The sequence below is a fragment of the Narcine bancroftii genome, chromosome 3, assembly GCF_036971445.1.
Source record: "Narcine bancroftii isolate sNarBan1 chromosome 3, sNarBan1.hap1, whole genome shotgun sequence".
In the NCBI taxonomy this organism is placed as follows: domain Eukaryota; kingdom Metazoa; phylum Chordata; class Chondrichthyes; order Torpediniformes; family Narcinidae; genus Narcine; species Narcine bancroftii.
The window spans coordinates 46,727,862-46,799,950 of NC_091471.1; the positions used below are offsets into that span (position 1 = coordinate 46,727,862).

Genomic DNA, 72,089 nt, shown 5'->3' on the forward strand with positions numbered 1-72,089 from the left:
CAATAAATCTGAAATCTGAATCTGAACTGCTCTGTCTGTATAAATGCGGCCACATTTAAGAAACTTGCAAATAATATCAAAAGTTCCTGTGTGGTTGACACTTAGGAAAAAATATCTACATTGCAAGAAGGAATAAATTAATTGTTAAGGTGAACGCAAAATTGAAAAAATGACTTCAGTCCAGGGATGTGGGAAGCATTCCTTTGGGTGAACCAAGGTGAACGAATTCACAATGAGTAAATAATAAACTGATGGAGGAACTCAGCACATCAGACTGCATTCATAGGTAGAAATGGTAAGTCAATATATTGAGTCTGACCCCTTTATCTAGGCTAGAGGGAAAGGGATAAAATTATGCATGTAAAGAAGGAAGGAAGCTGGGGAAGGGGCAGAGGTGATATAGGACAGAAGGTGAGAGATGTGGGAAAACAGATAAAGGGAGATGCAGCCAGAAGGTTGACATAATAGTGGCCGGTAGTCTTGGCCACTTCAGTCTTGTCAGGAAGTGCAGTCGCTGTTGCACCTTCCTGACAAGTGAGGAGATATTGAGTGTCTACGATAGCTCACTAGTGAAGTGAACTCCAAGGAATTTGGTGCTCTCCACTCTTGCTACTACAGAGGTTGTGGAAGGTGGTCATTCCTAGTGCTCCTGAAGTCCTTCATCTTGTCCACATTGTGACTCTGGTTATATCATTTCATGAGATTTTCCACTTTTTCTCTGTAGTGTGATTCATCATTGTTGCTAATGAGGCCGACTACACTCTCTCTACCTGTTGCTTCGCCTTATATATTTTCTTTCCAATACCCTATCACCTGTTGGCCCCTTTCTATATGTAATATCAACCCTTCCTTTTAATCTTGATAAATGGCTCCAAACTGAGATGTTGGCTGACCCATGGATGTTGATTTCCTCCTGCAACTCTTGTTGGTTCAAGATTCCAGCATTTGCAGCTTTTGTGTTCTCAAATGAATACATAATAACCAGATTGTGAAGTGAATGTCTACAACACTGAAAATAGCAAGACAGGATGAGGCTGTGAAGAGAGACTTGGCTAATTTACCAAGGCTTTTAAGACCATTGTAGAGAGATAACGCTGGAACTGTCTAAAACATTATTTATGTCACAGTAGAGTACTGTGCACAGATTTGATCAACACACTACAGAAAAGATACTGTAGCACCAGAGAGGCTGCAGTGGAGATTTATGAAGATGTTGCCATAGCTAGCAAATTATATTTTATTAGGTAAGATTGTCTGGACTAGAGATTTTTCCTTGGAACCAATAAGACTGATGGGAGGCGTAATTGAGATGTAAAAAAACAAATGAGAGATTTAGTTAGGAGAAAATAAAATAATGTATTTTCTTTATTAAAGTGGCTTAGTTTAAGTTAAATGGGAAGTAAAATTACTGAGAAATTGGGGAAAATGCTATTTCACTCAGTGATGCTATGAGCCAGGAACCTATTAAAAAGAGTGAAATCCTTACTATATTTAATAAGTACCTAGATTGGCACTTGAAAATACACAACTTGCTGGGCTGAAGATGAATATTTTTGAAGTTGAATTAAACAAAAGTTCATTTTGGCTGGCCTAGACATGTTAGGCTAAATAGCTTTTCTATGCTAGGTAGAGTAGTAAAGAAGGTATATGATACAATTGCCTTCATTGGGCAGAGCATTGAGTTTAAAAGTAAAGAATTCATGTTGTAGCTATATAAAACTTTGGTTCTGTTGCATTTTGAATATTGTATGCATGTCTGATCGCCCCATTACAGGAAGGATGTGGACACTTTTTTACCAAGATGTTGGTTTGATTTGGTTGTGTAACTTGGATTGTTTTCTCTGGAGCATCAAAGGTTGAAAGGTGATTTGATAGACTTTATAAAATTAGAAGAGGAATTAACAGGATAGGCTGATTTTCTTCCCAGAGTAAAAATGTCACATACAAGAGGACATGCATTTAAGGTATATTACGAGCCCAGAGGATTCCAAAACCCAGCAGCAATGGATATTCACCAAGACAAATGGTTATTTAAACAAAAGTTGCTTTTAATTATCTTTAAACATGAAAATAGAAACAAATTTTAACTTATCTATTATTAACTTACTTAACACCCTTCTAATTCTAAATGCACATGTGTGTAATGTATATATAAGTTCAGAAAAGTTCTTTGGTTCACAGTCCAATCTCATTTCTCAATCCTCCAAGTTCACTGGTTGCAGGCAATTCTTATACTGTGCACAGAATTTTACATTTATAAAGTTCACCAGGCTTTGGTGCTTGAAAGGTAAATGGTTACGCCTCAGGAAGATTCTTGTCAGTTTTCAGAGTGAGATTTGTTGTTCCAGGAGAGCCACACTGATTCCTTTTTAATCAGCCTCTCCAGTGTCTTGCTGATGAAACTTGCCCCATCAGGGTTCTCCAGATGATAATCTCTTTCTTTCAGGTCAGCACAGATTTCCTTTTTGTTTCACTAATTCTAAGTGAAACACTAGACAGCCAGTCTTCTCCTCTTGCATGAACCATAAGGGCTTTGACCAGGCTGAACTAAGCACTCACAACCCATCTTCCAAATGGGGTTTCCACAAGCTTGCCAGCTTGTCCTATTCCAGTTCCCGCTGCTGACTGTAAAACTCGAACTGATTTCTCAGTATGTGTGTCTCTTGCTCTCTCTCTCATACAGAAAGAAAGTCTGTTTGACTCTCTTTGCTTGCAAAACCACATGACCCTCCTAGAATAGCAAGTTCCACTGCAGACAGAATGCAGCTCCGACAAATTATTTTATCTGTTGCGTTTTTGTAAACAACAATCCATTAGTGAAGTCTCATGGGTACTCTCCAAACCTTTTGCAAAGTTTGTTGGCTCCAACATGTCTAGCATGAGCAGAGCTCCAGTATTTTAAATAAGATCTGTTTTAAAGTGTTTGTATGTGACCTACACTAAAAACCCTGCCCAAATTTATCTCCCAAAAAACATATCTATATTCTGTCACAGGTGAAAGAGTAAAAGTTTAAAGGGGATGCGCAGGACTAATTTTTTTTTCTCTTACGGAGAGGAGCAAATGCCTGGAACACCTTCCAGGAATAGTGGTGGAAGCAGATACAGTGGTAGTGTTTGAGATGATTCTTGATGGCACATGAATGTCCAGATCATAGAGGGATATGTATAGGCAAGCAGCAGAGTTTTAGTGCACACTTGTGGGCCAAAAGACATCTTCCTGTGCTGTAGTTTACTATGTAAGCAGCAGGATACTACAAAATGTTGCTCTCCACTCAACTCTGAATCACCTCAAAAAGAGCAATTCATACATATGGCTGCTCTTCATTAACTAGAGCTCAACCTTCAATGCCATTATTTCCTCAGTGGTGGTAGAGAAGATACAAACTGTAACTTGATCTGTATTCCACTCTGCAATTGGATCCTTGACTTTCTCATTGGAAGACCACAGTCAGTTTGACTTGGAAACAATGTTTCCTCACTGATTATCAACATATGCACACCCCAAGGATGCGTGCTTAGCCATTGCTCTACTCATTATACACCCATGACTGTGTGGCCAAGTGCAATTCCAATGCCATCTACAAGTTCGCCGATGACACCACAGTTTTCGGCAGAAACACAAACAGTAATAAGAAAGCATAAAGGAGGGAGATAGATCAGCTTGTTGATTGATGTAATGACAACAACATTGTATTCAATGTCAGCAAAACCAAGGAGATGATTGTGGGCTTCAGGAGGAAGTCAGGGGAACATGACCTAGTCCTTAACTAGGGTTCAGTAGTCGAGAGGGTCAATAACTTCAAATTCCTGGGTGACAACATCTCCAAGGATCTGTCCTGGATCCTCCATGTTGATGCAATCACAAAGGCTCGCCAGCGGCTATACTTTGTGAGCTGTTTGATGAGATTCAGTACATCACTGAAGACTATCGTAAACTTCTACAAGTGTACCATGGAGAGCATTCATGGCCTGGTATGGAGGTGCCAACTTACAGGACAAGAATAAACTTCAGAGGGTTGTTAACTCAGTCTGCAACATCACAGGCACCAGACTTTACTCCATCAAGGACATCTACATGAGGCAGTGTCTTAAAAAAGCAACTTCTATCCTCAAAGACCCCCACCACCCAGATTATGCCCTTCTCATTGTGCTAACATCAGAAAAAAAGAGTACAGGAGTCTAAAGATGAGCACTCAGCGGCACAAGGAGAGCTTCTTCCCCGCTGCCGTTAGATTCCTGAATAATCAATGAACCAAAGACACTGCCTTACTTTTCGTGCCATAATATTTTATTTTTTTAATAGAAACTGTCATAAGATGGTTATATTATGTATGTTTGCTCTATGATGCTGTCGCAAAACACAGAATTTCATGATTAGTTCATGACAATAAATCCTGATTCTGATTCACTTGTCCAAAAGTAGATTGTGGTCATTGTCAGCAAACTGAAGGCTCAATCATGAAGTGTGGGAAGTACAGTAGTTGCTGAGATTACTTCTGTGCGTCCAGTGAAAATAATTATGCTCCACTGATATAATTCAGCATTTTCCTTTATAGACTTACTTCCGAACCAAAGATATTGGATTCCAAAGCATGGTTTGGAAACTGGTGTGTCCAGGAATGCAGATATCAGCAAAAAATAGCCTAGCCAAATCCATCATAGCCACCATCCTCGCATCCATTAAAGATACCTATGTGATATGGTCTCTCAAGAAGGCAGTCAGAGGAATTATGGGATATGGGGAGAAGGCAGGTAAGTGGAGTTAGGTCATAAATTAGATCAGCCATGATCGTAATGAATGGCGGAGCAGGCTTGATGGGCCATTTTTGGCCTACTCCTGTTCCTACTTCCTATGTTCCTAGTATCGTAAAGATTTCCATCTGTCTGGTCATAATCTCTTCAGGCATAAATTACAGATGCCTGAATATTACTCTGAATATATATCTCTCTTCTGCATTTATTGTCTTTTTTTAACTTAATTCAAATACTTTTTCTTTACAAGTGTCTGTTTGGATGCACCAAGTAAGAATTTAGCTTCATATTTACATTGTACAATATACATCACCATCATTATTAAGGTTAATGTTTCAAGTTGGAGACTCTTCATCAGATAAGGGAAATAGAAAGCTAGTTAACTTACTGAGAGGGTGAGTTGGGATAGATAAAACAAAATAGGTACAGACAGATGATCTGGAGCAGACTGGCACATCTTTGAAGCAAACAAAGGGAATCGAGCTACCTGAAATTGTTGAATTTTATATCAATTCCAAAAGGCTAGAGCAGGTCAAAATAAAAATAAAAAATGTGTCCCCCAAACTTATGTTGCATTCCTTCTTCTTTGATTCGGGCATTTGTAAAATTAAGTTTCCATGCTGTCTGGGTCAGTTCTGCTAGAGTTATATTTGAAACATTTACCTATGTGTCTTGTTTAGTGCTAATATTTGCACCATCCTGGACCCGGCAGTCAATAGATCCAAGCTCCTGACGTAGGTCTCATACTTGGCCCTGATGACCTACTGGACTGAGTCTTCATTGTAATCTCCCACTTTGGTCTCGGCCACCTACAAGATTGAGCCTCCAACATGAACTCTCTCTCTGAACCTGGCGGCCTACAGGAATAAGCTTTGGACGCGGGACTCCACCTTGGCCCCTGCAACCTACAGAACTGAGCCTCTGTTGCAAATTCCCCCCTGGTTTAGGGAGCCCTCCCCCTTCACTCTCTGACTTCCCAAACCCTCCCTTGGACCATTCCTACCCTCCACCTCCTGATCCACTCCATCCTCCTCACCTCCCCAAATCTCTTCAACCCATTCACCTTGCCCCCACCACCTGCCTGGTCTTCACCACCCCTTCCGATCTTCCCCTCTCAGACATCGAATGCTCTGTCCTCAGTAGAGGCCACACATTCATCCCCCTCCGTTCACACCTTAATGAGTTCTGTGCACGCCATAATGCTGAACTCTTCCATTGCCTCTGTCTCCATTACTCTACCACAATCAGGATTCTCCACCACCATTACAGACCCCTTCACCTGCTTTAAATGTTCATCCTCCTGGACATTCATTCCAATCTCACCCCCTGGGCCTCCACTCTCTCTGTACTAATCCCAACCTTGCCATCAATTCTGCACCAAGGGTGGTGCTGTTGTAGTCTGGCAAACTTTTACCTCTATCTGGCCGAACCCTGCACCGACCATTTCAACCTCCTACCCAAGACCCACAAACCCAATTGTCCCGGCAAAACCATCGTGTCTGCATGTACCTTTACCATGGACATCCAATCACTATAAACCACCCTCCACACCTAAGGCCTCAAAGCCCTTGGTTTCTTTCTGGATAATAGACCCAACAAGATCCCCCTCCACCATCAACCTCCTCTGGCTGGCAGAACATTTCCTTGCCCACAATAACTTCTCTGTTTACTCAACCCATTTTCTCCAGGTCAAAGAGGTAGCCATCAGTACCCGTGTCATCCCCAGCCATGCTTGCCTCTTTGTTCATTATGTAGAGCAAAGCAAGACCCCTCAACTCTTCCTCTGCTACATTGACAACTACTTTGGTGTGGCCTCATGCACCCACGATGAGCTAGTTGATTTTATTAACTTTGCTGCCAACTTCCATCCCAACCTCAAATTCACTTGGTCCACATTATCTTCTTTCTGGGCACCCTCCAACTGGATGGCATTAACATTGATTTTGGTTTCAGTTAAACCCATCCCGCCCTCACCCCTACTTATTTAAATTTAAAATATAAATTTAAATTTTTTTAAATGTTTTTTAAATTAAATTTTAATTTTTAAATTTAGACATACAACACAGTAACAGGCCATTTTGGCCCATGACCCTGTGCCACCCAATTATACCCAATTAACCTGAAACCTCTGATACGTTTTGAATAGTGGAGGATACCGGAGCCCCCAGGGAAAACCCACGCAGACACGGGGAGAATGTACAAACTCCTTACAAACAGTGCAGGATTCGAACCCTGCTGGTACTGTAAAGGCATTGTGCAACCGCTATGCCGACGGTGCTGCTTCTTTCCCCATCGTCTTTCCTCAGCTCTCTCTCTCTCCCCCCTTTTCCTTTGTCTCCTTTCACAGAGCCAAAATCAATTCTCACCTTTTGTCTTGTCATATCCAATTAACACTTTTTGTTGGTCTGATCTCCACTCCCCACCATTCTCATCTTTATCTAGACACCTTCCTGTTTTTTTCCTATACCTTGAAGAAGGGATCAGGTCTGAAACCTCGGTAATATATCTTTATCTCCAATGGACACTGAGACTGGCTGAGTTCATCCAGCATTTCTATGTGTTTTTACTACAATTACAGCATCTCCAGATTTTCATGTTTCACTCCTACCACCCATCCTCACTCTTTGCACAATAGGTATTGTTTGTCATCTAATTTGTTGATAACAACATTGGCAAAGAATAATGGTATCATAGCAGACAGCACATGTTCAGGTTCACCAATGAGAGAGTTAATGAGAAAGTAAGAGAACAACACAAATTCTCAGCTTTTGATTGAGAATGTCCCTCCGTCAGCAGCACTGAGGAAACAGCAGTAGGTTCTGGGAAATAAATGACGATCCAGCATTGAGTACCTCTTCTACAAATTGCAGCTGTAGAATATAGCAATGGATATGGAGTGGAGATAATGGAGGTGAACATTGGGGAAATTTATTCAAACTTTGTGAATTTACTGTTCTGTGCACAAGAGAGAAAGACAGTTTCCAAATTAGTGTCATAATGCATGACATTTTGTTAAATTATATCCTAAATATGAGGGAAACTGATTGTGTATTTATTACCTGTCATTTTTGCAGTCCATTGAAAAACTGTCATTTTCTTGATCAGCATGAATGACCAAATTTACACAATAATTTATAACAGTCACAGAGTATAGGTGCTTATATCACCCTTAGGCTAGCTAATAATATTTTTCTTTTGATCTTCTTACTCTCTGTCCCATCTTCTGTTACAGCCTTCAAAACTCAATACTGACATTTTCTCTCTTTGTATCAGAATGAGGCAGTTCTGCTGTAACATCAACTCACCTTTCTCTCTCCTGTAACAATGCCTGACCTGCCGGGTTCTTCCAGCAGCTCTGTATTTAATTGTCTAACATTGCAAAAGTATGTGTAATAGCTAACTACTCTCAATAGCTGATCAACCAGATGGCTTCTCATCAACATTTTATCTTTGTAAGGGTGAGGACATGCAACCTTCTCACCCTATATGAGATATCCCTTTTTGTCCTATTTCACCCTTGCTTGACCTGCTGAGTGCTTTGCGCATCCTCTGTTAAATTACATCTGCAATTTTAAAAAAAATCTTTTTATTAGGCTCCGTGATTATGTGAAGCAAATAAAGAAGTCTGCCAATAGAGGACATTGGGAGGAATTTATGCACCACCTGCCTCAAATTCAGCTGCCACAGAGATTTGTTTCCATTTTATAGTTACTTTTTAAAGGCATTCAAGCCATGGTCCTACAGATGGTTTAACAAAGAGCCAATCTTAATCCAAATTAGTTTCAAGGAAAGTTGCTTCAACATCCGACATTTTTGTTGACACGCTTCACCTCAACTCCAATGAGCTTCTCGCTACTTTTTTTGTAGATCTACATGGCAAGTGAGAAACTCTTTGACCTACATCAGCTTCACAGCAGAATGATGATTACCCCAACTTGCACTACATAAGCAATGCTTGTGTGTGCATGCTTTTGTAGGCTGGGTTCCAAGTTATCATCAACTCATTCACTGAAGATTATGAGAGTATGAGCAATGTGCTTAACATCCACAAAATAAATGTCCTCTATCAATCTACTTCATGGTACAACAACACCCTCCAGCATTAAGAGTCTACAGCAGTGGTTTTCAAACTTAACTTTTTTTATTTCCACTCACATGCCACCTTAAGTAATCCCTTACTTATCACAGATGACCTATGGCATAGGGATTACTTAAGGTGACATGTGAGTGGAAAGAAAAAGTTTGTAAACCATTAGTCTACAGAAAGACTCTGGAAAACATGAACCACTTCCATATATCTAGAGAAACCTCTCAGTAAATGTTGAAATCAATAATGAAATTTGCCTTTGGCTTCCGTACACCAGAATGGAGATTTTGTCACCTGAAGAAAATGTTGTTTGAAGAATAAGATTTAAAACCCACCTGGTTCCATGAGGCAGCAGTGACCTCTCCCAAGTCAACATTCCCAAATTGTTGCCATGCACAGAATTATAGAAGTAGACTCTCTCTTTTGTGCTCAAAATCTTCATAAAAACACACATTTCCACTGGTTTTTGGGGATAACTGCTCAAAACCATACCGAGCAAAGAAAGATGCCATTTGAGTTTCAAGTCCATACATCAGGAGCACAGAGAGGCCTTTTGCAGCAAGATCAGACTGCCTCTCAAATCCCTCCGCGCCCATGCCTGTCCCATTGTGGTGGAGTCTGAGGGTTCCACATTGGCCCCATCGGTCACCTCGGAATTAGCATGAAAGTAAGCCATCCTCAATGCCGATAGAATATCCTAAGAAGAAGATGAAATGAGAATTTTGAAGTATTCTATAAGTTTGACCTGTTAATTCCCATTGTTTGCATTTCTGTTAAATAATTTTTACTTTGGTTTCTCTATTCCACCTTAAAAGTGTGTATGACTGGGAGATAATTCCTCTGAGCACACTAGCAGTCCTGGCATTTCACAGAACATCAAAGAACAAATAAATATTAACAGTGGAAGAGCAGTACAGTGCTGACATTTTCATGCAGAAATGGAATTAGATGTCACTTCTTTTGATGAAAATTAATTACTCTTCTATTTTTTTTCTTCTTGACTTGGACTCCTGAGTGCCTATCAACCTGATGACACCCCTGGGAGTCTTTGTTCTGAATGGACACAACCTAACATGGAGAAAGCAAAAAAAAAGAGAGGATTCCAGTTCAATCAATTCTTCCTAACAACTCTATTGATTCGCAGTAGCAACACTTTTCATTTATTAATTATGAGGAAATTTTTCACAGTTCCCCAACCCCCCACCACTATTTCTTTGAACCTTCACAGCAGTCAGCATTTGTGCGCGTGTATTTGTGAATGAACCCACAGCAGCGTTGAATATAGTAATGTTGGAAATTCTTCTTATCTCAAAAAAGCGTCCAAAATTTACAAACATGTTTAAATTATTTCCGGAAAAAGAAAAGATTTCTCTTTGGAAGTGAGAACAGGCTTCTAAATATTAGTAATTCATTACTAACAGTAATTAGTTATTCAGAAAGTGGAATTAATAATCCAAAGGCTGTGATTTTGGTTCCTACCATAATGGCAATTTGAACTCTGTGTATTATTTACATAAAAAATCTTTAAATGAAAGGCTTTCCTCAGTCATAGTGATCTTAAAGCTATTAGTATGTCACTTGTGAATCGATTTTCTAAAATTAAAATAGACCACCTTATTTTGGGGTAAGTAGGAATGGGAAACAAACCCAATCTAACCATCCTGAGAAAGAATTTAGAAAATAAAAGCTACTACTGATTTCTTCCCCAAAAATATATATTTTGGCAAGCTTACTGTGGCACTACATTGACAATTGTGTGTGGTGTTGCATTCTGCACCCACAGTGAGCTCACCAATTTTATCAACTTCCACATTGCACTCAAATTCACTTGGTCCATTTTGGATCATCTACTGACATCTTTTATAAAGCTACTGATTCTGACACTTACCTGGACTACACCTCTTCCCATCAGATTGAGGCCACTCACAAATTGAACCTTCCTCCCTGTCCACTTCACCACAGTTTTGGTGTCATCTGCAACTTGCCAATCCAGCTTACCACATTATTATCCATATTGTGGACAAACAACAATGGACCTAGTACCGATCCCTCAGGCACACCACCTCAAGTCAGAGAGGCGATCATCTACTACCACTCTCCATCTTCTCCTGCAAAGCCAATTTCTAACCTAATTCATTACCTCCTCCTGGACACGGACTGAACCTTCTTCACTAATCTCCTACATGGCACCTTGCCAAAAGCCTGACTTGGTAAAAGTCTTTGTTGACAGTCTTTTTCCTTGAAAAACTCTAAAGTGGTTAGATATGACCTATCGCACACAAACCCATGTTGATTATCAAATTGCTTGTGTATTCGGTCTCTTAAGATAACTTCAAATAATTTACCCACTACTGATGTTGGTCTCATCTGCCTATAATTTCATGGATTATTCTTAGACAATGAAACAACATTAATTTTCCTCCAATTCTCTGTCACCTCACCCATGGCTAAGAACATTTTAAATATTTCTGCTAAAGCCTCTGCAATTTTTGCACCTGCTTCTCTGAAGGACTATCTTGTCAAACTTTTATTTGCCTCAAGACAGCAAACACCTCCTACTCAGTAATCTGTATAGGCTCCGTGACCTCACTGCTGTTTTGGCTCACCTCCATAGACTCTGTATCTGACTCTTGAGCAATTACAGATGCAAAAAAAAAATCATTTTAAGATCTCCCCCATTTCTTTTGGTTCCACGCATCGATGATTATTTTGGTCTTCCATAGAATCAATTCTGTCCATTGCTATCAGTTTGCTCTTAATATATCCAATAAAGCCCTTGGGAGTTTCCTTCAGCTTATCTGCCAGAGCATCCTCATGCCTTCCTTTAGCCCTCCTGATTTCTTTGTTAAGTGTTTTCTTGCATTTCTTACACTCCTCAAGTAACTCATTTGTTCCTTGCTGCCTAGACCTGCTATGCGCCTCCTTTTTCTTCTTAACCAGGGCCTCAATATCTCTTGGTTTCCTGAAATCTGTCAGTCTTACCTTTATTTGTTTGTTTGTTTGTTTTTAATGAAGTTTAAACAAACATTTCCATAGGATGCATCTCAGATAGTATGCATATATATCATATATTCATATTTGCCATGATTTTTCACATATTTATCTAAGCTATACACTTATAGAGAGAAGAGGAAAGACAAAACAAAAAAAAACTATGACTGTACAAGTAGGGAGTGATTTAAAAAAAACATAATCATTGATTTGTAAGAAGGTCAAGCCTATGAAGTATTATGTAGTTAAACCATTTTTCTCAGTATGAATCAAATTGTTCCAATTTATGATTAAATACCTTTAATTCTGACAGAAACAAACAAATTGTACTCTCAAAATGTCATCTTCGAAGGCTTCCCACTTACCAAGCACATATTTGCCAGAAAACAAGCCGTTGTATTCCAAATTTGTAAGATCCTTTCTGATACTGTTAAGGCCCCAGAGGACCCCAAAACCCAGCAGCAATAGAAATTCACCAAGACAAATGGTTACTTAAACAAAAGACATTTTTAATTTTCTTTAAACATAAAAATAGGATGAAACTGTAACTTAATACTATTAACTTAATTTAACCTAGCTTAATCCCCTTCTAAATCTAAGCACAAGTGTATGTAATGTGTATAAGTTCAGAAAGGTTGATTCACAGTCCAATCTCACTTTTCACTCCTCCAAGTTCACCAGTATCAGGCATTTCTTATATTGTGCACAGAATTTAACATTTATGAATTTTTACCATGCTCTGGTACTTAAACCTACTGTTCAGGAAGGTTCTTGTCAGTTTCAGAGATAGATTTGTTGCTCATTGGACACACACAAAAGGATTCCCTCTGATCAGCCACTTCAGCGTCTTGCCAAAGAAATTTACCCCATCAGAGTTTTCCATATGATAACCTTTTCTTCTGCAGGTCACCACAGAGTTCCTTTTGTTTCCCTTATTTCAGGTAAAACACTCTAGCCAGCCATTTCCTCTTGTATGAACCACAAGGGTTTTCAACAGGCTGAACGCAGAACTCACAACCCATCTTCAAAACAGGGTTTCAACAAGCTGCCAGCTTACCATGACTACAGAAACCAGTTCCCTCTCTCTCTCTTAGAGAAAGCCTGTTTGGTCTCCTCGAACTCTCTCTGCTTGCTAAAACACATGACCTTTTTAGAACAGCAAACTGCATCCAGACAGATTGCGGAACCAAATCCAAACTTCTCGGTCCGTTCATCTGTTGCTTTCAAAACAATAATCCATTTACACCTGCTTTTGAAATTCTTTAGCAAAGCAGTCTCCTTGTTTTATTGTCTTTGCAAAGGTTCTCGGTGTTTGCATGACTGGCTTTCAGCAAAGCTCTTGCATTTTAACTGAGATCCATTTTGTGAAGTGTTTGTGTTTGTTTGTGACCTACACTACTACCATAATCTATCTCCTTCGAAAACATATCTAGATATAATGTAAAATATGATATAATCCATCACACTATCAAAATTCACCTTACTCCAATTTAAAGGTAAAGGTACCATTATTGTCACATAATACTACAATTTAAATGTAAAATACTTGAAATTCTTTAACTTTTGTCTACTGTAATGAAGAAAGATAGTCACCACTTTGCCAAGCACCCTTTACAGAAACCTACAGCACCTGGTGTTCCTAGGCGGTCTTCCCTCCAACTACTGATCATGCCTGTGCCTGCTTAACTTCCAAGATCAATCCAGGCTTATTCAGACTATTAGGGAGCAATTTAGAATCTCAACCTGAGGACAAGACTTATCTTTTTCCATTATTATGTACATTTTATTTATATGTAAGACAATAATCTCATTATTAATATTATTATCATTCTGCAATTTCAAAGTTGCAGACTTTCAGATGAGACGTTAAACAATACCATGTTTGCCAAGTCATATGTGAGCCTGCAAGCTCACACCAAGACACAAGAGCAACTTGTCCATGAACTACTCTTTGCAGACGATGCCGCTTTAGTTGCCCATTCAGAGCCAACTCTTCAGCGCTTGACGTCCTGTTTTGCGGAAACTGCCAAAATGTTTGGCCTGGAAGTCAGCCAGAAGAAAACTGAGGTCCTCCATCAGCCAGCTCCCCACCATGACTACCAGCCCCCCCACATCTCCATCGGGCACACAAAACTCAAAACGGTCAACCAGTTTACCTATCTCGGCTGCACCATTTCATCGGGTGCAAGGATCGACAACGAGATAGACAACAGACTCGCCAAGGCAAATAGCGCCTTTGAAAGACTACACAAAAGAGTCTGGAAAAACAACCAACTGAAAAACCTCACAAAGATTAGCGTATACAGAGCCGTTGTCATACCCACACTTCTGTTCGGCTCCGAATCATGGGGCCTCTACCGGCATCACCTACGGCTCCTAGAACGCTTCCACCAGCGTTGTCTCTGCTCCATCCTCAACATTCATTGGAGCGACTTCATCTCCAACATCGAAGTACTTGAGATGGCAGAGGTCGACAGCATCGAATCCACGCTGCTGAAGATCAAACTGCACTGGGTCAGTCACGTCTCCAGAATGGAGGACCATCGCCTTCCCAAGATCGTGTTATATGGCGAGCTCTCCACTGGCCACCAAGACAGAGGTGCACCAAAGAAGAGGTACAAGAACTGCCTAAAGAAATCTCTTGGTGCCTGCCACATTGAACACCGCCATTGGGCTGATATCGCCTCAAACCGTGCATCTTGGCGCCTCACAGTTCGGCGGGCAGCAACCTCCTTTGAAGAAGACCGCAGAGCCCACCTCACTGACAAAAGACAAAAGAGGAAAAACCCAACACCCAACCCCAACCAACCAATTTCCCCTTGCAAACGCTGCAACCGTGTCTGCCTGTCCCGCATCGGACTTGTCAGCCATAAACGAGCCTGCAGCTGACGTGGACATTACCCCTCCATAAATCTTCGTCCGTGAAGCCAAGCCAAAGAAGATGTTAAAATACCATTGGATTATGTGAACTATGAAGGCAATAATCTTGATCATCCACATTTTGCTGGTTATAAGATCTTAGCATGTGAAAACTGTCAGCTGTGTTCATGATTTGCAACAATGATAATATTTCAAAACTGCAGCTACATAATTCCTAGAGTCTTCGGATGGCTCAAGCTTGTGAAAGACCCCATATAAACCGCAATGTTTTTAAATCTAGTCCTGATTACCTTCTTGTATTACAGACAGATTGAGAATGTATTTACTTTTCTTTTAATTATTAAAAAAATGCTTCCTACAAGTACAGTGGACAGGTAACTTTGATACAATGAGCGGATTGGCCCAAAATTCAGCTCCTTGTTCCATTTGTAGATAGGCTTTTTCCACTGAGGGAATGAGAGGTACAAACCAGAGGACATGGTTAAGAGTGAAAGGGGAAATGTTTAGGGGGCTTCTTCACACAGAATGTCGTGGGAGACTGTGGAACGACCTGCCAACTGAAGTGGTGAAAGCAGGCTCAATTTTAAATTTTAAGAAAAATTTGGACAGATACATGGATGGGAGAGGTATGGAGGTCTATGAACTGGGTGCAGGTCAGTGGGACTAGGCAAAAAAAAAATGGTTCAGCACGGATTTGAAGGGCAAAAGCGGCCTGTTTCTGTGCTGTAATATTTTATTTGTTTTGCAGAATTGTGCCACCCTGTTGGTAAGTGTGCAACACTAATATCTTCCAGAAGCAGGCAAAGTGTCAGTTTGTGACATAAATCTGAGAGCAATGCTAAATTGAAGCTTGTGCTGCCAAATTGTCAATTCAAGTACAAACTGATGAAATAGCATTCTCCAGTCCTTGGTGCAAAACACACCTACAAACAATATATATATATATATATATATATATATATATACACACAAGACAAGTACCATTAAATAAATAAATATTGTTTCATGGTCTTGGCTAATTAGTGTGAGCAGTTCCTTTCATCATGCAGCCTCCTCATTCCCTATGGGAAGAAGCTGTTTCTCAGCCTGGTGGTGCTGGGTCTGATACTCCTCTATCTCTTTCCTGACAGCAGCAGCTTAAAGATGCTGTGTGCATGGAGGAAGGGGTCCTCAATGATTTTGTGTACCCTCTGCAGAAACAATCCCGGTATATCATGTCAATGGAGTGTGGGGGGTGTGGGGGGGGGGGGGGGGGAATACTCCATTGATCCTCTCTACTATTCTTATTGTCCTGTGAATTGACCTCCAATCCATTTCTTTGCTGCAACAGCACCACCCTGTGATACAGCCAGCAAGGATGCCCTCGATAGAACTTCTATAGAAGTTTAACATAATGGTGGCCGGTAGCCTTGCCCACTTTGGTCTTCTCAGGAAGTGCAGTCACTGTGGCACCTTCCTGACAAGTGAGGAGATGTTGAGTGTCCACATTAGATCACTATTTAATTGAACTCCAAGGAATTTAGCCCTCTCCAGTCGCTCTACTACAGAGTTGTTGATGTATAGTGGAGGGTGGTCATTCCTGGTCCACCTGAAGTCCACAATCATCTCCTTCATCTTATCCATGTTGAGACTCAGCTTTTTACTCTCACACCATTTTATGAGATATTCAACCTCCTCTCTGTAGTGCAACTCATCGTTGTTGCTGATGTGGCTAACTACTTTGTGTCATCTGCAAACTTGATGATATTGTTGGTGCTGGATCTAGTGATGCAGTCATGGGTCAGTAGCATGAAAAGGAGAGGGCTAAGCACACAGCTCTAAGGTGCGCCAATGCCTAGTGTGATGGTGCTTGATGTTTTGCTACCAACCCTGATGGACTGTGGTGTTTCTGTAAGGAAGTCCAGAATCCAGTTACAAAGAGGGGTGTTGAGTCCCAGCCAGGACAGCTTCAGGGCAATGATCATATTAAATGCTGAACAGCGGCCTGGCATATGAGGCCTCGTTCTCCAGGTGAGTCAGGATGGAGTGAAGGGAAAAGGCAATAGTATTATCTGTGGAATGGTTTCTTCTATAAGTGAATTTAAATAGGTCCAGCATCTCTGAGAGGTGTGCTTTGATGTGTTCCATTATCAGACGCTTAAAGCATTTCATAATGGTGGAGATCAGTGCAACAGGGCAGTAGTCATTGAGGCCTATTATTGGCGCCCTCTTGGGTACCAGGATGATTTTGGCTGTCTTGAACCCTGTACAATCGATGCACTGCTGCAGTGAGATGTTAAAGATGTCCATGAAGACCTCCATCAATTGGTCTGCACAGTCCTTCAGTAACTGACCAAGTATGTTGTATGGTTCTACCAACTTGTATAGGTTCACCTTGTATAGAGTTCTCCTCACCTCAGACCCCCCTATGTGGGGGTCTCTTTCAATAGGGGTTATGGAGCTTTCTTTGTTGACATCCAGCTTGAAGTTGAGTTTGAAGTTAAAATTCAATAAATTTCAAATTGCTTTTTTGAGATTGGCTCTAGCTGTGGCTAGAAAATGTTTGGCAATTACTTGGAAGAATGATAATAATTTGAGTTTTCAGCAATGGCATTTGGAAATGAGATCTTGTATTCCACTAGGAAAGATAACATATAATTTATGTAATAATTATTCTTTTTTTGTTAAAATTTGGAGCCTGTATTTGGAATATATGGGGTTGAATTATTAATTTTCTTCTCATGCATTGATGGCGTTGCTACGAACCATGGCAAACAGTTTTATGTTTTGTGATCTCTTCTTTCTTTTTCTTTTTGGGATAGCTTAGAGGGGAGTAGAGAGGGGTGGGTTAATACTCACAGAATAGAACATTTCAAAGGTCCATTACACTGTGAATGAGAAAGTTAGGACCACAATTAGACACTGATAAAGCAGGAAGTGACTCAAATGGCTCTTGAAATCAATGGTGATGTCACCCAGTTCCTGCCACTAGAAGATATGAAGTCTGGCACAAACTGATTGGAGAAGCACAAACTCCCTAAACACTTCTCCACAGAGACATCTAACAATAACTGATACTGGCATGTATATTTTTTATGGTACCAAATATAAATCTCCCTTTACCTACCATCTTCTTTTTAAAATCTGCTTCTTACTTGTCCCAGTTAAGGCTGATGCATTTGGATAGTAATCCTTATCTCTCATTTCTTTCAGTACGCCCACTGATTATGAGCAGACATCACTTCCTGTTTATATTTTAAAATTAATTCCCAGGATATGGTTTCCATTAGTGAGAGTGGTACTTATTGACCACTCTAAATTGACTTTGTGATGGTGATGGTGACAATCCTTATCAGCCAACACCTTTCCTGTTATGAAGAAGGTGGACTCACAAAGTTATGGGTAAGGAATAGAAAGAAACAACGTTATATTTGAAGATCATGTGATCCATTACTCACAGGAATTTTAAACTGTGTTCAGAGGTTTTTGAAGGCCAATCCCCATTAAGTCTTGCCCACAAGTGGGACATTGGTAAAATGTCTGTGTGGTTAGAAGTTAAAAAAAATACATATTGAAATCCTGGTGACATTGTTGAATCCCCATTTTCCTCATCTTTGGAGGATTTCTCAGATGACCAAAAAAAACTAAAGGATTCAAATGTCATGGAGAAGATATTCCCAGTAGTGGGAGAGTCTTGGATCAAAGGGCATAGCCTCAAAATAAAAGAGATGCGGGAAATTTCTTCAGCTAGAGAATGGTGAACCTATGGAATTCATTGCCACAGATGGCTGTGGAGGATCAAGTTGTTGGGTATATTTAAAGAGGAAGATGATAGGTTCTTGATCAGTAAGAGTGTCAAAGGTTATGAGGAGAAGGCAGAAGAATAGGGTTGAGAGGAAAAATACATCAGCCATGATTTGAATGATGGAGCAAACTCAATGCACTAAATGGCCCAAATCTACTTCTATATCTTATGGACAGTCAGTGAGAATAGTTACCAGTTTTGCACAATCCATTTAACCATTGCTTGGGTTCCACCTCATCCCTTAGCCTTTTCTTGTCACTTAACCTTGTCACCTACCCACTATCTAGTTTCCACCTCATCACATAACTTCTACCAGGTAAGTTTTCTTCTTAGCTCTCTTCCCTCTCCCCTACAACTTCTCAGCTTTTTTTCGCTTCTACCCTCCCACCTGTATCCACCTTTTACAGCTGGCACTGTGGGTGGTGAGTGCAACCAAAGGCCAGCAGCCCACACAGTGGCACTGGCCCCAACAAGTGAACTGGTGGGTGAACAGCAAGAGCAGCTTAAAGGCCAGCAGCCCCAAAATGGTGTTGGCCTTGCTGCACAGCCAACAGACAGGGACAGCACGCAGGCAAGAAGGGTATTATTATGCAGAAAAGTACTCACCTGCAGGAAACCTGTTTTTGTTATCCTCCCCCTTCCCTTCTTTTTATTGTGGGATCTACCTGATTTTCAACCTTCCTGATGAAGGGCTCAGGCCCAAAATGTCAACTGCCTTTTCCTTTCTCTAGATGCAGTGTGACCTGCTAAGTTTCTCCAGCACTTGTACTGCACCTTTTCAAAAGAACTATCTTTACTATGGGCTGAATCTTAACACCAAATAAATAAACAGGTAACAATATTAATTTCTATGTTCCCCTTTACACCATTGGCTGCTGGTTGCAAAGGTAATACAAATGGTAAACGTGCTCCAATAATACATGCAGGATCATAGATTAAATTTGTAAACCTTTTCCCCATCAACACCATCAGGAAAACAGTTGATAAAGTTTGAATAACATTAATTTAGGTATTTGAGATTTCCGATTTTTGAGGTGTGAGATATAGTTGATGTAAAAAAAAAATCAAAATGTATCATTTTCTATCTTGAATTAATAAGAGCAGTCACAAACATAAGTTTATCCATTACAATTCCCAAATCTTATTCCCATTTCTCCTGAGCTCCACATAATCCATTTGGGGTTTTGGTCTTGGAGCAGGAAATACATAATAGGAATAAATTTAGTTGCATTTGTGAAGGCCCGTTGCCAAAGCGACGGAGCTGGCACTGTGGGTGGTGAGTGCAACCAAAGGCCAGCAGCCCACACAGTGGCACTGGCCCCAACAAGTGAACTGGTGGGTGAACAGCAAGAGCAGCTTAAAGGCCAGCAGCCCCAAAATGGTGTTGGCCTTGCTGCACAGCCAACAGACAGGGACAGCACGCAGGAAAGAAGGGTATTATTATGCAGAAAAGTACCCACCTGCAGGAAACCTGTTTTTGTTGTGCATGTTGTGAAGTCAGGCCTGAGCCTTAATAAAACTCAGAGCTTAACCTGACTACACTACATGTGTGTGTGCGTGTCCTCTTTCGAGTAGCACGCAGCTACAATTGGTGACGGCATCTAAACCCAACAATGAGCAAACAGGCAGCAGTCAATGCAGTCACTCTCAGACTGCTGATCTTCTGGACGAATCAACCATGCCTGTGATTTGACCAGGCTGAGGCACAGTTCCAGATCCAGTAGATCACAGCAAAATGCATCCAGTACTATCACATGGTCCAGTGTTCGCCCTGGACCAGGACACAGCCAGGTGGCAAACTTCATCCAGGAGCCCCCATCAGAAGGCGCGTACACTGCCTTCAAGGACTTGCTGATCCAGACCTTCAGGCTCTCATAGGTGAGAGAGAGGCACGTCTGCTCCACTTGGATGGGCAAGGGGTCAGGCCCCTGTCAGCCCTCATGAACGAGATGCTGGCCTTCCTGAGCAAATATGAGCCCATCATTATGTTTGAGCAGGTATTCCTGGAGCAACTGCCCGAGGACATCAACTGCACCTGGCAGACGCAGATTTCAAAAGCCCACGGAAAGTCGTCTGTGGAAATAGAAGAGAGAGTGCTCGGCATCCATCGGGGTCATCACTAAACCCCACAGCCAGACCCATAACTTCTATCAGGTAAGTTTTCTTCTTAGCTCTCTTCCCTCTCCCCTACAACTTCTCCGCTTTTTTTTGCTTCTACCCTCCCACCTGCATCCACCTTTTACCGAGAGAGCACCAGAGATAGGGCATTGAACCCCGCCGGTACAGGCTGCCATGCACATTTCTGGTTAACATCAGGCCCAGCCGTTGCTAATGGCCATGACAGCTAGCAACCAAGTCAGCCTCCTGTAAGTTTGGGACCACCAGTCCAGATTACACTTTCTTGTGGACATAGAAGAGGTCAGCGTTCCGCGTCTATCGGGACAGGACACCAGGAACAGACAGTTGGGCCCCACACTGAGGGCAGCCAACAACAGCACGATTCAGACCTATGGTACCCGCAAGGCAGCTTCTTCTCATGGGTGTTCACGTTGGCTCCAATGGAACACTTGCTTCTCAGGGCAGACTTCTTGCATAGTGGATCTCAAGGGAAGGAGATTGGTCCATGCTAAGACTTTTCAAACCCTCCCCCTCAAAGACACCAGGCTCCCAGCACTCCACCTGGACTCCATACAGAGATCAAACAAAGAGTATGCCCGGCTCCTGGCTGAGTTCCCTGCAGTGCTCAACCCCCAATTCACCACAGTGATGCCCTGATGTGGAGTACAGCGCCACATCCTGACCCAGGGCCCACCACTCCACGCAAGAGCAAGACACCTTCCTCTGGAGAAGCACCAGCTGGTGAAGGAGGTATTCAGGAAGCTGGAGGAGCTCGGCATCATACGGTGGTCGGAGAGGCTTCTCCCCTGTACATGGTACCCAAAGAAACTTTGGGCTGGCGACCATGCAGTGACTACTGCCGGTTCAGCAAGGCCTTAACACCAGATTGATACCCCGTGCCAGACATCCAGGACTTCGTGGCTAACCTGCACGAGGCAAGGATCTTCTCCAAGCTGGACCTCATGCGGGGATATCATCAGATGATATCCCCAAGACCACTATTATCACCCTATTCAGCCTGTTTGTATTCCTCCAAATGCCGTTCGGGCTAAAGAACGCTGCACATACCTTCCAGCAACTCATGGACTCAGTAGGCCGAGACCTGGACAGTACTGTCATGTACCTGGACAACATCCTGGTGGCAAGCAGGAACCAACAAGAGAATATGGCACACCTCCATAAGCTCTACACCCAACTGAGTGAGTTTGGCCTGACGATCAACCCAGCCAAATGTCAGTTCAGATTGGAAGCCATTGACTTCCTGGGCCACAAAATAACCAGGGAAGGAGCCACACCACTACCCAGTAAAGTGGAGGCCATCTGGAAGTTCCACAGACCTAAGGTGACAAAGGGACTACAGGAATTTGTGGGGATGATCAATTTCCATCACAGGTTCATCCCCTCAGCTGCCCATGGCTGCCTCATGCAGCCCTTGTTCGCCAAGATGGCAGGCAAGGTGAAGGTCATCACCTGGGATGAGGAGTGAGTAGCAGCTTTTGTGAAGGCCAAGAAAGCCCTGGTGGATGCCGCTCTCCTGGCACATTCCTTGTCAGTCTCTCCAACCGTCCTGATGGTGGATGCCTCAGGAACGGCGATCGCCGGAGTTCTGGAGCAGCAGATTAAAGGAAGTTGGTATCCATTGGCTTTCTTCAGAAAACATCTGCGGCCTAGAGAACTGAAGTACAGTGCTTCAGACAGAGAGCTACTGGTGCTGTCCTTAGCCACCCACCATTTCAGCAAGATCCTAGAGGGCAGGTCCTTCATGGCTTTCACAGATCACAAGTCCCTGACTTTCACCTTAGCTAAGATCTCGGACCCCTAGTTGGCCCACCCACAATGTTACTTGTCTTACATCTCGGAGTACACCACAGATGTAAGGCATGTCTCTGGCAAGGACAGCGTGGTGACCGATGCATTGTCCAGGCAAAGTATCCACGTGCTACCAAGAGGAGTGGAATTCATAGCACTGGCGGAGGTGCACCAGAAAGACAAGGAGATGCTCCAATACAGGACAGTCATATCGGGACTGCAGCTACAGGACATCCCAGTTGGCACAGGTAACACCACCCTCCTGTACAACGTGGCCATCGGTCAGGTCGTACTCATTGTCCTAGTGGCTTGGAGATGACAGGTTTTTGACTCCATCCACGGACTCGCTCACTCATCCATCAGGACCATGGTCTGGCTGGTGGCCAGCAAATACATGTGGCATGGATTACAGAAACAGGTTAGCGGGTGGGTGAAGGTGTGCACATGGTGCCAAACAACCAAGGTACAGCAGCACACCAAGATCCTATCTCAACAGTTTGAGCCCACAGAACGAAGGTTCAACCACACCCATGAGGACATAGTAGGACCCTTGCCGGTATCCCAGGATTTCTGCTATCTGTTCACGATGGTCGACTGCTTCACCAAGTGGTCAGAGGAAGTCCCACTGGCAGACACAAGCACAACCTCATGTGCCAGGGCCCTCATCTCCTCCTGGGTGGACCGGTTCAGGTTACCATCCCACATCACATCCAACAGAGGGGCCCAGTTCATCTCCATTCCAGAGGACCCCAAAACCCATCAGCAATAGAAATTCACCAAAACAAATGATTACTGAAACAGAAATTACTTTTAATTTTCTTTAAACATGAAAACAGATCATACTTTAACTTATTACTATTAACTTAACTCCCTTCTAATTCTAAGCGCGTATATGTGATGTGTATATAAGTTCACAAATGTTCTTTAATTCACAGTCCAATCTCACTTCTCACTCCTGCAAGTTCAATGGTTGCAGGCAATTCTTATACTGTGCACAGAATTTAACACTAATGAATTTCACCAGGTTTGGTGCTTAAAAGGTAAATGGTTACCACTCAGGAAGGTTCTTGTTGGTTTTCAGAGAGAGATTTTTTGCTCGTTGGACACCCACAACTGATTCCTTCTAATCACCACAGAGTTCCTTTGTGATTCCCTTATTTTAAGTGAAACATTATGCAGCCATCCATCTCCTCTTGTATGGATCACAAGGGCTTTGACCAAACTGAATGAAGAACTCACAACCCGCCTTCAAAATGGGGTTTTTCCACAAGCTTGCCAGCTTGTCCTGTCCAGTCTCAACTGCTGGACTGTAGAACTGAATTCTCTCTCTCTCTCACACACACTCACTCACTCAGAGAAAACCACATGACCCTCTTAGAAAAGTACTGTGCACTCAGACAAACTGCGGCACCCGACCTAATCTTCTGAGTTCATTCATCTGTTGCTTTCCAAAACAATAATCCATCACTCCACAGCATGTCCAATAAACACCTACTTGTGAAGTACTTATAGGCGGTCTTCGAAGATTTTGCAAAGGCACTCGGAGCCTGGACTGTCTGGCTTGATCAGAGCTCTGACATTTTAAATGAGATCTGTTTTAAAGTGTTTGTTTGTGACCTACGCTAAAAAAAACTTCAACAATTTACCTCCTTTAAAACATATCTATAAAATATAACATAATCTGTCACATTGGTCTGACCTCGCCAGCCTGTGGGTTGCCCAAATGGGTTGGTGGAGCACTTCCACAGGCACCTCAAAACCACGTTCATGACCATACTCCAAGGACCAAACTGGATAGACAAGCTACCATGGGCGCTGTTGGGCATCCGCATAGCACCTAAGGAGGACCTCAACACCTCTTCGGTCAAACTCATCTATGGAGCTCCACTGGTAGTCCCAGGAGAATTCATACCATCCCCAGGTGGACAGGAGGATGACTCTGCAGTGTTCCTCAGCAGGTTAAGGGAAAGATTCAGAAACCGGGCCCTGATTCTACCTTCCAGGCATGGACATCCGAGGACCAACAAACCCAAAGGCATGCAGGACAGTATGTTTTCATTCACAGGGGTCCACAATGTCCATGGCTTCAGAGGCGATACAAGGGTCCATTCTGGGTCAGCTGCAACAGGGCGATGTTCGAGCTGGAGGTCCGAAGCAAGATGGAGGTCTTCACCATAGACAGACTGAAGTCTGCACATCTGAACCCGATACACCCAGTCGAGATACCAGCACCATGCTGAAGAGGTAGGCTACCGAAGGCAGCAGAGACTTTGCCTCCAGCCACCAAGGACAATAACAAGAACAATGCAGCCAGTTCTGGGGAGGGGGTCATGTGGCAGCTCACTGCCGTGGCAATCAAGCCAGTAGTCTGGGCAGCGAGCACAGCCAAAGGCCAGCAGCCAGCGCAGTGGCACTAGCCCCAACAAGTGAACCAGTGGATGAATGGCAAGTGCAGCTTAAAAGCCAGTGACCCCAAAATGGCACTGGCCTTGCCACACAGCCAACAGACAGGGACAGCACGTGGGGAAGAAGGGCAGTGTTATGCAGGAAAGTACCCATGTGCAGGAAACCTGCTTTTGTTATGCATGTTGTGAAGTCAACCAAGGGGGGGGCACAGCGGGAACAGTGCAAGTATAAAAGTTGGGCCTGAGCCCTCATAAAACTCGGAGCTTAACCTGACTACACTACATGTCTTCTTTCCAGTAGCGCTCAGCTACATTTTCCCCTTTTGAATTAGAACTCCATGTCTATACACATTGGTAGGGCCATTGATGGTCCAACTTATCCCTTTAAAACTATTGTAATTGGAGATAGCAGAAGAATGTCTATTATATTTATATTATTTATTTTTTAGTTTCTCAAAAGATAAATTGCCTTTATTGACTGTAGCATTCCTCAATATACCTGATACTGTTGTGATACCCCAGATATTTAAAATGTTGTTCCCCAAAATCATGAATATTATATTACTTTGAAATAAAAGTGTCTTTGAGGATAATCCCTCTGTTAGTCACATAAATTGTTTGATCTTGTCCCAGACATAAAACACATGCCTCAATAAATGTATATATGAATATTTGTTTTTTTTTTTCCTGATTAATTTAGAGTCCCATTTATGTACAAATTCTTCTGCCATCTCTTCTCCTACCATTCACAAACCAATTGTTACCCAGGAAGGAAGCAACAAAGGAAGCAACAAATCCAGTCTGTGTAGCTAAATAATATTTCTTAAAATCGGGTAGTTTTAAGCCTCCCAATTTATATTCAGATTCATTTTTCCATGGAGATTCTAGATATCTTGCATGACCATCATAAGTCTCAAATATATGATTTTTGGATGTGGCATAGATATCGGCACTTTTATACATTCTACCTGGTTATGCATGAAATCAAGACCTTTTGGATAAATTTGGGGGAAATATTAACAACAATTATGGGGTGGAAATTCTTCTTGATCTGCATTTGTTCCTTTTGGGGGCATTTGGCCATCATGAATGTTAACTTCCCCAAAAGTACATCCAAATTTATTAAAATTGCTTTGGCAATAGCCAGGAAATTATAGCCGTAACATAGAAATCCAATTCTCTCTCATAGATTGATCGTTGGAATATGGAAGGCAAAGATGTAAACCCCTGGAGAAATGAATATAACATGTTCAAAGATATTTGGGAGCCTTATTTTAATTATTTAAATGCTCAGATAGTTTTGTCTATTCATTAAATATTCAATATTTAATTTTCATCCTTATTAGTAATTTAATATTTTTATTTCTTTTTTGATTGTGTTAAATATTGATGTTAGCTCTTACCCCTTTTCCTTCTTCTTCTTTTCCCCCTCTGTCAACTGTTTCTTTTCTTTTCTCTCAAGTTATGGAGGGGGTTCTTCCAGGCTTAATGTGCATTTTAAGGAATTTTCTTTATATTTGTATATATTCATTGCATTCATATTCATTGAGCGGTGTGTGTGTGTGTGTGTGTGTGTGTGTGTGTGTGTGTGTGTGTGTGTGTGTGTGTGTGTGTGTGTGTGTGTGTGTGTGTGTGTGTGTGTGTGTGTGTGTGTGTGTGTGTGTGTGTGTGTGTGTGTGAGTGTGTGTGTACTTTTACAAATTAAATAAAATATAATTCAAAAAAGATTGATTTAGGTAAATTGGAGTATTTTGGTGGTACGGGCACAAGGGTCAGAAGGACCTGTTACCATGCTGAGTGTCCAAATTTAACATTTAAACATTTTTAACAATTAAACTTAAATTGATATTCTTGCTATGATATTTTTCAAATTAAACTTTTTGTCTCAGTAAAGCCATCGAAACTATATGTTAATAACAATGTTCCATGCATTCTTTAACTAAAGCCATACAACACCCTTCATTTTCTTTTTAATTATTGCTATACCTGAAGTATGAGTTGACTTGCCTGGCTAGCAAGCAAACAAAAGCTTTTCACTGTATCTTGGTTCAAGGGACAATAAACAATTCATTTCAATAAACCTGTTCACTGGTAAAGCCATCCTGAACACCCAGAGCGCTCAGAGTCACTACAGAGTTTACGTGGTCTCCCTCTAATTGCATAGTTTTTGCTTAGGTGTCCTGGTTTCCTCTTATATCTCAAAGGGATAGCAATTGTATAATCAATTGACTATTGTAAATTGTCCCTACAGTAGGTGAGTGGAACGTGAATCAGGTAGGTATGTGAAAGGGAACAGGAGTATAAGTAGAGGAATAGAGCTAATGGGATTATTCTAATAGTCCAATAGGCCTCTTTCTTTGCCAGAAGAAAATACAAAATATGAGACAAAAAATATAAAATTCGTTATTTGATTCCCCCTTAATTCTAAGATTAGCACCAATCATCATTGAAAGTGGGCTACTAGCAAGATTATATGGCTCATCTTGTCAAGATTCAGCACTCAGCTTCAGTGAACAACTCCAATATATTTCTAACATGGCCAAACCAAATGTGACACTATATTGGGATGACTCATGCAGTTAATAAATAAAGAGCCTCAGTAACTGTTGCAGCACGGTTCAATTTATATTAAATTTGTTTTTTATTACAGCTGCAAGGAATGTTAGGCTGCTATATCTATCTTGCTGAATGTCAAAATGTTACCATTCAGCACAAAATCCTTGGAACCTATCACCCACCTTGTCCCCTACCCCTCAATCTCTACCATTCGACAGGCCTAGTTGTGCCAATTTTAATTTCTGTATCTGGCTGTTGTTTTTTCCTCTTCAGCAAGAATATCATAATCTCACCTATCACATGCCTCCCATCTGGTGTCAACACTGATCCACAGTTCACGTCCCTGTTCTTTTGTACTTCTCTTTAGGTACTCCCAACCTAAACACAATATTCCACAAAGCTTGGCTTTCTCAAGGACAAGGTTAGCATTTCCCAGAGAGTGCAAGCATGTTCCACTCTCTGCTAATAGAGTGGAACATGCTTTCATCTCTGACCATCTGGATTAGAGTGTGCGTAGCCATTTAAAATGGCTGCAGTTACAGTCTCACCACTACTTGACACATTTCAAACTTTCCCATTTTCTGCTTCCAAGAGCGATAAATGATGTCAACTACTGTATATTCCATACTGTGCATTCTCCCACATGATGGATAGTGACTTCTCCAATTTCTCTGAGCCCACGCCACATTCTCTCTCTCTTCCCCATCCCTCTGTTTTCTTTCCTCCAGCTCTCCTTGATTGGAGATATTCCCTCCCTGCCTTATCCCCTGATACCCACTGCCAGTGGGGCTGTGCTGCTCCCCTGCCCCTGCCACTCCCCCCCCCCCGCCCACCATTTTGATCAGGCGCCTGCCCACATTTTGTTCATACCTTATGAGGGGCTCAAGCCCAAAATGTTGATTATATTCCTCTTTGACACATAAAGCACACTGTTGGGCCTGCTGAACTTCTCCAGCATTGTGTGTTTTACTTCAATCACAGTATCTGCAGACTTTCATGCTTAATCCAAGTATATTCCTGCAAGTAGGGAAGACTGGTTATGATGGTACAGAATACTATCACCAATGTATGTATTTACATATAGTAGGAGTGATTGGGTGAGAGCCGTGGCCACGCCTACTGGCATGTCATAAAGGGGTGCTCCTAACCAGACCCAGGTCAGTCTGGGCTGGTCGACCTCGATGTACTACCCTCCAGTCTTTGGCGAATAAAAGCCTTGGTTTGAGTCAACAAATCTTTGAGTCATTTGACCCACTACACTGGTAATGTCTAATCCATCCTTTCATTCTTGTTTCAGCTTTGTGCTTTCTCAGAAGATTTATAAAACTGGAAATTTGTTGTAATCTGATGCCTCCACATGGTTTCTCCAACAGGAATCACTGACTAACAAGTAAGAGACGGAGCCCTGCCCCATTTACAATCATCCCCATTTAAAAGAAGCAGAAACCAATTACAGGCAATAAACTGATATCTTGCTGAGATCAGCCAGAGCAGCCTCAAATTGAACATGACTCTGGAGCACAAAGGAAGTTGTGCGTGGCTTTTATTTTGTTAAATACAGCCTTGAGATGCAACCAAAAGTAAGTATCACCATGTTGGTTCTGAATTGTTAATCACATTTGTTTAATAAATTTCTCTTTGGAAGTTCGAACTGGAATGCTTTAACCTCTCCAAATCTGAATGGGTTGTATTTTGAAAAGAGTGAGCAATCTGATTACTACTGCTCCTGTTAGAGCAGGGATTGCAGAAATGAAGTATTGATAAAAACAGCTGAAGCTTGGGGCCATATAAAGTCAGTAAAACAACCGGGGGATGGAAGCCTTCATAAATCTATCGACCAGGACCTCAGTCTGTTTGCATTAAGACACAATACATTGAGCCTTGAGCTGCTAAGTTTGAGATGTAACCTCTCTTGAACAGCTACCTTATTGTTCTGCATCTTTAAAGCATATTACGTATGAGACCAATTTAACTTTCATGTCTACCAAAATAAAGTAAAAATAAAAATGTTTTTTTTTCTTTATTTATCCATTTATTGAAAGCATAGACAAATACAAACCTTGATGAAAGGTTCCGGTTGGTTACCCTTTACTTCCTATGGATGCTGAGTTTCTCCAGCATTTTTGTGAATGACATTACAACAACAACACCTGTTCAACAACTAATACAATTTACTTGTTTACTACATATGACCTATACATGTGCTTGGAATTCATTGATGCAAACAATTGACACAACCAAGTGTTTGCTGCTCATGACTGAAAACTGTGAGAGAAGATTGAATCTCATTGTGTTTTTTTTGTATTGACATTAGTACATTACTGATATTATAGTTTGAGGCCTTGAACAGAGTTGGGAACTTCAAATACTAATCTGGACTGTCCCTATAAGGCTCTTTTCCCCCCAAACATTAAAATCTAAGCAATTGTGGCTACTTGTAAACAAATCACTGAAGCTTTTGACATTATGTAATTGTTATTGCTTATAAAGTTTAGAATTAATGTAAATGGCTTGATTTTGTGGATCTTTCAGAATAATTTTGCCTTTTTAGTAGCACTTGAGTTGCTGGAGCATGTCAGAGTTCACTAAAGATGAGAATTTAAATTTGATTGTATAGATTTTAAAACAAAACCCACAATAAAGCAAGTAAAATGTCAACATGTTATGATAGCTATATTTAAAAAGTTAAGTACGCCAGTGACTACAGTTTAACTATTTAGCTATCCTACCCTGGACACACATCTCCTCACTTGTCAGGAAGGCGTAACAGCAACTGTACTTCCTGAGAAGACTGAAGCAGGCAAGGCTACCATCCTCCATCATGTCAACCTCCTACAAGACATCCACAAAGAGCATCCTGACCAACTGCATCACAGTGTGGTACAGTTGCTGAAGAGAATTGGATCAGAGATCAATCCACAGGACTATAAGAGTGGCAGAGAGGATCACTGGGGTCTCCCTCCCCTCCATCAACGTGATCTACTGGGAGCGTTATCTGAAGAGGGCATGCAAAATCGTCAAGTCCCTTACCACCCCACACACAGCATCTTTCAACTGCTCCCATTGGGAAAGAGATACAGGAGTAAAGGAGCCCACACCACCACGCTGAGAAACAGCTTCTTCCCATGGGCAGTAAGAATGCTGTATGATGAAAGGAACGCTCTCACTAACCATCCAAGACTCAACTATTCATTTATTTTTATATATGTCTATTTGACCTGCATATGTATTGCTTGACTGTATATGTGTTTTATCTGGTTGTGTGTCTGCATGCTTTGCACTGAGAACTAGAGAACACTGATTGGTCGGGTTAGGCTTGTGCAATCAGGTGATAAATAAACTTGAATTCAAACTTAATGTTTCAACACCACTTAAATATTTTAACGAAGTTCCTTTTTGCTAACATTTTGAACATCTAAAAATGGATGGAGTCGTCAGCTGCAATTTAAAATTTTGATATTATAGGAGAATATTCATGTGAGAATGTATTCGCACTGTCCTAATTACTTTAATCCTGTTATTTCTGTTTGTAAACCACATGAGCATTAAGAGTTAAGTAAATTTGACCTTTTGTTATGCAGGTATATTAAATCCATTTTATTGCAAGCTCATCATATCAGACTTGTTCTTCCAGAATATATCTAAAGATCTAAAAATGTCTTATATACATATTATCTGTTCAAATAGCCTTTTTAATTTTATTAACCTTTAAGTAAATTTGTTCTACTTAATTTATTTTTTAATCCTCATAACCATTACCTTCTGATATAAGAATTCTTCAACACTTTAATAATTTGGCCTGCAATTCTTTCAGTTAGTTCGCTTCTAAAAATTCCTCTTTTCCAAAGAAATTTGGTCTGATGGCCTTAATCTATCATAATTTAAGTTCCTGATGCCAAGAGTTGATCTTCATTTTTTTCCTACTGTATTAAATGACCAAATGGTACATGGTTGTACTTTTTTCCCCTCTGTGGTCCAGCCTTAGAGGTTTATGCCCTTTTCATTGTCGGAGGCAAAAAGCTGAATGAAACAATGGTATTGACAAAAATATGGATGTAGTCATGAGGTAACAATGTTACTGAATCATTCCTGTATTCAGCCAATCACCTGACTTGAACAACTATGACATGGACTTCAGCCATAAGTTCCAACATGGTTAATGGTTTGGGTCCACCTAGGTTGTCCTCAGTGGGATCAATAGGCCTGCACTAATTATGGGGAACATACAAATTCGAATTCCAATCCCACTGCGGAGGCATTAAAAAATGTATTCAGTTTACAAAAGACTCCTTTTTCCAACTCTAGTTCATTATTCTTGTCAAACAAGGTGTGGTAAACTACTGTACATAAATTTAGCTGTCTGGATGCAACCCTTTTGGCTGACTGGACCCTGTGGCTCCTCCCACAGACTCCTGAATAAAGATGACTGTTCCACAGCCTCCTCCTCAGTTCAGGACAGTCGACCAGCATGGACATGCCTCCATTCAATTGCTAATAAAACCTATCAGTTTTACATAACTTCTAGTCTTTTGGAGTTATTGGTGGTGCATCAATTTTATTAGCAATAAATTTTGATAATGGAGCAGATCCCAAAATCAGAAAAGTTGGAAATTGACCCAAAATCGCCTGAAGCCTCCAACAATTTTGACTCTGGCTGCATTGCTTCGAAGTGTTCCTGCAGGCATCATCTACCATTGTTCAATCAGAGAATGACAAACTGCAAGTACTACATTCCCAGGTCAGGGCCCTGGTATATTCAATGATCAGGGACATGAGTCATACCCAGAGGCAACGGACATCCCGAAAGGCCTGTATCTGAGGAAAGTAAAAGAGGTCTACGCAAACACCAGGCTACCCAAAAACAGCGACCCAGGGAATCAAGTGCTGAGTACCTCCAACCTCTGCGAGCTCTTGGACAGGCCTGTGACAGCCGTGGTGAACATGGAGGACCTGATCAGAGATATCGCGGGCATCAGGTCCAACTACATCTGGCAGAGACTGTTGGAGCAAGGTGAGCTCAACTAGCGGAGGCAGTTGAACTGGCAGGCATGCTAGAGATGGACCTTCAGAACATGAAAGCCTACTTGGTCAACAATGCGGCCACCTCATGGGTGGCCCTGGGTGCCACCATCTTGGGATGTGGGAGGGCCACAACCCTGTGGAATGCTGTCACTGCCACATCCTTTGAGTGATCTGACCACGGCCATGTACTCCATGATCACCTAACACCACTACCGCCACATCTCACCAGCGAGCAGTCCACAGCTGTTGTACTCCACTGTACTGAGCTACTTCTGTAGCCTGAACAAGCACTCAAGAAAACACTGCCTGGTGAAAGATGCAGTTTGCGCTAACTCTAGGAAGAAAGGACATTACGCTGCATGCATGCCACCATCTTGGACATCTTGGGACAAAATACCCAAACATTCCACTGTATCTACAGATAGCAATCCATCACTGGCCTCCATCATGCTGAATCAAGGTAGCCTTCGCCAACTTGCCAGATTGATGATGGGCATCCAGGTAAATGGCCATGAGATGAGCTACCTGTTCGATAGTGGGAGCACGGAGAGCATCGTTCACCTCATCACGGTGCAGTGTTACTCCCTCACGGTAAAGCCTCAAAGTCCCATGCAGCTGATGTTCGCGGCTACTGTGTAGTGACTCTGACCATGTCAGCCACAGACTACAACGACTTTAAACTCCTGGTGATTTCATAGCTCTGCACTGCCTTGCTACTGGGCTGGAGATTCAATGCCACCCTTAAAGTGTGACGTTGGAAAATGATGGGCCCTATTTCCCCCCCCCCCACTATCTGTAATCAACTGTTTTTAAACTGCCAACTGCACTCCACCAGCAAAAATCCCCCAGCCTCTTTCCCCCTCTATTTCCAGCAAGCAACCTGAAGACTGCGCACGACCTGCAGACTCTCAACTAGAAGTTATGTAAAACTGATAGGCTTTTATTAGCAGCGGCTACTCAGTGAGGGGATCATTGAATCCAGCACCAGCCCCTGGAAAACCCAAGCAGTGGTCACAGGGAGTACAGTATTGGCCTTGTCACAAAGAATGGGGAGAAAAACAGAATGGTCATTGACTACAGTCAGATCATTAACAGATATACTCAGCTGGAAGTGTATCCCCTTCCCCACATATCCAATATGGTAAAGTAAATTGCTCAATATTGGGTATTTTCCACCATTGATCTAAATTCAGCACACCACCAGCTCCACATCCGCCCAGATGACCGCAAATATATTGGTTTTTGAGGCTGATGGCTGCCTCTACCATTTCCTGATGGTTCCCTTTGGTGTCACCAATGGGCTCTTGGTCTTCCAGCGGGAGATGGACCGAATGGAAGACCAATATGAGCTGCAGGCCACATTCCTCTATCTTGACAACAACACCATTTTTTTCCAGGATTCAGGCCTCAACTATTGGGAGCAGGCTGGAGCTTTATTCCTTGAGGCATAGAAGGGTGAGTGATGAGTTCATCGAGGGATACAAAATTATGAGAGTAATAGATTGGGTGAATGTACAAAGTCTTTTGCCCAGGGGAATTGGTAACCAGAGGACATAGATTTAAGGCAAGGAAGGAGAGATTTAATAGGAACCTGAGAGCTAATGTTCTTTTACACAGAAGATGGTGAGTGTATGGCATGAGCTGCCAGAGGAGGTGGTTGAGGCAGGTACCAATGCAATGTTTAAGAAAAATGTTGTTGCATATATCGATAGAATAAGTTTAGAGGGTAGAGGGATATGGCCAAAGATAGGCAGGTGAGACCAGTGTTGTCATAGGCAAGTTGAGCTGAATTAATTGTTTCCACATTGAATGACTCTATTACTCTAAGATTCTATGAGTATTGGAATCAAGATTGTTGAATTTTGTGATCTTCAGCATCTCATGGGAAAGGAAAAAGTAGCGTGCTGCAGCACCAAATGTCATAGAAAATTAACTGGAAATGCAGACAACAGTTTTTAGATAGAGACTTCAGTTCTACACCATTCCTGCTCTTGACTGTCCTCTCCTGTTGTTGCATAAAGCATGGCTCTCAGGATGTGATAAGAACACAGTCTTGAGAAATGCTGGATAATTTGAAGATTTCTGTGATTCTGGGTGAGTGCAAAGGTTCTGATTAAGGGTCCCTGATCTGACACCTGAACTGTTTCTCCTTCCATAAATGTTGCCTGACCTGCTGAGTGTTTCTAGCATTTTCTGGTTTTATTTTAGATTTCCAGCATCTGCAGGTTTTTTGTTTCTTTTGACTATCCTTTAAACTTCACCATCTGGTTTTACTTGATTTTTGTCTCTACAGTATTGGCCTTGACTAAGATGAGAAACAGTAGTTTGCAGAAATTGTTTGCTGGATTCATAGTAACAAACTGGGGCAAAAGTTGGGCTCCAACCATTGTAACCATTGGTCAGTAACCAGTGAGAAAATTTGGTCAATGAGTACAAATGTCTTGTGATCACAATCCCAGGTCTCATTTTATGCACTAGCTATTTTGCCCTCAATATCTTTTTTTTTTAATAACTTTATTTATTCGTTCATCAAAGTTATTACATACAATAAGACAAATACATAATATGAACGATTAAAAAAATTTCTTTATAGATAAAAAAAGAGGGAAAAAAAAAGAAGAGAAAAGAAACCCCCCTCCCCCCTCTCAGCCAGCTCTCTTTAGGAGAGCCAAAGAAAGAGAAAAGAAAACTGAAATATATTTACTAAAATCTAATCAAGGTAAATCTAAATGTAAATATTCTAAATATAAAGACCACTTATTAAGAAAAAAAGAATAATTATCATGTAAAACATAGGTAATTTCTTCCATTATCAAACAAGTTTTCATTCATTATGCCATCTATTAATATCAATCACATTAGCATTTTTCCATATACTTGCTATACATTTTTTCACTACAGATAAAGCTAAATATACAAAAGCAATCTGAAATGTATCTAATCCCAAATCTTTCAAAGGCTTCAACCTACCCAACAAAAATATTGTCGGATCTAAAAGTATTTTAATCTTATACAAATGTTCCAAAAACAATTGAATTGCTTTCCAAAAAGATTGTATATGTACACATAACCAAACAGAATGAAAAAAAGTTCAAACCAAATTACCACACCTAAAACAAGAATCTGATTCACTAAAACCATATTTTTTTTAACTTTTCAGGTGTTAAATACAATTGATGTAAAAAATTGTAATTAACCATTGCATAACGAACATTTATCAATCTAGTAACACTATCACGACAAATATCTAACCAGTCATCCTCAGAAAAAGTAAAGTTAATATCCTTTTCCCATTTAATCTTAGATCTATTCCATCCCTTTTTTTCCATACTTCCCTGTAATATTTGGTACATCAATGAAATGTATCCCTTCTTTGGTGCAATCACAAGAAAAGATTCAAATGTTGTCAAATCAGGTAAAATCATGTTTCTACCAAATATTTGTTTTACTAGAGATCGAAGTTGATAATAAACAAATAAAGAATTCTCATTAATACCAAAATCTTCCCTCATTTGATTAAAAGATAAAAATTGACCTTCTTTAAAACAATCCCCCGAGTTTTTTATACCTTTAGATTTCCAATGTAATAAGCATTGATTATACATTGAAAAAGGAATAAGTCAGTAATTTACCCTTAGAACCTATCATTCTATTTTTTCTCATCCGTAACTTCATTAAATGTTTTTTTTTCTTTGGCTTGGCTTCGCGGACGAAGATTTATGGAAGGGTAATGTCCACGTCAGCTGCAGGCTCGTTTGTGGCTGACAAGTCCGATGCGGGACAGGCAGTTTTAGTATAGGCACATTAAATTGTTGTAATAAATTTAAATTCCACCAAAACAAAAATTTATATGTTTCAAATTCAGAAATATTTGCCATCTCAATTTTAGCCCAACTAGGGGGCCATTTCAAGTCCATTAATAAACTAATAAATTTAAATTGAGCTGCCTCATAATAATTTTGAAAATGTTGTAAGCATAATCCCCCTAATGCATATATCCAGGTTAGCTTATTCTCGGAAATTTATCCTTCAATAAAAATTCCATAACCATTTTATTTAAATCTCAAAATAAAATCTTATTAAGTAAGCATGGAATTGATTGAAACAAATATTGTATACATGGAAAAATATTCATTTTAATTGTATTTACTCTTCCAATTAAATTTATAGGAAGATCCTTTAATCTTTTTTCATTAACGGTACATAATTTAATTTATATAAAGGTTGATAATCAACATCCACATTTATACCCAAATATTTAATTTGATCAGTCCACTTCAAATTAATTCTTATAAACTGAATAATCTCCTTCGCCTATCAGTTAAATTTCACTTTTTTCCCCAATTAATTTTATATCTAGACAAAGATCCATATTGTATTAAACATTCCTTCAAATGTAAAAGTGACAGAGCTGGGTTTGTTAAATACATCAGCAAATAGATTAATTTTATACTCCCCATCTAAAACTCTCATAACTTGTATCTGTATATTTTGTCGTATCAACTGTCCTAAAGGTTCAATTACTAATGCAAACAAAGCTGGAGACCTTGTTACTGGGAGTTGAACGAGTTAATCTAAAAGGTTCTGAGATCTGACTATTTGTCAATACCCTAACTATTGGTTTATTGTATAAAGCTTTAATCCAACCAATAAAAGTTAAATTTCTCTAAAACTTTAAATAAAAAGTTCCACTCAACTCTATCAAAAGCCTTTTCTGCATCAAGAGATATCATCATCGGATGGTCAGGACACTGTTGATGTTTATTAATCAAACTAATTACTCGAAGAATATTATCTGAAGCATACCTATTCTTTAAAAAACCTCTTTGATCAACTTGTATCAACTTAGGTAAAAATTTAGTCAATCGATTCGCTAATACTTTAGCTATTATTTTATAGTCTACATTCAAAAAAGAAATTGGTCTATATGAAGACACCTTCTTAGGAATTACAGTAATTAAGGCACTAGAGCATGATTCAGATAAATCATAATGTTCCTTAATCTGTCATAACACATTTCCAAACACTATAGATAAATCCTCATGAAATACATTATAAAATTCAACCGAAAACCCATCATCACCAGGTGATTTTCCACTCGGCATTTCCAACATAGCCGATTTAATTTCCAAATCAGTAAAAGGAGCCTCCAGCTCCAATATGTCTTCTTCTCCTAGTACCGGTAATTTCAACACCGATTAAAAAAAGAGTCAATTGAACCATTTTCTCCTGTTTTTCCTCAGAAGTATATAATTTCTTATAAAATGAATGAAACTCATCATTAATCTCATGAGGTTTGTAAATAATAGTGAAATTCTGTCTAACTGCATTAATAACCCATGATACCTGTTCTTTCTTTAACTGCCATGTAAGTACCTTATGTGCTTTCTCACCCCATTCATAATACCGCTGTTTAGATCTATTAATCAAACATTCAAATTGATAAGATTGCAACGTATTATATTTCAATTTCAATCTAGACAACTCTATCTTCTGATTTTCTGTCACATCTCTCTGAAATTCCTTTTCTAATTGATCAATCTGTTTCTCTAATTCAAGACTCTCGGTCAAATAGTTCTTTTTAACCTTAGAGGTATAACTAATTATTTGACCTCTCAAGTAAGCTTTCATAGCATCCCACAATATAAATTTACTCTGAACAGAATTAACATTTTCTTCCAAAAAGAGATTAATTTGTTTCTTAACAATTCAATAAATTCCACTTTTTTTAACAACATCGTATTAAATCCCCAATGAGAAGCTACACGAACTTTTTCAGATCTCTTATAAGTAAAATACAACAAAGAATGATCTGAAATTACCCTACTTTTATGTTCTGCTTGCAATATTTTCCCCTGTAAATGCGCTGATACTAAAAAAAAATCAATATATAGAAAAAGATTCATGTCTAAATGAATAAAAAGAAAAATCCTTCTCTTTTGGGTTAAGACGTCTCCAGATGTCCACTAAATTAAAATCTTTCATCAAAGCTCGAATTTGAATTGTCATTTTAGATTTTTTAACATATTTTAGAAATTTATCTAGTAAAGGTTCTAAAATCACCTCCAACCAAAACATTTTCATTAGCTTGTCCCAAAAGCAAAAATGCATCTGAAATAAATACTTCATCATCCACATTCAGAGCATAAATGTTATGTAAAGTCCAAAATTCATTAAAAATCTTACAATTCAACTTAAGAATACATCCTGCATTAATTTCCATTGATTGTAATTCAAAAGATAAATTTTTATGTATCAAAATTGCTACTCCCTTAGCTTTAGAATTAAATGAAGAAAAAAAAACATGTCCAACCCAATCCCTCTTCAATTTTATACTTTCTTTTTCATTCAAATGCGTCTCCTGTAATTACAGGAGTAATTTTTAATTCAGCCTTAAGATTCCAGTCCAGATAATGAACTAATTTCAAGAGTAGATGAACTCTTTCCATTCCCATTCTTTCCATTTCTGCCATTTTGTCCATTTACAAATCCATCAGATTTTCTTTTAGGAGATAATGGTGGACTCTTTCTTTGTCCTCTGTCATCTGGTAATGAATTAGCAAAAACCATTGCCTGATGCTCACTCTCAAAGAATTGAAACTGATAGTTTCCATAAAACACTTTCAACACAGCAGGATAACAAAAAGCAAATTTGTAACCTTTACACCATAAAGCATCTTTAACTGAATTAAATTCACGTCGGCGTCTGATGACATCTTGACTCAAATCAGGATAGAAGAAAACTCTACTATTCTGAACCATCATTGGAGCTTGCCTTTGTCTTGCATTTTGAACTGCAAGCCAAAGGATTGTCTCTCTATCCAAACAATTCAAACAACAAACTATCACAGCTCTTGGCGGTTGACCAGATAGAGGTGGTCTTCTTAAAGCTCTAAGTGCTCTTTCCAATACTAGTCCGTCAGGAAGGGACTCTTCCCCCAACATTTGGGGAATCCAATTCTTTAAAAATTTAACGGGATCTTGACCTTCTATACCTTCTGGCAAACCCACAATTTTCACATTATTTCTTCTGCTTTGATTTTCCAAATAGTCCATTTTTCTTGTTAACTCTTTTTCCCAGGCTCCTAAATCTTTAACTGATTTTTCCACCTTCACTATTGTTTCTGTATTGGATTGTGCCTGTTGTTTACATTCAGAAAAAGAAGCTTCAAATTTTTTGAAGTTTTCCCGGTTTTCTTTAACTTCTGCCTTAACCACATTTAAGTCTGAAATTATATCAGTATTCATTTGAACCACCTGATTCAATTGACCAGTAATATCATCCAGATAAGAAGCAATACCTTCAACCATCTTATAAACAGGCTGAAGTGCAGTTTGGAATGCAGGATCCGGTTCCATGACTTGTAATTCACTTTCTTCCAGCTCTTCTTCCATTTCCTGTGCAGTGGCAGAATAAGGTAAGTCCTCTTCTTTTTGCTCTTCAAAAGGTAGCATTCTGATCGTTTTGCTGCGGGTTTGGACATCCAACGACGACTCCCCGACTTCCTCAGGGGGTCGTTGCTGTCGTCCCCCGCAGACCATTTTTAAAATAAAATTACGGAATTCTCTATAGTTAATAGCGCCACCCAAGCGCATAGTCGCTGCAGACTGCACGTCTGCTGTCAGGATCTTCTTTCTCCACACTCCTGTCCCTTCCAACGGGAGAGTTCTTTATAGCAGGCCTCCAGAGTCGTGCCCGACTTCTCAGGAGCATGCTCCTTCCTCCGCAGAATGGGTCGAACCAGCGCCATCTTAAAACTGGTGAGTAACTGTTACCTTAGGTTTTGTCCCCACTGGCGATCGTTGGAGCTTGGGGATCGCTGAAAATGGATCTGAGGCTGTTCCAGGTTGTTTAGGCCCCAATTCTTCTGCACTTTGAAACTGTATTTTCTTTTGTAACTGAGACTTAGTTTTTTTTTACATTAACAGCCATAATAGCTCACCAAAATATCAAACTAAAAATTAAAGTTTTAAAATTATAACTAAAGGGTTAAAAAACGGGCATTTAAAAATCTGACCAGAGAGGGCAGGGATTACACGTCTGATCTTTACACCATCTTGCCATGCCCCCCCCCCTCATTATCTTTGAAGAAATGACAAACATGTAAATATAAATAAGAAGAACTCAAATGGGGAATACAATTTATTATTTCAGCATCTGAATTATTAAATATTCTTCATGAAATGCACTTCTGCAGTTAAGTTCTTACCACAAAAGGTAGAGCAAAACCTTTGGGCAGACGTGTTTGATTCATTGCTTACCAGCATATAATGCCACCTGTAATCCAGGAGCAGGTGAATGCTGAGTTTCTTACTATCCTTCTCAAGTTAGAATCAATACTCTTATAAATAAAAATCAGATATACAAGAATAATTTTTTATGCTCTGAGAGGTTTTCTCAGGAGAGCTGAACAGAAGGTACTCTAATTAAGCAAAAAGAAAAATATCCTCAGGTATTATTTAAAGGGATGTGGAAGGAAAATGATTACTTAATGAGGAAGGGCAAGCAGAGGAATGGTTCCAAAATAAGCTCCAAAATAACCTAAGGGCAAAGAAATATTACCTTAAACATTAGTAACTCTGGAGTACTGAGGATTGAAAGCCAGTTGAGATTATAACAAAGAAGAAACAAAACTATTATTAATAAAAGCAAGAACAACTGCAATTTTTTTTTCCAGTAAGCCCTGAACACTTTATGCTATAATTGAATGGGAGCATGTGCTAAGAAAGGAGGCTGACCACTTGTGCAGCAGATCCTTGAGAAATTCTAAATTGTTCCATAACTACTTTTGAATTACACTCAGTGCTACAAATGGAAAAGGCATTTTTTATGTTTTTGCTGAAGGATGATGCCAAGAGAATTCTTTGTTTGTTTATTAAATGGCACCATTGAATCCTTTAACCTTACCGAATATTAAAAAAAAAGAGAAAAGATTATTTCAAATAATCTATCTTTAAGAATGTGGCAACAGACCACTTACAAAATATTGAGCAGTCAACATGGTTTTATGGAACGGAAGTCACACCTGGCAAATCAAAGAGAATTTTACAAGTGATAGCAAGCAGGACAGATAAAGGTGAACCAGCTGATGTTGGATAACTGCATTTTCAGGAGGCAGTACACCAGGTACTGCAATGAACATTGCTACATAAAATGAGAACTAATAGGATTTTATTGGCATGAGTGGAGCATTTGTTTGAGGGTTGAAAACAATGGGTAGGAATAAATAAGTAGCTTTCAAGTCCACAAACTGTAGCCAGTGAGGTCTGTCAGGAATCAGTTCTGAATCAGTATTGCACCATTAGCCAGTCATGAAGAAAAAAAACAGAGCATTTTTTTTCACTCATGAAGAAAAAAAACAGAGCATTTTTTTTCACCAAGTTTGTCAAAATTACACTGACAGTGAGCTGTGAAAAGGTGATGAACTGCAATCAGCTTTTTAGGAAATTAAGAAAGAGATCAAGAACTAAGGATTATGATCCATGAATTTGCCCAGTACCATACTACTGAATTTTGAAAAAAATGGTACTGCCAATAGGCTGACTAGAGAGACAATGCAGGTGAAATGGTTTTAGATTCCAAAGGTCTTTGAAGCAGGTTGTAGGAAAGGTAAAAAAAAGAATATGCTGAATGTAAGAAATCAAGTTAATTTAGAGAACTAGGCTCAAAGTAATACTGCACACTAATTAACCTAATAGCTATATGGAAAGCTAATTATATTTCATTTGAATGGGTAGTTCAAAATTTTTAATCATTCAGTCACAGTCCTGGGTGAAGGGAAGTCAATAGTGAAGCAGGTAGAAACATTTTCAGGTTGTTCCTTTAACTAATGCTTCATCCATGTGTCAGCAAAATCCTGCCCTATGTGATATAACAAACCTTCAGAAAATCTAACTATTGAGATACCATGAAAAATATGCTCACCAGTCAAGTCAGTTCGTACTTAAGTGGAACAGGTATTGCAATAGTAAAGCAAAAGTAATGTGCCAAATTGTAGATGGAATTGGAGTACTACTTGGCCACACAGCCATGAGTAGAAAGGGACTTGGTAACCTCCTTGCAGAGTGCTGGTATTGAAGATTAACATAGAAGGGATGATGTTACAAGCCCTCACGGCTTGGGGCAGAAAGGCAAGGATCCTTTTACAGAGATGGGGGGGGATGCTGAGACCTAGGTCTCAAAGCTTTGGAATGGGTGTTTGGGATAATGGAAGAGAAGGCAGAGCTGTAATTATTATATACAGTAGTTGCATGACTTAAGTGTCCTTATTATCAAGGTGTCCCAGGGCAGAGTCCAGGACCACTGCATGTACCTGTTGCAATGGTCATCAAATTGTAATGGATCAAGATTGTCTGGGATACTGGAATGGATAAGGGCCATGACCAGCCACTCTAAGCACTTCATGATGTTGAATGTCAGGGGCACCGGGGGCTTGTCCTTGAGCCATGGAGACTTGCTTCCCCTTGGGCGTGCGATCATCGTGAACTTCTTAAACCCAAGAACTTCAGATGGTAGCCAGGAGAAATTAAAGAGCCTGTGAATACTTTCAGCAAGAAATTTGTGCAGGTCTCTCAAGACTAGCCAGACTCTCCATCTGAACCAGTGAGAAGGCCAATTACTGTCTGCAACAATGACCTTGGTAATAGGAAATAGAACATAATGATCAATTAGCATTTTTATGACTGAGAGACATCATTGAGGTTGTTCGGTACCTGCTTTGGTAGCAGAGTAATGATTAGACCGAAAGGACCATTACAGATAAATACAAACATTAAACCATGTGTTTGATGTGAAGAGGAAAGTTTCAGGCTGCTAGAAGGTAGAGATGGGCCTCATCAGCTGGGCAGAAAACTAGCAAATGAAATTTAAGACAGTGAAATGTAAAGTAATGCATTTAGGAGCTTACAAGATAAGATACAAAACCAGAAAAAAATCATATAAATTGATTCAAGAATGAAAAACAACAAGATTGACAAATAAGTAACAAATAAATTAAGAAATCGTAACTACATAATTTAGCACATGAATATGCAGGGACAAAGGGATAGATATAATATGCAAGCTGCTGAGATTTAGTTTATTGCGGAATTTTGTTCGATGCAGACATCATGGGCCAAAGCTCCTGTTCCTCTCTGCACTTTTCTATTTTCCAAAAGAATTAATATTTATTTGTTTCACATGCATCAATATCTTTGCATTGAAAATATGCCTTGTACATGGGGTTAAAGTTGCAGTTTACCTTCAGGTTATTGTTCAAAATAAGATCGATTCTGACCTTATTCTAAGTTTAGCATTTTTTTGGGAGCTCTTGTTTTTTTTCTTCAAAGTCTGATGACATGTTCAGTCCTGTGGACATGGGCAGGATTTAATAATTGATGTTTTCTGTGTAATTTTCTGTCACTTAATGCTTTGTAATATGAAATCGGTAGTTATAGCATTTTCTTTTCTTTTTTTACAGTGATTGATTTTTTTTAAAAGCTCTAATACCCCTTGTCTGTAATCTATCCAAACAAATTTCAAACCCATTGAAAAGTAATCTATGAGAATATTCTTTGCATTACTGCCTTAGAGAGTGCTTATGTATGCACTTAACCTGTTTCAACAGATGTATTTGTCCAAATAGTGTATTAAAATTTTAATTCATGTGGGATATAGTAAATAAGTTGAAGTCCTCAAACATAATATTAGAGCTGATATGAAGTTGCAAAAGACATAATAGAATTTCAGTAGCCATTAAAATGTTCAAAAGCTGTAAGCAAAGCGACTACCGGTAGCGTATTGAATTCTGCGCTTGAAGTTGATGGAGTTGAATGGGGGTCCCAGTTCCAATTAACTTTCTAATTTGGATAACCTTCGATGAGCAACTTCAGATTTTGATAGTTCCTTTTGGTTGGAAGCCTTCATTCAAGTCACTGCTGTCCATTCTCAAAGTGCAAATGCTGCCAAATAAGTGATATCCCGCACATGAGTGCAGCACTGAAGGAGTTCTAAGTAAATCACGAAAATATGTAGCTACCATGGTTGAAGTAAAAACACAAATTGCTGGAGAAACTCAGCTGGTCAAACAGTGTCCTTTATGTAGCAAAGGGACCTTTGGTCCGGGGCCCCAAACAGGCCTTCTATAATACCTTGATGAAGGGCTCAAGCTCAAAATGTTGGTTATGCATTTTTACCTTTGCTACATAAAGGATACTGTACTGTGCATCATACTGTCCTTCCTTGTGCTAATTAGAACATATAGAACACAGAAATCTATGATACAGCACAGGCCTTCAATTTTGTGCGGACCTAATAACCTTCCCTAACAATTGCCTAGAATTTCTCTACTGCATAACATTCTACAATCCCTGTAAAATGAAGTGAGATTGTCTGGCACAGGTGGCACAGTTGGCCCAGCGGTTAGCACAAAGTCTTTTCAGTGCCAGCGATCGGGACCAGGGTTCGAATCCCATGATGTCTGTAAAGAGTTTGTATGTTTTCCCTGTGTCTCCATGTTTTCCCTAAGGGCTCCGGTTTCCTCCCACTGCTCTAAAAGGTACCAGGGGTGTAGGTTAATTGGGTGTAAATTGGACAGCACTGACTTGTGGGCCAAAATGGCCTGTTACAGTGCTATATGTATAAATATAAAACAAACAAAAAAAAAATTAAATTTAGAGCCCTCACAACATCTCCTCCCTTGTCAGGAAAGCACAATGGTGACTGCACTTCCTGAGAAGATTGAACTGGGCAGGTCAACATTTTTCAGGAACTCTATAAAGAGTGTCTTGGGCTACTGCATCACAATGTCCTATGGTTGCATTAGAGAATTGGATTGGAGGTCAATCCACAATCCATAAGTCTAGTCGTCAAATCAAATTTATTGTCATTTGATTGTACAAGTACAACTCAACAAAGTAACATTTTCCGGTTTTCTTTGCAAATCATGCAAACTCACAACCAGATATAACACACATACAGATAGGCAATATATATTCAGGACAAGTACTTTATCAATAAAAATTAAAAAAAAATATATATTGCTTTGTACAAATGAAAGTGTTGGACGGTAAGTTCCTTTGGTCGTTCAGCAGTCTCATTGCCAGTGAGAAGCTGTTCCTTAGCCCGGTGGTGCTGGTTCTGATACTCTTACATCTCTCTTCCATGATGGGAGCAGCTGAAAGATGCTCTGTGCAGAGTGGAAGGGGTCCTCAGTGATTTTGCAGGCCTTCTTCAGATAACGATCCCAGTATATCACTTCAGTTGGGGAGGGGGGACCCCAGTGATCATCTCTGCCACTCTTATGGCCCTGTGAATTGACCTCGCATCCATTACTCTGCAACAACCGTACCACATTGTGATGCATCAGGCCAGGACGCTCTCAACAGAGCTCCTATAGATGTTTGACAAAATGGTGGTCAGTAGCCTTGCCTGGTTCAGTCTTCTCAGAATGTTCAGTCACTGTTGTGCCTTCCTGACAAGCGAGGAGATGTTGAGTGTCCATGATAGGTCACTAGTTAAGTGAACTCCAAGGAACTTGGTACTCTCCATGTTCTCTGCAACTGAGTTGTTGATGTGCAGTGGGAGGGTGGCTGTTCCTGGTCCTGAAGTCCACAATCATCTCCTTCATCTTGTCCATGTTGAGATGCAGGTTGTTACTCGCAACATTTTATGAGATATTCCACCTCCTCTCTGCAGTGCAACTCATCGTTGTTGCTGATGAGGCCGACTATTGTTGCGTCATTTGCAAACTTGATGACACTGTTAGAGCTGGATCTGGCAATGCAGTCATGGGTCAATAGCATGAACAGAAGTGGCTGAGCACACAGCCCTGAGGTGCACCAGTGATCAGCGTGACGGTGCTCGATATCCTACTACTGACTCGAATAGTCTGTGGACTTTCTGTTAGGAAGTCCTGCATCCAATTACAGAGAGGGCTACTGAGTCCCAGTGCTGACAGCTTCTCCACCAGCTTCTGATGAATGATTGTATTAAACACTGAGCTAAATTTAATGAACAGCAGCCTGACATATGAGGCCTTGTTCTCCAGGTGGGACATAATGGAGTGAAACGACAAAGCTAAAGCATAGTCTGTGTAACAGTTCTTCTATAGGTGAATTGAAAAGGATCCAGCGTCTCTGGGAGGTGTGCTTTGAGCATTCCATCACCAGATGCTTGAAGCATTTCATAATGGTGGAGGTCAGTGCCACAGGGTGGTAGTCATTGAGGCCTGCTATTGTCGCCCTCTTGGGTAGCAGGATGATGGTGGATGTCTTGAACCCTGCCGGGATGATGGACTACTGCACAAAGGTGTTGAAGATCTCAGTCAATTGATATCCACAGTATTAAGCGTGGCAGAGAGAATTACTGGAGTCTCCCTCCTTCCACCCCCCTTACCCCCCCCCCCCCAATCAACACGATCTACCTAGATTGTTGTCTGAAGAAAATGCACAAAGTCATTGAGGACCCTCACCACCCCACACACACATTTCAGCTGCTCCCATTGGGAAAGAGATACAGGAGGATCAGAGCCAGCACCACCAGGCTCAGGAACAGCTTCTTCCCATGGGCAGTGAGAACGCTGAACGGCCAAAGGAACCACAAACATTCCCCATTTGAGACTCACAAAACAATATTCATTTATTTATTTATTCATTCTTATATATGCACATTTGTTGTTTGTCTGTATGTGTGTTATGTCTGGTTGCATGCCTGCATGTTTTGCACTAAAGATCAAAGATCACTGTTTCATTGAGTTGTACATGTGCAATTGGATGGCAATAAACATAAACTTGAACTTGATTTTTATCTGTTTCATATACCCATCCATTAGTCTCATAAAATATCCTATTATAACTGCATCCACCACTGTTGCTGGCAGAGCTTTCCATGCACTCAATGTGTGAATCTTCCTTTTTCCAGAAATCCTATACTCCATAAATTATGCTGTTTATACAGCTGTATGAATATTGGCGATAACCTGTCAGTTATGAGTGTTAATTAGTAAAGGTAAAAGATCCATTATTGTCAAATAATACTACATTTAGAGTGTAACATGCATGAAATTCCTTAACATTTTTGTCTACCGTAAGGCAGACAGGGAGTCGCCACTTTGTCCAGTACCCCCCCCCCCCCATAGAATCCTACAGCACCTGATATTCCTAGGCAGTCTCCCCTCCAAGAACTGGCCAGGTCTGAGCCTGCTTAGCTTCTGAGATCCGACAATCTCAGGTGTTTTCAAGTTTCTTCTTACTGTACCAGATATTATGTTGCAAGTAGTTATAAATGCAATATTAGCCTGCAAATGGAGTAGGGAACGATATAACAAGAATAACAGCCTGAAGCTTTTAGTGCAGCAGAAGCCCTGATCCATACAACTGAAGTTGATGGCCTCTTGGGACGATGATAGTGAATGCAACTTGAGTTGCGAATCATGGTGCTTCTCTAAAAACTTACCTTGATCCTTTTTTGTTGAAATGCATTGTGGGACAGCAGGGTCTGGCAAGCGTTGACTGCAAGCCCTACCCTTTTGTCACCTTCAGCGAATAAGTTGATGGTATCTTGGAGATCAGCCTTGATGTGTGCACAAACATACTGCTGCTTGAGGCTGTCTTTGCATAATTTTCGGAAAGAAAAATTAAACCACGCCATTGCCCTCTCCCACCCCAATAATCCCCAGCATTGAGGCCCCAGTTGCTTTTGATCCGCTGCATTGAGCGGAGCATGTTGTTGGCATGCCCAACACCAGATGACTAAAACAGGTGTGCTGCTTGTCCAAAACGGATATGTTTTCACAAACTCTTGTCCTGGGATGACAGTATCAAGTTCACAGAGAAAAAGATTCAATGATCTGCAAAAAACTTCCTTGAAGAAGTGCAGCATTTCCAGTGATCCCTGGAATTTCTGACTCATCATATTGGTCAATGGTTTTAAGAACATCGTGGCGTCCATCATACAGAAAACATGTAAAACTAGAGGGAAGGGATGGTCCACCTCACACACCTGCTCCCATCATCTATCTCTTGTCCCATCCCTGAAAGGGTCTGTGGCACCCACATTAGCCTGATTAACTATACCAGCAATGACAAATTCAGAGTAGAAACACGTCATCAGAGGTCTGACTATAAATGATAAGAATGCTGTTGAGGAACTTCAGCCTTCAACCTTCTGATTGAAAAGGAAGTCACGTGATGGAGTAGTGACCAGTAAGAAAATACCAGCCCTCTCCTGAAAAGTTTAAAAAAAGTAAAGAAAAAACAAAGCTCCAAACACAGAAACCATAACAAATTAAAAATAAAAGTGTGGAGAAAATGGCAGCAAAGAAAGAAAAATCAAAAACAATGAGAAGAAAAGAAGAAGGAAAGACATCGGAAGAGAAAGGTGAAGGCCTTACCTGTACGAGGAGGTCCGCCATGGAGAGAGAAGCCCGCTCCCTGAGGTCAGTGGAAACCCCGAACTCAGGACTACAAATATGGCTCACGGAGCCAAACAAAAGTGCACAACCGCGCTTGTGCAATGCACAAGACAAAAACAACACTGATGGGAGGGGGGACCAGCTGAGGAGTAAATCTCCACAGGCGAGACAGACAAGTATAACACAACAGCAAGGCTCCCAACAGGAAAACAGAAAATAACGGGAACAAGAAGGAAGAGAAGAAAAAAAGGAAATCAGAGAAACAACAGATGACCAACCCAGAGGAAGACGACCAACACCAAGACACTTTTAATAAAAATAATAAAAACAAAGATATCCAATAAAATAAACAACCCAACAAAAAGATCAGAAGAGACAGAGGTAAAGGACACAGATCCTGGAGTGGATTCAGAAGAAGAGGAGGGAGAACATCAAGCTCTACACAGAGAAATGGAAGATGAAGGGAAGGGACAGTACGTGGATAAAAAAATTCTTTAAAGAATATATGGAAACATTAAAAGAATGGCTGACACAAGAATTCAGTGAAATAAAAAGAAGAATAAAAGGTACAGAAGAAAAAGTGAATAGATCAGAGATGATCATGACAGAAATAGGAAAAAGAGTGGACAAGGTGGAAGAACAAGAAACAGCCATAGAAATGGAAGTAGATGACTTAAAAAAGAAATTAGAAGAATCTGATTAAAAAGTTAAAGAAACACAGAAGCTGTTAGCTCAGAAGATGGATATAATGGAAAACTATAATAGGAGAAACAATATAAAGATAGTGGGCCTTAAGGAAGATGAAGAAGGCAAAAATATGAAAGAATTTATAAAAGAATGGATCCCCAGGGTCTTAGAAAGACCAGAATTACAGGAAGGAATGGAAATAGAAAGGGCACACAGAACATTAGCCCCTAAACCACAACCACAACAAAAACAAAGATCCATTCTAGTAAAATTCTTAAGTTATACGACAAGAGAAAATATAATGGAGAAAGCAATGAAAAAAATAAGAGAAGACAAAAAGCCACTGGAATGCAAGGGTCAAAAATTTTTTTCTATCCAGATACAAGTTTTGAACTCCTGAAGAAGAGGAAGGAGTTTAATGCAGCAAAAACGACCCTATGGAAAAAAAGTTATAAATTTATGTTAAAATATCCAGCGGTGCTTAAAATAGTTATCCTGGGGCAGCAAAGCAAACTGTTCTCGGATCCGGAAAAAGCACAAAAATTTGCAGAACACCTACAAAACAGACAGAGAGATGGAGAGATGTAACAAGAACAAAAATGACAACAAACTATATATAAAGAAGAAGAATAAAGTATAAGTAAGAAATAAGAAGGGAAAGAAAGGGAAGAAAGGAAGTAAGGAGGGAATTAAGAGAGTGAGCTTTGTTATATATGAAGATTAAAATCTTTTCTAGGGGGCTGGGTGGGGAAGAATAACAGTCACTGCAAAATCAGTTGATGCTTGCGAGCGGGTTCGCAAATCCAAATGGAGAGGGGAGATGTGGTTGCCCGACAAGGGACAAAGGGCAACTCAGAGAAGGGAGGGACTATTGGGGTTAAAGGAATTTTAGATATGGGAATAGTGGAAATATTTTATGATTTAGAAATGTTGTCTTACAATGTATTCAAAAAGAAGAAAGCAGAAATGGATAAGAAGGGAAGGTGGTGATGAGGAAACGGAAAGGAAAGATAAACAAAGTATGAAATGGCCATGTTGAACTATATGACTTTAAATATTAACGGAATACATAACCAAATCAAAAGGAAGAAGCTGTTAAATTTACTGAAGAAAGAAAAAATTGATATAGCATTCGTGCAAGAAACACATTTAACTGAAGTGGAACACAAGAAATTAAAGAGAGATTGGATAGGACATGTAACAGCAGCATCATATAATTCAAAAGCCAGAGGAGTAGCTATATTAATCAATAAAAATGTACCAATCAAAATAGAAGGGGAAATAATAGATCCAGCAGGGAGGTATGTAATGATAAAATGTCAGATATATTCAGAATTTTGGAATTTACTCAATGTATACGCACCTAATGAAGAAGATCAAAAATTTATGCAAGATATCTTTTTGAAGATCGCAGATACGCAGGGGAATATACTAATAGGAGGGGATTTTAACCTTAATTTGGACTCAAACATGGATAAAACTGGAAAAAAGACTAACAGAAAGAACAAAGTAATCAAATTTATAATTAAATCGATGCAGGAAATTAAACTTTTGGATATATGGAGGAAACAACACGCAAAGGAAAAGGAATATTCATATTATTCGAGTAGACATAAAACATACTCAAGGATAGACCTATTCCTTTTATCAGCCCACATTCAAGGAAGAGTTAGGAAAACGGAATATAAAGCTAGATTGTTATCAGATCACTCCCCCTGTTATTGGCAATAGAACTAGAGGACATCCCACCAAGAATGTATAGATGGAGATTAAACTCCATGCTACTTAAAAGACAGGATTTTAGAGAATTCATTGAGTGACAAATTAAAATGTACTTTGAAATAAATACGGAATCAGTGAAAAATAAATTTATACTATGGGACGCAATGAAAGCATTCATCAGAGGACAGATAATAAGTTATGTAACTAAGATGAAGAAGGACTACAATCGAGAAATAGAACAGTTGGAAAGAGAAATAACAAATACAGAAAAAGAATTAGCAATAAAGGAAGATACAACTAAAAGAAAAGAATTGACAGACAAGAAAATAAAATATGAAACATGACAAACATATAAGGTGGAGAAGAACATAATGAAGACAAAACAGAAATATTATGAGCTAGGAGAAAAAACGCACAAAATACCAGCGTGGCAGCTTAAGACAGAACAAACTAAAAGAACAGTATTGGCATCAAGGAAAAAGGACCAACAAATTACATATAACCCAACGGAGATCAACGAAAACTTCAGGGAATTCTACGAACAATTATATCAAACTGAAAACGAAGGGAAAGAAGACAAAATAGATGAATTTCTAACTAAAATTGAACTACCAAAATTACAAACAGAGGAGCAAAATAAATTAATAAAACCATTTGAAATAGAAGAAATACAGGAGATATTAAAAAAACTACCGAACAATAAAACACCAGGAGAGGATGGACTCCCAATAGAATTCTATAAAACATTCAAAGACTTATTAATTCCTCCTCTCCTGGAAGTAATGAACCAGATTGAAAAAAACCCAAAACATACCAGATTCATGCAAAACATCAATAATTACAGTAATACCAAAGATGGGGAAAGATCCACTAACACCAGCATTGTATAGACCAATATCTCTACTTAAAACAGATTATAAGATAATAGCTAAACTATTAGCAAACAGATTGGCTGACTATGTACCAAAAATAGTAAAACTAGACCAAACTGGATTTATTAAAAAAAGACGAACAATGGACAATATCTGTAAATTCATTAACTTAATCCATGCAATACAAGGAAACAAAACTCCAACAGTAGCGGTTGCTTTAGACGCAGAGAAAGCCTTTGACAGAGTAGAATGGAATTATTTATTCAAAGTACTACAAAAATTCAACCTACCAGAGAAATATATTAATTGGATTAAAGCATTATATAAGGGACCATTGGCAAAAGCGACAGTAAATGGATATATATCAAACCAATTTAAATTAAGCAGATCAACAAGGCAGGGATGTCCACTATCTCCCTCACTGTTCACGTTAGCTATAGAAGCACTAGCAGAACTGATAAGAACAGAAAATAAAATACGAGGGATAAAAATAAAAGAAGGAATATAAAATCAGTCTATTTGCAGATGATGTTATAATATACTTAACAGAACCAGAAATATCAATAAAAGAATTACATAAGAAATTGAAGGAATATGGAGAAGTATCGAGGTACAAGATCAACGCAAATAAAAGTGAAGCAATGCAAATGAATAATGCGGATTTCACAAAGTTTAAGAAAGAATCGCCATTTAGATGGCAAACACAAGCAATTCGATACCTTGGTATTCAACTAAATAATAATCTCGGCCATCTATATAAACTAAATTATCAGCCATTAATGAAAAAAATTACAAGACAACTTAGAGCACTGGAAAGACTTACCACTAACACTGATAGGAATTATAAACTGTATTAAAATGAACATCTTCCCAAGGATACAATACCTATTTCAATCATTACCAATTCAGCTAACAGAGAAATTCTTCAAGGAGCTAAAGAAAATAATAAGGAAATTCTTATGAAAAGGGAGAAAACTGAGGATAGCACTAGATAGATTAACAGAATGGTACAAACAAGGGGGCCTACAACTACCAAACTTTAAAAATTATTATAGAGCGGCACAATTAAGATCAGATTTTTATCAAACAAGGGAAAAACCAGATTGGACCAGATAAAATAGAGGAGAAGATACCTGAGCATATACTCTATAAGTGGGATGAAAAATTGGTGCAATGTAGGAATTCATCAGTATTACACCATCTACTCAACATTTTGAAGAAGATTCACGTAGAAAGGAATAAAATAAATTATCAACTACCAAAATTAATATTGACACAAAATCAACTAATCCCTTTCACAATAAATAACCTTTCCTTCAGAGAATGGGAGATAAAAGGGATCAAAAGAATAGAAAATTGTTTTTCGGGAAATAAATTATTATCTTTTGAACAAATGAAGGACAAATATAATATAACTCACGATACAAGGTTTGCATACCACCAACTGAAAACCTATTTGAAGGACAAATTGGGAAACAGTCTGAGGTTACCAGAAGGAAGCAATTTTGAATATGTGATTACAGACACAATGATAATTAAACAATTTATAACAAACATGTACATCAAACTGCAAGAAAAGGAGAACGAGGAAACAAACTGTAAACCTAAACAAAAATGGGAACAAGATCTAACCATAAAGATAAAGAATGAAACATGGGAAAAGCTATGCTCCGGAACCATGAGAAATACAATAAACACGAGGTTACACATGATACAATATAATTGGTTACACAGCCTATACATCACACCCCAAAAGTTAAATAAATGGGACCCAACAATATCAGACAAATGTTTTCGCTGTAAAAAGGAAACGGGAACAACAATTTGGAAATGTGAGAAAGTGGAAACATTTTGGGAAGATCTAAACCAGATATTAAATAAAATCACAAAAAGCAATATACCAAAAAACTCAAAGATCTTTCTTCTAAGTAATATAAGAAATAAAGAATTTGGACTCAATTTGGATGGAGCACAGAAAAGATTTATTACAATAGCCCCTAGCTGTAGCAAAAAAATGTATTATGTCAACCTGGAAATTAGAAGACCACTTGAGCCAATGGTACATAGAAATAAATAAATGTATTCCATTAGAAAAAATAACATATAATTTAAGAAATAACATCACAATATTCGAACAAATATGGGAACCATTCATGAAATACAATAGAGAAATCCTACCATGAACCTCCACCACCTAAAATGACAGAAGGAGAAGACAACAAAATGAACTGACTCGGTATATAAAAGTAAAAAATAAAAATTTCTTGTTTATTTTATTAAGTGACAACATTGTTTAATGGATTTAATGTATCTTATAGATTGAACTTTGAATAAATGGGAAGGGGGAGAGGGAGGGAGGGAAGGGAGGGGGAAAAGGGGAGAAAATGACACTATATATTCAAGAGAAAAATGACTGTATGTATTTTGGTCAATATGGTTTATTGTGTAAAAAAATTTTTTTAAATTTTTAAAAAACCTTCTGATTGAAAGACACGAATCGTAGCAAATAATCTAATGGTATTCAGTAGTGCATGCGTGCAAATTGGCTGCATTATTTCTTACATTGCCAAAGAGTAATGTGTGAAATGCTTTGCAATGAAGCATGATTTTGCATAATGATACAATTTTAAAGTGGAGATGAGAAAGATTTGAAGGGGTACATGCATAAATCTTTGAAGTCATCGGAAGAGATTAAACATAAAATTTATCTAGTAATTGGGATCCAGGAATGAATAAATAAACAGATTTAAAGTAATTAACAGAAGGGTTAATAAATGTGGCCGGGGCTCTACATCTCACTAATGAAATATTAATTGCATTATGACATCTCACTAATGAAATATTAATTGCATTATGACAGTATATGAATGAGGTGTGTGGGATTGTGGACCTAGTGCTGAGTAGGATTATATTGGTAGCTCTTTCTCAACTAACTCATGCATGATGGGTCAATAACCCTATGATTCTAAATAGTGAGGTGAAATACAAAACCCAGTGAGTTATACAGATCCCATTTAAAATCAGAGCTCAGTCCCAGCTGGGAATGACAATTTAGAGATGGTATGAAATATTCAGAGAGATGTCAGCAGTGTTCCCTTTGAGTAGGTTGAGCAGACAGGGATGCTCCCTGTCCCCAGCGCTTTTTTATTTTAGTGATTGAACCACTGGCAGAGATGATAAGAATGGATCTGGATATAAAGGGCTTCAAAGTCAGACAAGAAGAACACAAAATCAGTATATTCACCGATGATGTGCTATTGTATCTTTCAGAACCAGCTAAATCTTTGGATAAATTACAAGGAACCCTAGAAAAATATGGAGGAATATCAGGCTACAAATTAAATATGGATAAAAGTGAGATCATTCCATTAACAAATTTTGAATATGAAAGATACCAAAAGGGATAAAATTTAAATGGAAGACAAATAAAATATCGTGGAATAGCAACTAACAATAACTTGCAAAATCTGTACAAACTAAGTTACGTTTCTTTTTTTGGGAAAATAGAAAGAGACCTACCGAAATGGAGTGACTTACTGATTACTTTGGTGGGAAGGGTTAACTGTGTCAAAATGAAAGTGATACCAAGACTGCAATACCTTTTTCAATCACGGCCTATTTCATTACCTACAAACTTTTTTTAAAGCTACTAAACAGCCATATTAGACAGTTCCTATGGAATAATAAGGTACCAAGAATTGCATTGGAAAAACTGACATGGGACTACGGGCTGGGAGAGACTTCCAAATTTCAAAAATTATTACCTCGCTACACAGGCTAGATTTCTCACAGCATTCTTCACTGAAGACAACCCCCCATCTTGGGTTCAAATGAGAATGTACTCAATGGAGGAAGGGGAAGCAAAAAACTTTATCTATAAATGGAATGTCAAATCACTAAAGAAAAAAGATGGATAATCACATTTTAATACACAAGATTGGAACATGGAAAGAAATTAATGAATTCATAGGAAAAAATGAAGGGATAAAAGCACCTTTGTGTAAAAATGTGTTATTGCCTATGAACAAAGGCAATAGAATATTAAATTTATGGTATGACAAAGGTATAAGATATATTAAGGACTGTTACATGGAAGGAGCTCTTGTGTCCTTTGCCAACTCCATATTTGTGTTTTAACTGTTCAATGGGACTTTCTTCTGTTTTCTCAAACTTAGATCATTGTTAAGAGAAAGATGAGGACCAATGTTGACCCCACCTGAAATTAGTGAAACTGAACAAATAATTTGGATGGGGAATACTCCCAAATTTATAATAAAATATACTATGCTCTCCAGAGTGAAAGTGCAAAACCAGAGTTGCCAAGGTCAAGGGAAAGATGGGAGTCGGACGTGGATGTGGTGATTTCAGAAAGAAGCTAGTAAAATTGGTGTAGCAACAGCATGACAGCAATTATACCAGAAAGCACACTATTGTCTGCAGATATGGTCCCCTAACCACAAGAAAGATTTTGATAAGTGTAGAGAAGATATACAAAGATGTTGCAGGGGCTTGAGGAACTGAGTTACAGGGAAAGGTTAAACAGGTTAGGATTTTACTCCCTGGTGGTATACAAAATTATGAGAGGAATAGATGCAGTAAATGTAAGCAGGCTTTTTACACTGAGGTTAAGTGAGATAAGAACTAGATGGCATGAGTTAAGGGTGAAAAGTAAAAATTCAAAGGTTACATTAGGGAGAGCTTCACGCTGAGAGTGTTAAGAGTGTAGAACAAGCTTCCAGCTGAAATGATAAATACAGGCTCGATTTTGACATTTAAGTCATTTAAGACATTTGAGCAGCACGGGTGAGTGTGCAGTTAGCTCAACCCTATTACAGTGCCAACGACCCTGCTTCAAGTCCAGTCCTGTCTGTAAAGTTTGTATGCTCTCTTCATGTCAGCAAGGGTTAGCCCCAGGGGCTCCAGTTTTCTCCCACATTCCAAAGGTTTTTTTTTTCTAGAGATACAGACATACAGGTCCTTCCAGCCCATGAGTCTGTGCCATCCAAACCCACCAATTAACCTACAAACCCTATATGCTTTTGGAGGCTGGGAGGAAACCAGAGCACCCAGAGAAAACCCATGCAGACACTGGGAGAACATACAAACTCCTTACAGACAGTCCCCGATCTGAACCTATGTGGCTGGCACTATATTAGCATTGTGCTAATCTCTATGCTCTGTTCCAAAGTACAAGGGTGTATTTGGGTGGCACAGGCTTGTGGGCCAGAAGGGGTTGTTACTGCACTGTATCTTTAAAGTTAAAAATAAATTGGATCAGTACATGGATTGGAGGGATATGGAGTAGTATGGACCATTTGCAGTTCATTAGGACTAGGCAGAATCATAATTCTGTAGAGACTAGTCAAACCAAGGGGCCTGTTTCTTTGGTTCCAACACGAATTACTTTCACTGAATAATCACTTAATACATATGTTTTTGTTTCTAATGCATTATATGAAAGATAGTAACTAAAAAAATGATATGACATTAAATTAATAAATCATGATTGAAGGAAATAAAGATGTAATACAATGAATGAATGAATTCTTCAGTTCAAATACTGAAAAGCAATATTTTGATTTGAAGCAGTATTATCAGTTAAGCCCGTTTGCAGTTTAATACGAAGTAGCACAATCTGAGTGAGCCCCAGTGAGGAATCTATCAGAAATGGCCCCATTGAATATGGGCTGACAGCCTTGCACTCCTAATTCTCCAGCCCATGTTTTGGTTTATTACAACATGCAGTCACAGGATAGAACAACTCAAAATACTCAAACATGTCAGAATTGTCAACAACAACAAAAAAAAACAATTTTGTTTCAGCTATTGCCTGAAAACAAATGCATTGTCATTATAGAGCAGCAAGGAAAGCTCTTTGGATGGATCACAAAAGAGTTTGTATAATAGACTTTGTCCAGGATCTGTGCTGAAAAAGGTTTATTCTAGTTTTTTTTTAAATTAACTTTGTTGTTTCCTATAGTGATTAGTTACTTTATTAGACTTTTTAATGCATAAATTCTCTGTAAGACCAGAGATGAAAGAAACATTCAATCACTCATTGCACGAGGTACACTATTCCTGTGGTTGCTTTAAATGACTTTGTTGTAAATTGGACATTCTTACATCAGAGTGCCCAGATTCCTTTGATTCAAGTCTGCTGCTTTGACGTCAGCTGCCCTTTATGCAGTTATAATGCTGATGTCAGGCACCCTTTATTTCAAACTGCAGCTGGCCGTGGCTTCTTCAGTCTGTTCTGCTAAAAAGGAAGCCATCTTTCACTGAGCAGAAACAAGAAGGGAAGACAAAAAATATCTTGTTTCTATTGTACAAAAATAAAAGGTGGTCCTGGGGTGAGTTGAGATTGTGCATGCAGCCCCTTTGTTGGTTGAGGATTTTATAAGGGACACTCGTGGCAAACCTAACTGGGGACCACTTCACTGACTATAATTCATGCATCCATATAATCTATTATACTTCTGGTAAATAGCAAAAAAAGCACAATGCAGTGAAGTGCCTCCTATTTGCATCTCTTTCAAAAGATGGATTGCTGATACAAAGCTCTCCTGCAGGACAGGTCAGCAGTTTTAGCAGCTATTCTCTGAAGTGAATAGGCTTGTGGATGTGTGGAACAGGATAGGGAGGGGTTTCAGTTGGTGGGGGCAGTGGGGGGGGGGTGACTAAACATCACAGATGTGCAAGACCCCCATCAAAGCCTAAATAAAGGTGAAGCTTTTGTCAAGCTGAGGAATGGAGAGGGGCGTGTGAAACCAGCAGTCATGGGGCCTGCCCTCCCATTATGCAGAAGGCAATACATTAAAAAAGCGGAGATAAGAGGAAATGTAAAGCGACATTCACTGAAACCTTTCTCACCCTGTGATAATCAAGGTCATTACCCAACATGCACGGACTGTCAAGGGGATCACATAATATTTATTACAGTACAAATAGGGTGTGTATTGATGGCAGTTGGCCCCTCATTCCTGGTTTCTTGAAGTGTTACCTAGCGACAGATGTCAAGGGAAGTGAACAAACAGGGAAATTGCTGTCATTAGCACAGGGTCACAGGTTAAATATTTCTGCACCAGTTTTTCAAAGAATGAGTTTCAGAATTCAACAAGGTTTAAAACGCATTGATTATTTAGCAGTATGCCAAGTAAATGTTTTGTATATAAGTAATAATAATATTAATGTGAGTTTGCTGCACTATTTTTATGTTAATAACTATGTTCAGATGCAAATTCTTAAATATCTTATTTTCCCTAGTGCATAGTTAACACTTCTGGAAGTTGGTCTTCAGGAATAGTTAGCAATCTAATGCCAGTTATTTAACTTATGAGCATGAGATGCTGCCTTGTAATAGATTAAAGAAATAACTGTCATATTATTTCAGACATATATAAATTAAATGGAAGATATAGTAAGTATCAGGAAAAAGGTATAAGTGCCTCAAGACTTGCACCACCAGGTTCAGGAACAGCTGCTACTCCTCCACCATCAGACCTCTCAATGACAAACTCAATCAGAGACTCATTTAACGACTCTTACTTGTGCACTTTATTGATTTTCTTTTTGTTCTCTCTGTATTGCACAGTCAGTTTGTTTACATTCATTATGTTTACAGTTCTTTGTTTATATGTGTATGCTGTATACATTTTATTTTTTGCACTGCCATTTAGTGGTAAATCTGTCTCGCCCATAGTAAAAAAGGAATCTCAGGTTTGTATGTGATGTGAATCTCAGGTTTGTATGTGATGTGAATAAATTTGAATCTGTATCTAAACGAGGACAGACACCACTGGGGATGTTTCGCAAAATTAATCTGTTGGATGAACTCAACGTGTTAAGATGCATCGGGGAATGAGTTGTCAACATCTCAGGTCAAGACCCTTCATCATGACTGGTCTTGGAGAAAGGTTTTGACCAAAGTGGTGACAATTACTTTGCCCCTTATAGTTGCTGCTCTGCTCCAGATTTCAGCGCCTGCATGCCTTTTGCTTCTCTATTAAAGATTCTTATCTCCCTGAAAATATGAAGTGGCATGGGTGGGAATGAAATATGTGAAGAACAATTAAAATGATGCAAAGGTATTTGCCGCAAGCTGCCAACGTGAAACTGCTAAAAGCCATTTTAATAGTCCATTGAAGACATCTATGTGAGTTTCCCTTTCAAGAAGGAGGCCAAAATGATGAAGGATTCCAGGCACCCTAGTCACAATCTCTTCCTGCTGCTGCCTCAGGAGGAAGGTACAGAAGCCTGAAGTCCAGCATGTCTAGGTTCAAGAACAGTATTTTTCCAATAGCTATCAGGCTCTTGAGTCTCCCTGTACTACCCTAAATCGAACAATAAACTAGTCTGGGATCACTAAAAGATATTTCTGGACTTTTGAAACATTACATTTTTTCTACTAATTGCAATTGTGAGCATTTGTTTATTTGTCCTTTTATATTTATTATCTCTTTTATAGCATTTTATGCTCAGTAATTTGATACTATCCTTGTTGGTGCATCTTATGGAGGCACAAAGAGTAAAATTTTGATGAATTTGTTGTACATTCTGCTATAATGACAACTCATATGCATTTGCTATATTTAAGGTGTATGGGTGCAGATGGTCTAGGACACACATGTCAAACTCTGGCCCGCGGGCCAAATTTGGCCCGCGATATAATTATATTTGGCCCGCAAGATCATTTCAAAAATGTATTAGAGGTGGCCCGCCCTGCAGCGAGAGCCGATGCTGTTTTTTGGTAATGTCACCCCCACCATCCTCCCACTTCATTGCACGTCCTTCCCCATTGTAACACAAGAAATTGTAACACGAGAAGTCTGTCGATGTCATCAGCCGGCAAGCCAGTTGGAAGGCTCCCCTCACAACCAGTCACTTCTCCCACCTGTCGAGCAGTGCGGCGGATGGGCGAGCGCCTGTGATTTCCTGTCGGCACGACGGGCATAGCAGGCTGCGCACGGCCCCCGGGCAGCGCGAGCCCCGCGCGACTGGCACCGGACGGCCCTTCCACAGCGTGAGCGCACTTCTCCCGGTTGCCACGGCCTTCAGCGCTTGCACCCGCGTGGACCCCAGGGACGGCTGGTTCGGCCCTGCACTTGAAGAGAGAGATGGTGGCTGTCCGCAAAGGCTGATCAATAGACAATAGACAATAGGAGCTGGAGTAGGCCCTTCGGCCCATTGAGCCAGCACCGCCATTTTACAGATCATGGCTGATCACTACCATCAGTACCCCTTTCCAGCCTTATCCCCATAACCCTTAACTCCTTTGCCCACTAGAGGGCACCGCGCTGGGCCTGAGTGGGTGGGTAAGCAGGAGTGGACAGAGGGTGTAGGTGAGGAGTAATGGGCAGGGGAAGTTATGGTGGTGCGAGAGGCAGTTAGAGGGAGGGATGAGTAGAAGGAGGGGTGGATAGGGAAGAGGTAAAAGGGGAGGGGCAGGGCGAGTAGGGGAGGGGTGAGAGACGGGTAGAGGGAGGAACAGGTTGAGGGGAGAGGCAGTAGAGGGGCGTGTATAGGATGGGGTGGGTAGAGGCAGAGCGAGTGGAGTGAGGGGTGAGTAGAGGTTGGGTAAAGGACTGGTCAGGTAGAGGGATGGTGGGTCGAGGGTGAATAGAGGCCTAGAGCCTGAGGAGTAAGCAGGAAATGCTGAGTCCTGATGCAGGCCAAAATGGGCACAGCCTGTGAATGCTGACTACATCTCCACAGGGACCAAATATGTTTCCCTCAGGTCAAGCAAAGGGTGAACTTGAGCTACCTACTCCTGACCTGTAACATTATCCTCCTAAAGTTATATCCTAAAGTTTAACATTACATATGTTGAAAGAAGAGAAAACATGCAGATGATGTTGAAAATTTTCAATAAATATTTAGTTCGGCGCTCAACTTAGTCCAAGTTTTTAATTTTGGCCCTCCGTGAATTTGAGTTTGACACCTCTGGTCTAGGATGTCTTCCTCAGTAGTTCAAAGTTGATGGATGTGGTTGTCAGTGTGGGTGTAGATCCAGAACAAGAGGAGGTCCAGTTAAATGAAAATTAGAAAATTTTGATCTCAGGCAATCTGCATAATACATATACGTTATTGGGGTGCAAATGAATATCATAATGAAGGAATAACAAATAGGAATGTGTGCACAAAACACTGAGACAAAGGTTTCCTTTTGTTTTGAATTTAGACCTACTGCATGTTACCAGGCCCTTCCTGATCACGAGCCCATGCCGCTCATATATACCAATTAAGCTACAAGCCCTGTACATTTTTGGAGGGTGAGAAAAAACTGGAGCACGAGAAACCCACATGGTCACAGAGAGAACATACAAACTCCTTAGTGCTAGATTCTAATCCAGGTCATTGACACTGAAATAGCGTTCGCTATGCTAACTGTGCCAACCTTTTAAGATTAGGTGGATTTGGAAAAGTGAATTGCATTTTCAAAGAGAAAAAGAAAAATGTTGGGTGATTTTGGTGAAAGAATTGAAAATAAAATGGATTAATCAGATAAGTGAAAAGCCCTTTCAAAAAAAAGCTCATTTGCAATGAATTCAATAATCATTACTGTGCCATTGGAATCACCATTAAAAAGATATGCAACGGATTACGTTATATTTTTGTTTATATATTTTTTTTAATTATGGTTTTTTATAGTTAGGCCACAAAAAGCTACAAATATTTCACAATACAGATCTGATTTAAAATCCCAGCGCTCTGTTCAAGCCAGATAGTCCAGGATCACATTGCCTTTGTAAAGACAATGGAAACTGCTTTGCTGAAGGACTTCACAAGTAGGTGTTAATTAGACATGCTGTGGAGTAATGGATTCTTGTTTTTGAAAGCAGCAGATGAACAGAGTCAGAAGATTGGGTCTGATTCTGCAGTCTGTCTGACTGCAATTTGCTTTTCTAAGAAGATCATGTGATTGTGCAAGCAGAGAGAGTCAAATAGGTGTTTATTTTTCTCTGAGTGTGACACACAGAGATAGAGACTGCTGGTTTTCTGCAGTGGCTTTTGGAAGCTTGTTTGAAACACCATTTTGAAGATGGGTTGTGAGTTCTTAGTTCAGCTTGTTCAAAGCCCTGTGGTCCATACAAGAGAGTTTCTTTGGCAAGACACTGACATGGCTGATTGAAAGGGATCAGTTTGTGTGTGTTCAATGAGCAACAAATATCTCTCTGAAGACCAACAAGAACCTTACTGAGTGGTAACCATTTGCCTTTCAGGCACTAAAGCATGGTGAAGATTCATAAATGTTAAATTCTGTGCACTGTATAAGAATCGCCTGATACCAGTAAACTTGGAGGAGTGAGAGGTGGGATTGGACTGTGAATCAAGAAACTTTTCTAAACTTACACACACATTACATACACATGCACTTAGAATTAGAAGGGGGTTAAGTTAATAGTAATAAGTTAAAGTTTGATCCTGTTCTTTTATGTTTAAAGAAAATTAAAAGTAACTTTTGTTTAAGTAACTATTTGTCTTGGTGAATTTCTATTGCTATTGGGTTTTGGGGTCCTCTGGGGCCCATCACAGATCCAAATTGAAGAAGGGTGCATGGTTGATACCTGCTACATTTTGGATCGGTCAGTGCACTTGTTCAGTTGAGAGCCCAGAAATATGTAAATCTCAGACCAAACACAATAGTCTAAAAGTCAATTCAATGCCATATCCCACTGGTTCAAATATGTAAGATTATGCTTGACCACCATTTATTGAACATAGCAACAAATCATTTAAGATTGTCCTTAATGTCTTTTTGTTTTGAAATTCCCTGAAGAAGGGGGTTGGAGCTCAACAGGAGCATTGGATGGAGAATATGTAGTTGGGAATGCTGCAAATCAAATCAAAACCATTCAATTAGGCTTTCTCTTTCCAATATTTTTAATTGAGTATTTTATATATATATAGGTAATAACAAGAATATATATCCAATAAAGTAAATGCATATTAATAAATAACTGTAAACAACCTATGAAAGAGACAATCAAAAAACTACAAAATGTATATAAAACAAAAATTATTCCAATAATCTAACCCTTCTCTTGTGAAGTTATGATTAAACATATATGATCCATTAATCTATGAAAGAAAGGACAATCAAACCGTAAAATGGGATCCAAAAATCTTATAAATTCTGAAAATAATTAAGGACAGTGCAGTGAACTGGTATTCACTGTCTATTTATTGTTAAGATGGCCGGTGCTCCTCACCTGGCTCCATTGTCACCTACCCCAATATAAACCCTGGTTTTCCCACCTTACCTCAGATTCACCTGAGGACTATTGTGTCTACTGGCATTGATTATAAGCTATTAAAAGCATATTTGTACTCCTCACTTGTCTCTGAGTGCATTCAGTCACGTCACCAACAGGACCCCATAAATTTCAAAAATTAAGGATCATTACATTAGTAGACCATCTTATTTTTTTCCAGGGTCAAGCATGCCATCACATCAGATAACCACTGAGTATGTGTAGGAGGGACACCATCTTTCCATCTCATAAGTATAGCTCTTCTAGCAATAAAGAGGGCAAAGGCAACTCAATTAGGCTTTCTAAAATAAAGTCACTTCATTTAGTCACAATTTGAAAATGTCCCTAATAATATGGAGTATATTCAAAGATTTCAATCACAAAACACCATAAAATAATTTAGTATAATGTCCCCCATTTGACAAAAAGCAAACCATTGAGTGCCGGAAATATGCAGCAAAATATTGCCTCAGGCAAATAGACAGGATTCAGTTCTATGTGTAGGCCCTTCAAGAAAATTCCCCCTGTTTTTGATTCCCTCCTGTATTGCACCAAAACAATATCCTATTGTTTAAATGATATGGTTAGAAGTCAGACAGCTCACTTTTAAATATCCTCGACTATTTACATTCCCTAAGCTTTTCTGGGGCAGCTCTTGAAGAATTCTCAGTGTCAGGTTGTTCAAAATTGAATGTATCCTCAAGTCAAGTTTATTGTCATCTGATTGCAAAAGTACACCCCGACAAAACTGTTCTGTGGCCCTCGGTGCAAATCACGCAGACACACAACTAGACATAAACCGCATACAGACAGGCAATACACATGCAGGACCAGTATTCATAACACAAATAAATAAGTATTGTTTTGTGGGTATGTAGAGTCCCAGACGGTTAATGTCAGCAGTTCCTTTGGTTGTTCAGCATTCTCACTGCCTGTAGGAAGAGGCTGTTCCTCAGCCAGCTGGCTCTGATACACCTGCATCTCTTTCCCGATAGGAGCAGCTGAAAGGTACCATGTGCGGGCTGGAAGGGGTCCTTGATGATTTTGCATGCCCTCTTCAGGCAATCTATGGTCAAAATTAAGACAATGTTAATGCTAGTTAATTATCAAAAGTGTTGGAGAAACTCTGCAGGACCCGCAGGATTCAGAGAAGGCAAAGATATATAACCAATGTTTTAGGCGTGAGCGAAAAACAGGCAGGCACCTGAATAAAGATAGCCTTATTTCATTGAATATCACTTCATGTACAAAATGTCCAAAGTAACAGCATGCTTTATTTAGGGTTATTCATGTATTTGCTGTTTATAAACCTTGACAACATTTTAATGACTCTACATAACTACAATGTGATTTTTGCCTTCAGGCCTTCTTACTGTGAAATAGTTGGTGTTTGGATTTCTCTGCTTCACTGTTAGATAAAGAATGTCCTATTGAAAGATTTTTCATTTTTTTTCTTGATGAGTATCTGAGAGCAGCATGATGTATTTTTCTAACATAGCAACAATTGTCTTCTCTCCTCTCAAAAGTGCACCAACAATTTATTCCCTTCAGGCAGCAGGCTTTTGATTGAACCCCACAACAGTGTTCTCAAGCTGCCCTTGCTTAGTGCCAATTGATTTTCCTTTATATTGTAATCCTATACTCTCTAAATTGTGCTCTTTAAACAGCGATATGAATATTAGCGATAACGTTTTCCCAGAAGTACCCTTCTCATGAACGAGATATTTTGTGACAAATAAACATAAACTAAACTAAAAAAAAGATTGAACATACAGTCCTTTGTAGTTCTCTAATAGTTTAATGGTACAGAATATAACTAGAGAGATGGAATTTGCAAACTGTCATTTCATGTTGCAGTTATACAAGATGTTGGTGAGGCCCCAGTGAGAGTATTGTGTTCACTTTTGGCCACTATGCTATGGGAAATGCGTTGTCAAGCTGAAGATGTTGCAGAGAAGGTTTGCAAGGATGCTGCCAGGACTAAGGGACCTGATCTATAGGGAGAGGTTGTGCAGGTTAGAGCTTTATTTCTCAGTGCTTGGAAGGATGAGGGGTGATCTCTTAGAAGTGTATAAAATCATGAGAAAAATAAAGAGTAGGGGAATATGTAACTAGAGATTAGAAATGAGGGCAGGGGGGGAGGTGGGTGGAGGAGGTAGTTGAGACAGGTACTATTGCAATGTTTAAGGAAACAAAATTGGACAGATATGTGGATAAAATGGGTTTCAAGGGATTTGGGCCAAATGCAGTCATGTAGGACGAGTATTGGTGGGACATTTTGATCAGTGTAGGTAAATTGGGCTGAAGGGCCCGATTCCTGGCTGTGTGACTCTATGATGCTCATTAAAAGGTAGCTGACCTCATGAGACATGCATAACAGAGAATTGCAAATGTGTAGATGGGCATGCAAAATTTGGCCTTGGAGTTCCTTGATCACTTCTGATTGCTAACCTTAATTTCTCTAGGTGTACTCAGCATTAATTATATCCATGATAAAAGAGGGCTTGCTTGCTGTGTGGTTTCCATCTTAACAATGAGTATCTGAGCTATATCACCATAAACTGTCACTTCAGAAGAGATTGATCAATTTAGTTTTGCTCTTGTTTTAATTCTGTCTCTTCTTTATGCCTTTTTAAAGTAGTGTTTAAATAATCCCACACTCCCCCCACCCCAACACTCCAGTGACAGATCCCTGCTTGCCTTCAAACTTCCCTGAAGTTCCCAGTGCACCAGGACCAGGTCCTGCACATCCCTCTTCCCTCCAAGGCCCAGGATCCCTGCACTCCCCTCAATAAAACAGGGCAGGGACACACTCTCCTCAATACATTGAGCCTTGTATTCACTGGGTATCCATTTCTCATTCTACCTGGAAACTTTGTGTGTTGAGTGGAAAATATTTTTACCAATGTGTAATATCGAATAAATGGGTGAATTTTAATTTTGAAAAACACCCCAGAGTCTAACAAATCTGCTAAAAATCCTGAACCTTGACCCTGCCTGATTACTGGAATTTTATTGAGAGAAACACGAAAGTCTGCGGACACTGTGATACTAGTTAAACATACTGAAATGCTGGAGGAACTCAGCTGGTCTTTGCCCTGTCCATAGGAGACAAAGATATATTGCAGATGTTTCAGGCCTGAGCCATTCTTCAAGGAATATGCAGAATGAACCAGAAGCAGGAAATCTCAGAAAGTCTCAGAATTTAGACAATGGGGATGGGGGGAATCCAGACCAACTAAAGATGTTAATTCTGGATAATAGATCCAACCTGTCCCCCCTCCATCACCACCCTCCTCCAGCTGGCAGAATCTATCCTCACTCGCAATAATTTGACTCATCCTTTGACTCATCGCACTTTCACCAGGTTAAAGGGGTAGCCGTGGGTACCTGTATGGGCCCAAGCTATGCCTGCCCCTTTGCTGCTACATGGAGCAATCCATGATGCAAGGCTCCACAGACAAGGGCCCTCAAATCTTCCTCCACTACAATGATGACCACTTTGGTGCTGCCTCATGTACAAATGGTGAGCTCATTGACTTCATTCACTTTGCTGTCAAATTCCATCCTGACCTCAAATTCACTTGGATCATCTCTAGCAACACTTTCCCTTTCCTTGATCTCTCTGTCTCCATCTTGGGAGACAAACTCTTAACAGACATCTTCTATAAACCCACCATCTCCCACAGTTTACCTCAACTACACCTCATCACACCCTGTCCCCTCTAAGGATTCCATTCCATTCTCTTAATTTCTCTGATTCCATTGCATCTTCACCCAAAATAAGGACTTCCATGCCAGATCATCAGAGGTGTCCTCCCTCTTCAAACAACATTGCTTTCCCTCTACCACTATCAACCAGGCTGTCACCCTCATATCCTCCATTACCTGCACATCTGCCCTGGCCTCTCCACCCCATACTGCATGATTCCACTGCTATACACATATTCCCTGCTCCTCCCCTCTTCATCTTCCATAGGGACTGCTCCCTCCGTGACCATTGTTCACTCCTGCCCCCCCAAACAATTGTCCCCTTGGGACCTACTTCTGTAACCACAGGAGATGTTCAACCTGCACCCATACCTCCTCCTCAGCACCATTTGGGACCTCAAAAAGTCCTTTCAAGTGAAGCACCATTTCACTTGTGAATCTGCAGGGGTCATCTACTGCATCTAATGTTCCCATTGTGATCTACCCTACATAAGAGAGACTGGATGCAGACTTGGAGATCACTTTGTTGAGCACCTTGGCTCTGTCCGCTGCAATAACGTGGATCTCCCAGTGGCCACCCATTTCAATTCCCCATCCCATTCCTTTGATAACTGGTCTGTCCATGGTCTCATGCACTGCCAGACACCCACAAAGTGGAGGGACAACATCTCATCTTCCAACTGGGCACCCTCCAACTAGATGGCTTTAATATTGACTTCTCTGGGTTTTGTTAAACCCCAACCTCTCCACCACCCCCCCCCCTCTACTTCTTCCCCGACACCTTCTCCATCTCCTTTCCCACAAATATGATAAATTCTTACCTAGTCCATTATCATTATCTAATTAACACCTTTTGTTGGTCTGGATTCCTCCCCCAGCCAGCATTGTCAACATTCTGAGACTTTTTGAGATTTCCTGCTTATTCCTTGAAGAAGGGCTCAGGTCTGAAATGTTGGCAATATATCTTTGTCTCCTATGGACGCTGAAAAGACCAGCTGAGTTCCTCCAGCATTTTGGTGTGTTTCTATTGGAGTTTTTCTATCTGGTGGCATGCAGCTGACATAGTCTGAGTGAAGAAGCTGAATCTGCAGTTGAAGCTGAGAGTGTCCTGGCCAGCTGCATCACACTGTGGTTCAGTTGCTGCAAGGTAATCGATCAGAGATCAATCCAGAGTACCATAAGAGGGACAGAGAGGATCACTAGAGTCTCCCTCTGCCACCCGTGCAACCACCACCCCACCCCCCCACCGCTACATCTACATGATCTAACAGAATCAATGTCTGAAGAGGGCGCGCAAAATCACTGAGGACCTCTCGTAGCCCACACATATCATCTTTCAGCTACTCTTGTTGGGAAAGAGATACAGGACCCACCACCATGCTGAGGAACAGCTTCTTCCCATGGGCAGTAAGAATGATGAATAACCTAAGGAACTGTTCACACTAACCATCCGAGACTCTCAAACTTACAAAACAGTATTTATTTATTTGTATATATGAATACTTTTCCTGCATATGTATTGCCTGTTTGTATGTGTGCTATGTCTTCTTGTGTGTCTGCATGTTTTGCACCGAGGATGAGAATACGCTGATTTGTCGGGTTGTACTTGTGCAATCAGATGATAATAAACTTGACTTTAAAAAATTCTTAAATGTCATTAGTATTACACCTCTTCCAAACTTTCCTCAGCATGTTATATTTTATTAGTCTTCCAAATCATGCAACAGACCGTAAATTTAATTTAAATTTAGACATAAACCATGGTAACAGTCCTTTTTGGCCTACGGGTTGCCTAATTTACACCCAATTAACCAACACCCCCGTTACACTTTGAATGATGGGAGGAAACTGGAGCCCCTGGGGAAAACCCACACCGGCATGGGAGAACATACAAACCCCCTTACAGACAGCGCGGGTTTCAAACTCCTGTCCAGAACCCCAGTTGGTGCTGTAATGACATTGCACTAACGGCTACGCCACCCATTGAGGTAGATCATCTCATCACTAATCAGTTTTTTTTAAATGTGCATTTGTGTGTGCTTGGAATTCTTTGATTCTTCTTTGGCTTGGCTTCGCGGACGAAGATTTATGGAGGGGGTAAAAGTCCACGTCAGCTGCAGGCTCGTTTGTGGCTGACAAGTCCGATGCTGGACAGGCAGACACGGTTGCAGCGGCTGCAGGGAAAAATTGGTTGGTTGGGGTTGGGTGTTGGGTTTTTCCTCCTTTGCCTTTTGTCAGTGAGGTGGGCTCTGCGGTCTTCTTCAAAGGAGTACATCTTAATACATCTTAATACACAAGGTATAAAAGAGAAAAAAATCGACATCTGGAATCTTTAAATAATAAAATTCATACAATGAACATAGCAAAATCATGTCAAATAGCACCAAGAAAAATCCTTGAAGGATAATTTATAAAAAGATAGGTATCATGTTGGTGGATGGCAGTTGAAATAGAAAGATTAACAAACGCAACATTCAAAAGAGAAATAACAAAGTTGGATGAAAATCAATATTGGATGAATTGGGCCAGATACAGAAGCAACCTAAAATTAGAGAAAATTGATCCAGCTAACTAAAATTGTTTAAGCTTCCACAATTCAGTTAAATTTTTTTGCCTCACTTTGCACCATTTCTGCCCCTAACATTCCACTACCACAATTAACCTGGACTCAGTGGTCAATAACCATTTCATCTGGAAAGTAAGGATTTGGATTTGAGGTCCACACTTGATGTTTTGGGATGTTGTTTCGCTGTATTAAGGAAGATTGGTGTTGAAGGTTCTGTCATTCTGATGAATCGTTACATCAAGGTCCTAACCAACTGTTTTAGGTGGGTATTTGGATTATTGTGGCTTTACAGAATTAAGAGCATGATTGTACTAATATCCTGGTTAGTTGGTTAGTGCTATGATTAAAATATTATCTGCTCTATTATTTATTGCTATAGAAAGTTTCTGTAAGAATGTCTACATTAGAATAGTGAATCGTTGTTAAAACCTATCACATTTTGGTTTTGTTGGGGTTAAATTACATTGAGTTTCCTTATAATTTAGCATTAATTGGCAACGCTCTTCTCTTTTCTTCTCTTTGGCTTGGCTTCGCGGACGAAGATTTATGGAGGGGGTAAATGTCCACGTCAGCTGCAGGCTCGTTTGTGCACTAACCATAAAAATACATGAATGATAATAGTGCCACCAGAATCATACACATTGAAACAAGCCCTCTGGTTCACCTTCCTTTTTGGTCATCTACATTGATCCAATTTGCCTGCATGAGGATTATATTCTTCTGTGCCTTGCCTATTGAAGTGTCAATCAAAATACCCTCTTGAATGAAGGAATTGAACCTGAAAGTGTACCTGAATATCTTCTTCTTTCTCTGGCTTGGCTTCGCGGACGAAGATTTATGGAGGGGGTAAATGTCCACGTCAGCTGCAGGCTCGTTTGTGGCTGACAAGTCCGATGCGGGACAGGCAGACACGGTTGCAGCGGTTGCAGGGGAAAATGGGTTGGTTGGGGTTGGGTGAAGGCAAAACCCAATTGATAATTATGAAAAATTTAAAATTGCAAATGCTGCAAATCTGAATCAAAAACAAGATATGCCTGAAAGACTCAGCAGGTCAGGCAGCAACTGTGAAAAGAAACAAGAGTTCATGTTTCCGGTCAGGGACCTTTGTCAGAATTGATTGTTACAAAATTGGGCTGCCTTTGTATTGCCACGGCCACTGTATTCACATTGCACTATGGACTTGGTAGGTAGAACATTGCTCTATATGGACAGAATTGCTTGGTAGCATTATAGTATAAATGACATTGCTAAAAGGAATGCACCAAAATGCCCTGGAAGATGACGAATCAGCATGCTACAACTTTGTCATCTTTTAATCTTCCAATAATATCATTGCATATAATGGCTCTTTGATTACCATTCATGTTGAATTATTAAAAACCTTACTACATTAGAACAGCACAATGACTGTCGTTGATCCTACTCATCAGCTCATAATTCTTCATGATGCTCTCTTATTTCTTACAAAAACATTAATGTTTTTAA

The 72,089-nt window shown here is 39.9% G+C and overlaps 2 long non-coding RNA genes across 2 annotated transcripts; one reads left to right on the top strand and one right to left on the bottom strand.

Annotated features, from left to right (window-relative positions):
- Nucleotides 1–9,203: 9,203 nt before the first annotated feature.
- LOC138756095 (uncharacterized) lies at nt 9,204–31,381 on the bottom strand. Its single transcript, XR_011352742.1, has 3 exons — nt 31,142–31,381; nt 28,253–28,399; nt 9,204–9,536 (listed from the first exon to the last, which is right to left on the bottom strand). It is a non-coding gene; the product is annotated as an uncharacterized lncRNA (long non-coding RNA).
- Nucleotides 28,537–55,550, top strand: LOC138756094 (uncharacterized). The gene is made up of 3 exons (XR_011352741.1): nt 28,537–28,644; nt 28,756–28,962; nt 55,347–55,550. It is a non-coding gene; the product is annotated as an uncharacterized lncRNA (long non-coding RNA).
- The last annotated feature ends 16,539 nt before the right edge of the window (nt 55,551–72,089 follow it).